Consider the following 72,089-nt stretch of genomic DNA (forward strand, 5'->3'; position numbering starts at 1 on the left):
ATCATTTTTCTGCATGATAATGCACCATCTCATGCTGCACATAAAACATCTGCATCTCTGGCTGATATGGGCATAAAAGGGGACAAACTTATGGTGTGACCCCCATGCTCCCCTGACCTCTACCCCATTCAGAACCTTTGGAGCATCATTAAAAGGAGTGTCTATGATGGCGGGAGGCAGTTCACATCTAAGCAACAGCTCTGGGAGGGTATTCTGTCCTCATGCAAAACAATTGAAGCAGAAACCATCCAAAACCTGACAAATTCAATGGACGAGAGAGTTCAGAAGCTCCTTTCGAACAAGGGGTCCTATGTGAAAATGTAACATCACCTAGAATAAAGTTTTGAGTTGAAAACTGTTTGATTTCAGTTTCTAACAACCTGCTAATGCTTATAATTTCAAAAATGACCATTTTTTTGGTCTTTATTAAAATGAAAAGGTTGATCGAAAAGTTTGGGGGATCTAAGAGTGTGGCAACCCAGTAGTCATGATTACTTCGAATTCTGACAATATGAGGGTCATGCTGCAGGTAGTGCAGCAAGAAGGCACTTATGTGCCTTGCGCATCTCGGAGCCCCAAAATTATTTTCCGGGCTAGATGCAGCTAAAAATTATTTTTAATTTTAAATCTGGTGAAGCTTTAGTATAGATGGCCTAATAGGATCAGTGCTGCACACTGCTACAAAGCCCAAATTATTTTCCAGTCAAGATACAGATAAACATGATTAGTAATTTGAAAGCTTAAAACGGTTGGTAGGGTGATTTTAACCAATCATCAAGCTTTTACTCTCCCCAGGATGACACAGGGGTAGAAAAGTCGTTTCGGATCCATGATTTGTTCATCTTTATGAACGTGAGTCTGTCTACATTATCAGTGGAGAGCCGCGTGCGCTTATCTGTCAGCACACCACCAGCAGCGCTGAACACACGTTCAGACAGAACGCTGGCTGCGGGGCATGACAAGATCTCCAAGGCGTAAGTGGCTAGCTCCGGCCATTTATCCAGATTGGAAGCCCAAAAAGAGCAAGGGTCCAGTGACACAGTCGTGGCTTCAATGTTTACTTGGAGATACTCCTGTACCATCGTCTCTAGGCGTTGACTATGTGTCAGACTTCTTGTCTCCTGTGGCCTTGCAAAGGATGGGCTAAAAAAGTGGTGAAATGATTCCGCAAAATTGATGTTACCAGCAGATACTGTGGTTCTGTTACGGTTTGAGTGCTGAACACTTGACGGTCCCACGGTTGGCAAGTTGGAACTGTGAGATTCACTACGTGCACCACTGGTATTTTGTGGAAAAGCACATGTAAGATTCTGCAACAGTCTCTGCTGATACTCCTGCATGCGTGCATCCCTTTCTATGGCAGGAATAATTTCTGCAAATTTACTTTTGTACCGGGGATCTAACAGTGTGGCAACCCAGTAGTCAGGATTATTTCTAATTCTCACAATTCGAGGGTCATGTTGCAGGTAGTGCAGCAAGAAGGCACTCATGTGTGTTGCGCATCCAGGAGCACCAAGTCCCTGTTGTGTTGGTGGCGAGGTAACAATCATGCTTCCTTCCTCTGTCCTCTCCCCCCAACCTCGCACAACAGAAATGTGATCAAGGTCTCCCTCATCTGATGAGTCTTCCATCAGTTCGTCCTCCACTTCTTCCTGGGCTCCTGCACCTTCCTCACTAGTTTGGCTGCTACCATGCGCCCTGGTAAAACCATCTCCCCCACCCTCACATGCCTGCCGCCTTGGTGCTGCCGACCGTCTGGACCTTGCAGATGTTAGCCCTTCCGCATACAACTCCTCCTCCTCTACTTCCTCCACCTCCTCTTGTGCCACCACCTGACTCCGAATTCTGTTTAACATGTGCTCCAGCATGTAAATCACCGGAATAGTCATGCTGATAATGGCATCATCAGCACTAAACATCTTCGTCGCCATTTCAAAACTGTGCAGAAGGGTGCATAGGTCCCTGATCTGAGACCACTCCTCCAGCGTGATTTGCCCCACCTCTGAATCTCGTTGGCCCAGGCTATACGTCAGAACGTATTGCACCAGGGCTTGTCGGTGCTGCCACAGTCGCTGCAACATGTGCAGAGTTGAATTCCACCGGGTAGGCACATCGCATTTTAGCCGGTGAAGTGGCAGGCCCAACGACTTCTGTAGAGATGTAAGTCGCTGAGCTGCGGGATGCGAACGGCGGAAGTGAGCACACAGCGACCGTGCCCTCTGCAGAAGGCCATCTAGTCTGGGATAGTGGGCTAAAAATTGCTGGACAACCAGGTTCAACACGTGAGCCATACAAGGCACGTGTGTGACATTGCCCCAGCGAAGGGCCGCACCCAGGTTTGCAGCATTGTCGCACACGGCCTTCCCTGGTTTCAGGTCCAGTGGAGACAACCATTCATGAAATTGGTTCTCCAGAGCTGACCACAACTCCTCAGCTGTGTGACTCACATTTCCCAGACATTTCAATGTAAAAACCGCCTGATGACGTTGAGCCCTACTGCCAGCATAGTAAGGAGGTGTGCAGGATCCCTTCTGCGCAGTTAGAAAGCTTGTGGCATGACCAGACAGGCTTTGGGTGCAGGTGGAAGACCGAGAGGAGGTTGAGGAGGCAGAAGCAGTGGAGGAACTTTGACATAAAGAGGATTGACGCACAACTCGTGGGGACGGCAAGACTTGGACAGCAGCCCCTTGTCCTGCTGTCACCATAGTTACCCAGTGCCCAGTCAGCGACATGTAACGCCCCTGTCCATGCCTACTCGTCCAAGTGTCTGTGGTGAAATGCACCCTGTCACACACAGAGTTTCTCAAAGAAGCGGTGATGTTGTGTGCGACATGCTGGTGGAGCGCAGGCACACCTTTCTTTGAGAAGTAGTGCCGACTGGGCATCTGGTACTGGGGCACTGCGACGGACATAAGGTCTCGAAAATCCTCTGTGTCCACCAGGCGGAAAGGCAGCATTTCTGTAGCCAAGAGCTTGCAGATGGTGAAATTCAACCTCTTAGCTTTCTCATGGCTAGGAGGAAATGGTCTTTTACTTGTCCACATCTGAGGGACCGAGGGCTGGCTATTATGCTTAGACGGGGTTGATAAGGGTGTCCCCGGCAAACTGCCGGTCTGTGAGGAAGATGCAGGCGGACATGTTAGGTTGCCTTGATCCAAAGGTGGTGCTATCGATGTCGGACAGCGCTCAACACCAGCTGGTGTTACCACCTTCAAAGAAAATGATGACCTGCCAATCACGCTGGCTGTTGCGGGTAAAGAGGTGGCAGGTCTGCGCCCCAAAACAGGTGTGACTGCTGTCCCCCCAGTCACAGAGGATGAAGAGGCCGCGGATGCACAAGATATGGCAGACGGTGATTGGCCCGGCCGGCTAGGCCGCATTGTAGTACACTGAGCTTCCCACTGCAACTTATGCTTCATGTCCATGTGCCGGTTCATGCATGAAGTACTCAAACTATGTATTTTTTGGCCTCTACTTAGCTTTTGCTGACAAATGTTACAGATAACACGAGTTGGGTCATCTTTATCGATCTGAAAAAATGCCCAGGCTATGCAAGGCTTAGCACCCATGCGACCTGAAGAGCCACCACGACTTGTGGTGAGAGGCAGAGTTGTGTTTGAGGATGCAGTTGTTGACGTGCTTCCAGTACTACGTCTCTGTCCAGGAAGGCGCAACCTGACCTCGTCGTCACTAGCATCTTCCTCCACCTCCTCTGCTGACCTCATCTCTTGGCTGACTGTGGGTTGACAGTAAGTGGGATCTCCGACCTCATCATCATCACCCTGTGCGTTATCACACCCGTCGTCCTCAGAGCCAACCTGTTCCTGCCCTGACAAAAAACTAAAGTTGTCGCTCCAATCAGGTATTTGAGTCTTATCATCGTCTTCCTCATTGTCTCCACCAACAGGAGTTACAGTTTGGGAATGAGGGTCTACATTATGGTCAGAACCTTCTGCGTCTGGTCCTGGATCCGACTCATAAAGATTCTGGGCATCAGTGCAGATCATTTCCTCGTCTGGATTCACAGAAGCGCTGGAGTCGACCTCTGATTCCCAGGCTATAGTATGAGTAAACAGCTCTGCAGACTCAACCATCTGTTCTACCTCATACTCAGACGGGCAGCTGGAGATTTGGGAGCTGTGAGGAAGCAAGTGCGATTTGGGTGACACCTTTGAGGACTGGAGTATTTGTGATGTTGAAGTTGATGTGGAGGAGAGCCCACTTAAAGGAGCACTTGATATCCGTTGAAGCACCTGCTGTTTTTGTGCCTCATCTGGAATTTGTAGCGATTGGCGTGGCCGTAAGAAAGGGATCTTATCACATTGTCCGCTAAAAGAAGTAGACATTTTAGTTTGGCTGGAAGATGGTCTTTCTTCTGCAGATGTTACTGTTGCTTTAACACCTACCCCACGGACACAACCTTTTTTCCCCTTCCCAACACGCCTATTCCCCTTTCCACCAGCAGCAGGCCTTTTTCCACTCATTTTGGTGGTTAACTAATTCACAACTCTGGAGTTGTTTGCACAAAAAAACAATGGATGGTAACCGAGCAGAGCTGAGTGGCCAAACTGTGGTATTAGGCCAAAACTATTGGCTGGGTTAGATGCAGAAAAAAATTATTTTGAATTTGCAACCTGATGGAGGTCAGTATAGATGGACTAATACAAATAGTCCCACACACTGCTAGAAGCCCAAATATTTTTTCAGAGGTACTGTAGATGCAGATAAAAATTATTTTTAATTTGCAACCTGATGGAGGTCAGTATAGATGGACTAATAGACCAAGTCCCACACACTGCTAGAAGCCCAAATATTTTTTCAGAGCTAGATGCAGAAAAAAATTATTTTTAATTTGCAACCTGATGGAGGTCAGTATAGATGGACTAATAGACCAAGTCCCACACACCGCTAGAAGCCCAACTATTTTTTCAGAGCTAGATGCAGAAAAAAATTATATTCAATTTGCAACCTGCTGGAGGTCAGTATAGAAGGACTAATAGAACAAGTCCCACACACTGCTAGAAGCCCAAATATTTTTTCAGAGCTAAATGAAGAAAAAAATTATTTTTAATTTGCAACCTGATGGAGGTCAGTATAGATGGACTAATAGACCAAGTCCCACACACTGCTAGAAGCCCAAATATTTTTTCAGAGCTAGATGCAGAAAAAAATTATTTTTAATTTGCAACCTGATGGAGGTCAGTATAGATGGACTAATAGACCAAGTCCCACACACCGCTAGAAGCCCAAATATTTTTTCAGAGCTAGATGCAGAAAAAAATTATTTTTAATTTGCAACCTGATGGAGGTCAGTATAGATGGACTAATAGACCAAGTCCCACACACTGCTAGAAGCCCAAATATTTTTTCAGAGCTAGATGCAGAAAAAAATTATTTTTAATTTGCAACCTGATGGAGGTCAGTATAGATGGACTAATAGACCAAGTCCCACACACCGCTAGAAGCCCAAATATTTTTTCAGAGCTAGATGCAGAAAAAAATTATTTTTAATTTGCAACCTGATGGAGGTCAGTATAGATGGACTAATAGACCAAGTCCCACACACTGCTAGAAGCCCAAATATTTTTTCAGAGCTAAATGAAGAAAAAAATTATTTTTAATTTGCAACCTGATGGAGGTCAGTATAGATGGACTAATAGACCAAGTCCCACACACTGCTAGAAGCCCAAATATTTTTTCAGAGCTAGATGCAGAAAAAAATTATTTTTAATTTGCAACCTGATGGAGGTCAGTATAGATGGACTAATAGACCAAGTCCCACACACTGCTAGAAGCCCAAATATTTTTTCAGAGCTAGATGCAGAAAAAAATTATTTTGAATTTGCAACCTGATGGAGGTCAGTATAGATGGACTAATACAAATAGTCCCACACACTGCTAGAAGCCCAAATATTTTTTCAGAGGTACTGTAGATGCAGATAAAAATTATTTTTAATTTGCAACCTGATGGAGGTCAGTATAGATGGACTAATAGACCAAGTCCCACACACTGCTAGAAGCCCAAATATTTTTTCAGAGCTAGATGCAGAAAAAAATTGTTTTTAATTTGCAACCTGATGGAGGTCAGTATAGATGGACTAATAGACCAAGTCCCACACACCGCTAGAAGCCCAAATATTTTTTCAGAGCTAGATGCAGAAAAAAATTATTTTTAATTTGCAACCTGATGGAGGTCAGTATAGATGGACTAATAGACCAAGTCCCACACACTGCTAGAAGCCCAAATATTTTTTCAGAGCTAGATGCAGAAAAAAATTATTTTTAATTTGCAACCTGATGGAGGTCAGTATAGATGGACTAATAGACCAAGTCCCACACACTGCTAGAAGCCCAAATATTTTTTCAGAGCTAAATGAAGAAAAAAATTATTTTTAATTTGCAACCTGATGGAGGTCAGTATAGATGGACTAATAGACCAAGTCCCACACACTGCTAGAAGCCCAAATATTTTTTCAGAGCTAGATGCAGAAAAAAATTATTTTTAATTTGCAACCTGATGGAGGTCAGTATAGATGGACTAATAGACCAAGTCCCACACACTGCTAGAAGCCCAAATATTTTTTCAGAGCTAGATGCAGAAAAAAATTATTTTTAATTTGCAACCTGATGGAGGTCAGTATAGATGGACTAATAGACCAAGTCCCACACACTGCTAGAAGCCCAAATATTTTTTCAGAGCTAGATGCAGAAAAAAATTATATTCAGTTTGCAACCTGATGGAGGTCAGTATAGATGGACTAATAGAATGATGCTATGCCCAAAAGATTTTACTTCACTAGGTGCAGTAAAAAAATTGGTATTCTATACACAGGTGGTATATCTTGCAACACAGATAGGCTACTCCACTGACTAACACACTCTGCAATAGGCCAAAAAGGATTAGCTTTGCTAGATTCAGCCAAATGCTGTGAAAAAAACTTGAACAGCACTGGCACAGACCTGCCTGGCAAAAACTGATAGGAACTGATGTAACCTAGTCCTGAAAAGGACTGCAATTACAATTAGTCTTTACTCCCACAACCTATCTATTTAAGAGCACAGACCTGCCTGATAAAAGTCGTAGGAAATGCTGTAACCTAGTCCTTAAAAGGACTGCAATCACAACTATTCCCTACTCCCAAGCTATCTCTATATTTGTGCGAAAATTGGCTTGAAATTAACAAGGTATAGCGCACACAGCAACAGCGGTGCCGTCTAACACGCAGCTGCAGCAGTGAGAAAATGGTGGCGACGGGGAAAATGGCTTGGTCTTATAGGGCAAGGACATGTGACATACACTGCCAATCACACATGCCCTTGCTTGTGTGAAAAAAAGCACTTCGCTCCGTGTGTGCGCTGCTGATAGGCTGACAGATTGCACCTCCCCACTGTAAATGCGGGAAAGAGAAAAAAAAAATGGAGATCTTCATTGTTCCTGCAGAGATCCATCCCCTGCCCCTCCCCCCACCCCGCTGTACACTCAAACTGCGTATTAACATTAATTTTCATCATTACTGAGAAAAAATCCAGTTATGATTTTGGTGCACGAACAGTTATCGAACATAACCTCGAACAGCCGAATTTTTCTCAAATTGTTCGTGTTCGCCGAACGGCTCGAACACCGCCCAAAACAGCTCGAATTTGAGATTGGCGAACAGTTCGAGTAGAACAACGCTCATCTCTAGTGATAAACGCTGCAGAAAGAATTGACAAGCTGCAGATTTAAACGCAATGACAATCCTGACAGGAAAATTTCTGATGATGTGCAAAGGTACTTGAGGATTGCCATTGCATTAGCTGACACACGGATTACCTAGCGTTTTGGTGCATTTCCGGACGGAAAAAACGCAGCGAAAACGCATCAAAAATGCACAGTGTGCACATAGTCTTATTCAAGTCACCTGCCAGTGGTTTTTCTTTTTTTTTTGCTGTATTGGACCAGTGGTTTGACAACAGAAAACATTTATATAAAATAGTCATTATTGAATGACATATTAGTATATACATATTATATATATTTATAAACAACGACCAACATATATATCATTAATCAAAAAAGACCGGGTTAGAGACCCGGATGACCGGGGCTAACCCAGAAATCCTTTTCAAATCATTTTAGGAACACAAGAACGACTCAGAGTATAAATGGCTTGCAAAGAAGAAAATTGTTTATTAATCAATAGGTATACAGTACCAAATTTTAAATCTCATCAATATAAGAATAGGGGGCAAAAAAGTGTCTATCCGAAGCCCCCAAAATGTGATGCGTCCCATCCCAGTGTAGAAAAAATCCCTAGGGCCACCCAGGAGCCCACATAAATAGTCAGGGATGCAAATATAGAGTGCACCTGTCAAAGTTACATCGCACTCACCACTATAGTAGTGACCTGAGCAAAATATGAGGGAGACTCAACTTGCCATGTGGCAAAAAAGTATGTACTCACCACAGGGACAAGACTAGACTGGACCTAGGTGCGTCTGCTACCTTGTGGCCCCCCCTATTTGCGCTCCCATCCACACTGGGATGGGACGCATCACATTTTGGGGGCTTCGGATAGGCACTTTTGCACTTTTTTGTCCCCTATTCTTATACTGATGATATTTAAAATTTGGTACTGTACCTATTGATTAATAAACAATTTTCTTCTTTGCAAGCCATTTGTACTCCTAGTTGTTCTTGTGTTCCTAACATATTATATATATGTATATAATTGCTATTATTGATCAATATTTTGCTATTATTTCTATTCATTATTATTTTTATTGCTGTTACTGTTATTACTGTTTAATTTTGTGTTCTATTACTATATTGTATTTCTTAATGTTATTTATTATATGTATTAACCTGCTATCGGTTTTAAGTTTTGCTTTTTTCTATAACCATGTTTCTAAGAAGTGAAAGAATTGGTACTAAATAGACAGGGTTAGTTTTTACTTTTAGTGTCAGGCAATATTTTGTATTCTATATCTGACCAATTTTTGTGATTATGGCATTTGTCTGAGTCATTCTCACTATCGGACAACTGCAGTCTAAATAAAACATTTGTTATTGGCACATAGTGTATGTTAATCAGCTGCATACGCATTCAAAAAACACAGTTGTCTATTTAAGTGTTGATATGCTCATTCATATCACTAAAAGTATATACAGTGGTGTGAAAAAGTGTTTTCCCCCTTCCTGACTTCTTATTCTTTTGCATGTTTGTCACACTTAAATGTTTCAGATCACAAAACAAATTTAAATATTAGACAAGGATAACACATGTAAACACAAAATGCAGCTTTAAATGAAGGTCTTTATTATTAAGGGAAAAAGAAATCCAAACCTACAGGGCCCTGTGTGAAAAAGTGATTGCCCCCTAAACCTAATAACTGGTTGGGCCACACTGAGCAGCAACAACTGCAATCAAGCGTTTGCGATAACTGGCAATGAATCTTTTACAATGTTCTGGAGGAATTTTGGCCCACTCCTCTTCGCAAATTTGTTGTAATTCAGCCACATTGGATGGTTTCTGAGCATGAACCACCTTTTTAAGGTCATGCCACAGAATCTCTAGGTCAGGACTTTGACTAGGCCACTCCAAAGTCTTAATTTTGATTTTCTTAAGCCATTCACAGATGGACTTGCTGGTCTCTTTTGGATCATTGTCCTGCTGTATAACCTAAGTGCGCTTCAGCTTGAGGTCATGAAAAGATGGCCGGACATTCTCCTTCACGATTTTTCTGCAGACAGCAGAATTCATGGTTCCGTTTACCACAGCAAGTCTTCCAGGTCCTGAAGCAGCAAAACAGCCCCAGACCATCACACTTCCACCACCATATTTTACTGTTGGTATGATGTTCCTTTTATGAAATGCTGTGTTATTTCTACACCAGATGTAATGGGACATACACCTTCAAAACATTCAACTTTTGTCTCGCCAGTCCACAGAGTATTCTCCTAAAAGTGTTGGCGATCATAAAGATGTTTTCTGGCTAAACTGAGACGACCTTTTATATTCTTTTTGCTCAGCATTGGTTTTTGTCTTGGAACTCTGCCATGCATGCCATTTTTCCCAGTCTCTTTCTTGTGGTATCAGGAACACTGACCTTAATTGAGGCAAGTGAGGCCTGCAGTTCTTTGGATGTTGTTGCGGGGTCTTTTGTGACCTGTTGGGTGAGTCGTTGCTGCTTTTTTGGGGTAATTTTGGTCGGCCGGCCACTCCTGGGAAGGTTCAGCACTGTTCCATGTTTTCACCATTTGTGGATAATGGCTCTCACTGTGGTTGGCTGGAGTCCCAAAGCTTTAGAAATGGCTTTATAACCTTTTCAAGACTGATAGATCTCAATTACTTTGTTTCTCAATTGTTCCTGAATTTCTTTGGATCGCAGCATGATGTCTAGCTTTTAAAGATCTTTTGGTCTACTTCAATTTGTCAGGCAGGTCCTATTTAAGTGATTTCTTGATTTGAGAACAGGTGTGGCAGTAATCAGGCTTGTGTGTGGCTTGGGAAATTGAACTTGGCTTCCCAAAGATCTGCTAAACCACAGTTAATTTATGTTTTAAGGGGAAGGGTGGGGCAATCACTTTTTCACACAGGGCCCTGAAGATTTGGATTTCCTTTTTGATTAATAATAATGACCTTCTTTTAAAAACTGCATTTTGTGTTTACTTCTATTATCTTTGTCTAATATTTAAATGTGTTTTGTGATCTGAAAAATGTAAGTGTGACAAACATGCAAAAGAATAAGAAATCAGGAAGGGGGCAAACACTTTTTCACACCACTGTATACTAAAGAGGACCTGTCAAACATCAAGCATCCATTTTTTTTCTCCCCTCTTATTTGTTCCCTGAATTTGCCATTATTTTTCTTTTTGTATTTTTTTTTTATTACAAATAATCCTTGGAGGCAGATTCTCTTGCAGATCAGTGTCCGGCCAATAGCCAGGAAAGCTCATTTACATATAAGAAAAACATGGATTTCTCTGGAATAAGACATTGGATCGCAGATATCAAGGTATCATTCAGCTGCCTATGACCTGCATGCCCATGTAGATGGCTTAGGATGGATGATCCTGACAGATTCCCTTTAATAAATCAATAAAATGTAATGCTCAGGGTAGCAGTGGGAATAAAATAGTAGCAAATACTGACCACTTTTGACCTGTTGACAGGACCTCTTTAAATGAAATACATCAGCAGGTTTTTGCTATTGAATCAGAGTAGCATGATGTAGGCAAAGAGATCCTGATTCCAGAAATGTGTCTTATTGCTTGGTATAGTTTTGATAAAATCCATTTTCTCTGCTGTAGATGTATCATTGCTCTGAATGCTGAACCTTGTATAACCCCGCCCACACCACTGATTGGCAGCTTGCTGACAATGTGCAGTGTACACAGCTGCCACTCAGTGGTGGGGGTTGGGTTACACAGATTAGCTGAACTGACTGGTACATGGCACCTATTTATGCAGTTATAATCTCCTGCTGATAAAACACTGATTGTATTGAAACTATAGAAAGCTACTGAGTAAGTGACACATCCCTGGAATCAGGTTCTCAGACTCTACATTATGCTGCTCTCAGATTAAGTAGCAAAAACCTGCTGACAGATTCCATTTGAAGTTGAAACCTGTCAATATCCTGCTCCCATAGTGTACCCACTTGTACAGCAGTATTGCAATGTGACCCATCCACCTATGGATAGATGTGTGAGCTGCTGGTTGAAGCTGAAGACTATTACTATGCAAGAGGGAATCTGTCACCAGATTTTTGCTACTTTCTCTAAGAGCAGAGTGATGTATGGGCAGAGACTCTGATTTCAGCGATGTATCACTTACTGGGCTGCTTCCTGTAGTTTTGATAGAATCACTGTATTCTCTGCTGCAGATCTACAAGTTTGCTGAATAGTGAGCTCTGTATAAATCCACCCACATCACTGGTAGGCAGCTTTCTCTGTACACTGTGCATAGACAGAAAGCTGCCAATCAGTGGTGTGGGCAGGGTTATAACGACCTTATCAATATGCAGGACTCCATGGCAGCAGGTTTAATAGTCATCTAGTGATTAGCTCCTGCTTATTAAACAGTGATTTTATAAAAACTACAACAAGCAGCCCAGTAAGTGACACATCGCTGGAATCAGGGTCTCTGTGATTACATCATGCTGCTCTCAGATTAGGTGGTTAAAGCCTGTTGTCAAATTCCCTTTAACACTTAGAGCAGTGCTATTGTATCTCTGCCAGCAAAGCAATAGGTGTCATACCACCCCTACATTATTTTATCAGAAAACCTTTTCTTACATTATGCAATGTAATATAGACTACTGTGGCATTGTAAACTGTTATACAGTAGTATGACATCACCCTTCTAGAAACACTGGAACAACAATGGTTTGATATAAACACCCCAATGGTTTTAAACTGAAAATCCTACTTTTCGCCAGCAGGTGGTGCTGTGGATTTATGCTGCTTTCAGGATGATCTAACTGCATGAATGTGTGTAAGTCAGGGCTTTCTCTGTGCCTTGTCTGGAATATTCATGCATTCTGTAACATGGGCAGAAAGCCACAGAGTCTTGGAAACTGTCCTGGTAACCACTAGGTTCTGAAAACTCTCATAACATGCAATATGTTAATAGGGGAAAAAATGACAAGCCTTTTTACAAGCAAATTACTGTCTAATAATGAGGTCTTAGAGAAGAAATATACAACTTAGTAAGAACAAGCTAGTGGGCGGTGGCTACTATTGGAAATATTGTTTCTGATGGTGTCATTTAGCTAAGGAGATTGCGTAAGCAAACATGTTCCTACTTGGCTTCTATAATAATGGGAAGAGAACAAAAACAGTCTAGTACTGGCTGTCAAGTTTAAAAGCATTGAATATAAAGCAGATTTGTCATTAGATTTCATTGTCCAAACTCCATTACTAAATCGATTTCCTAGACCTGATGAAGCTACTTACTTACTTTTAAAATCCCGGCAGAATGGCTGTATAATGCTGCTATGAAGATGAACATTTTAGAAGTCCAGCTATCAGGCAGGGGACTTTCATAAGGGACTACATAGCCATTCTGACATAAATTTCTAAAGTAAGTACACCAGTCTTATCAGGTCTAAGAGATCTATTTTAACATGTGATGTTCATGTATGTCATACTTCAGGCGCTGTTGTATGGAGCGCGCTAAGGAGCTAAGCTCTTATTATACCTGCCATATGTCTTACAAAGCCAGCATCCACCTATAAAAGCAGCAACCGGAGCTATCTCCGATCGCTGCTGTACAGCCATTTAAATGTCACTGTCAGTCACTGACATTGGCACTAAAATAGGAGAATGTTATTTTGGCTATGTACTGCAATACAGTTGTATTGTAGTATATAGAACAAGTGATTAAACTATTGCATGTTCAAGTCCCTGTAAAGGGATTAAAAAATCTAACAAACAAACAATAAAAGTTTTTAAAACTATACAAAATTCTGGTCAGATATATATATGGCTCCAGGAAGAAGGGAAAGAAAAGATAAAAATGGAAAAATGCCTGGTCTGTAAGAGGTTGAGATTTGGTTAAAAAATAAAGCATTTCTGTTTAAATGTCTTCCCTTTATATATATATATATATATATATATATATATATATATATATTCTTACCTTGGTTCTTTGGTGTGGTCCAGCATATCATAAATGAAGTCTAATTTCACTTTGTGGAAAACTCCACTAAAATGTCACAATAAAACTGCTAAAATGCCAATGCCCCTAGTTTAGTCTCATTTTCAGGATTGTTCCATGTATTAAATCAATTGCTCTGATAATATTATGTAAAGGCAAAGAGGAAATCCCATTCTTTTCTTGCCACAGGTCTTTGTCTGCTTATGCACATACAAGAAGACCGTAAGCTGCAGCCTGGCATCTACAGATTGCATTAGATACACTTTTGTTCATCCAACATCTACATTTCTGGACCCTCCATACAAATTAGTGCACAATTGGGCCAATTATTCATGTGTTCTCCTTAGGACAGTAGAATTTATCTTTCAGAAGAACAAAAGGATCACAGATAGAATATGAACATGCCCAATTCCTTCTCTCCCCATCAGGAAGAGTCAGGAGCCCTCCATACATAGCAGGTGGATAGCTGGTCCTGGTACACTTCACTCTCAGCAACTCCAATAGAAATTCCAATTCCACAGAAATGTAAGGCTGAGTACACGCTGTGTCTGTGCCTACATTCATGCCCAACAGTGACCACAGTCTGGATGGATGTCTAAGCATCTCTCCACCATAGGTACCCACTGTAAAAAGAAAAAAAATATATACTGTATGGTTTCTTTGCTGTGGCGCCCTGTATTTGAGACCACAATGCTTTCATATACTTTAAAACAAATGTATAGCTGCCAGAAGAAAGTTGAAAGAACCCACTTTTGGCCTCAATCTGGTGATTGTGAGCCTATGGGACCATTAAAGTACACTGCAGGTTAAATGCACAGACACAGTGTGCACTTAGCTCTAACACTGCCTTAAACCATAGGTGTGTTATCTTATTAATATCATCTCTAATCTAAGTCCTGACTGCCAAATTATCGAAATTGTGAGCCAAGACACAATAGGACCTATCCATTTATACCTTATGTACTAGGAGAAATTTGTTGCTACTATCCATGTGAACAATGTACATTTTAATTAAAATATTAAAAGCTATGTTTTAAAATGACTCCAATTCGATTAGCCAAGGCTCTGTGTAATGACACAGGAAGCCGTCTAGAAATGATTATTTCTAGGGGTGTAGGTGCCACTCGGGAGGTTTGATAAGTCCTCCAGAAATTCAGATCTCTCCTATTTCCAAAAGCCTTGTGGATGCTCCAGTTGTTTGGCACATACGACCAAAGTGTAAAGAGGCCTATTACAGAGCAATGTGATATGTCACTGTGAAGACCCAGTCCTATGAATCTTTACTAGGAGACTTCTTATTAGGGCTATTCGATGTTCTCCATTGTCGTACTATGGGACAGTGCAACCAGATTTTTTTATCATGCCAATACGGTATGAGAAAACAATTGCAGCATGCTGGGAGTTCATCCGATACGGATCACACACACCCATACAAGTTTATGTCATCCGAGTGCAGTCCGATCGCCGCGTACACAGAGAATGCAGAAGTTAAGTTCTCCATCTTCTCCACACCTTCTCTCTCACGCGAGAGCATCTGATCACACGAAGCTGACACTCAAATCAAACTCTGACAGTGTTTGATCCGAATGACATCAGCATAATTGGCCCCAAATCTCTCACATGATAATAATAATAATGTTTTTATTTATATAGCGCCAACATATTCCGCAGCACTTTACAATTCAGACACTATTGCCACAGCCCCATTGGGGCTCACAATCTAGATTCTCTATCAGTATGTCTTTGGAATGTGGGAGGAAACGGGAGAACACTGAGGAAACCCATGAAAACATGGGGAGAACATACAAACTCCTTGCAGATGTTGTCCTTGATGGGATATGACCCCAGGACCCCAGCGCTGCCAGGCTGCAGTGCTGACCACTGAGCCACCATGCTGCCCTCATGAGAGAATAAACAGCCGTGTGACCCCGGCCTTGGTGTGAGTTAACAAAAGGGTTTCTATGGTTCATCGTAACACTTTTGTTATTTTTTATTTCTTTACTTCCATTTAATTAATTTTGTCATCGGCAGACTTACATGACTTTGTTCACGTTTTATATCCACAAGGACTGTAGTCCACTTCAGTTACTACAGTTGTCTTGCTTCTAAGTAGGCTTTCTGGGCCTCCTAGTCTCAGGCCCAGGTACAACTGCATTCTCCGCACCCCCCTATAGACCCACAACTGCCTAACAGATTAAAATTTCCTCCAGTTTTGTTCTGACATTAATCTAAATTTGGACCTCACCTCCATATATGTTAAGTCTCAGTTTTGTGGACTGAACCAGCATGTAATCTATCAATTTGTCAGGAGCCAGTGACTTTACTGATGCACTTGCTGATTAATATGCATGAGAACTGATGTAAATGAGCTATTCTTTACTTCTGAATTGCATTCTCATTAATATTACTTGAGTAAAATGGACGCCGGCCAAGATTGACATTTATGCCCCCTAGGCCTGTTGTTATGTGAGGCCCCCTCCTTAAGCATATGTGCCATTGCTAACGCCTATACCCTATTTAAATAAATCAGTCTGTGTGGACTGTGTGAAAAGCAGATCACGGTCCTAATAGGTAGAATAAAAAGAGGGTGTAGAAGCTCATGCCGTGAGAGTTTATTGGACTCCCAACGTCTTAGCAGAAGACTTACATGTCTTCTACGCCCGCCTTTTGTCCTCAGCTCTCAATGACAACCCTATAGGTTGTTCGTGCTCTATAATGTTAGCAACAATAAGAAATTTTCCAAAACGTTTACGAAAATGTCTTCTATTTAGTAAAATGCGAGCGATTTCCTATTTATATCCATTTCTAAGATTAATGTGGTAACTAATATGGCTGCCATTCCAGCTGTCATGGGGCTTGTCACCCAGCTTTTCCCAAATCCTGACTGCTAGTAATGCCTATTAGAGAAGCAATATCCCTAAATAACCTGCCATTCTAAGAATACTCTTTGTGCAAACTTGAATTTTGGCCATGTTCATTCCGAGAAATGATATAATTGAGAAATATTGACTATAAAGTGAGAACAGAGGAGACTTCAAAGACTTAATATATTCAGCAAAAATATTTTATTTTAGGGATAATGCGCTTTTAAATGCCTTGTATAGTAGTCTTATCTTAGTTATGAGCCCATGTTGTCAGCCCAGACATTCTTGTGTAAATGACAGCTTGATATTTACCAGGAATAAAAATATATGTTGGATTAAAGTACCTGCGTAAAAGCCGTAACTCCTACCACAACTCGCATGTATTGGTATTTACCTAAGTGCAGTGGTGCCATAAGAAGTGACTGGTAGTAGTCCGCTCGTTCAGTCTGACTCCACGTACTCTGTATCCTGTACTCATGCGCAGATATAAACTATATGCAGCCATATTTATTTCTTTGGCTGCTGTGAACTACCGTTTACTAATGATAAGATTCATATCTAAACTGTGGATCAATGAAACTATACATTCTATACATACTTTTAGGGCAGTCCACACAGCACTGATCTGCTACTTTCCTAATGTGAAAATCTGCAGCAGCAAAAAAAAATATTGGGGTTAAACCTGGGGTGAAAATCCGCAGCATACAATGAGAGGCTATGGCTTACAAATTTGCATGCCGATCAGAGCACTCTTTCAGCCCGATTCATCAATGCTTTTACACCAGCATTTTGGCGTAAAAAGCTTTGACAAGTTGCATAATTTTGGTGCAACTGGCGGCTGCACTAAAATTATGCAAGTTTTGGTGGTTTTACGCCATTTCAGGCCAGTTCCAACAACTGTAGATGGAGCTGGGGTAGGATTGGGGCAGGGTGACCACCACTTGTCAAATTCATTATAAGCGCCTTATTTTGCTATGCCACAAATCTTGTTCCAGCAAGGGCTGGAGTAAGATTTGCTGCGAGGCACACACAGAGGTGTACGCTTCTCGTCCACCGTTCCTGATTCATGAAGAGTTGAATATTTCAAAACATGAACTCCAAAACTAAATCTCCTATATCTGATATCCTAAATCCAGGGATGTAGAATGTAAGTATGAAGTACCTGGGGCAATGAACTGGGTACCTACTTTGTTACCCAATGAAGTCAAAAGTTTTGAGACTGTCACAAATATTGTTTTTCACAAAATTTGCTGCTTCAGTGTTTTTACATCTTTCAATCAGATATTTCTATGGTTACTGAGTACAAATCTAAGTATTTCACTAAACTTTTATTGGCAAAAACATCAAGTTTATACAAAGACTTAATATTTACAGATTTGAACCTTATTTTTTCAGACTTCTGCAATCTGCCCTGGCATGCTGGATATCAGCTTCTGGTGAAATCCTGACAGATTACCACCCATTCTTGCATAATCAGTGCTTGGAGCTTATCACAATATCTGTATTTTTGTTTTTGAGGATTAACCACAGATTCTCAATGGGACTTCGTTATTACTTTTACTTTGTCGACTTGGTGCTGAAAAAAGCATTGTTCATCACCATATTGCTCATGGATTGTTTTGAGAAGTTGCTGATGCATAGATACCAGGGATTGAAGCTTGAAGAGGACAATTTGCATATTCCAGGTGCCTTCTGGGAAAAGCGAAGAATCTCCTTCAGCTAGAAGATCGTTGGGTACAGCCGGGACCAGCTGCTTGGAAAGCATTGTCAAACCAGGGATTGAAGCTTGAAGAGGACAATTTGCATATTCCAGGTGCCTTCTGGGAAAAGCGAAGGAGCAGCATGGCAGATGTGACAACCTACATGGTGAGCTGCAACATGTGCTACATGTTCACAGATCGACCAGAAGCTGAAACCAACTTCACCTGCCAGAAGTTTAGACTACTGGCTCTTTTAGAAGAAAAGGTGCGGGGACTCGAAGAAAGAATTGCGACATTAAAACTCATCAAGGAAAATGAAGACTTCCTGGACAGAACAGAAGCGTCACTACTGGTCACGGAAAGTGAAGGAAGCGTCAGAGAACCTCCAGAGGTAGACAAGTGGAGGCAAGTGACCAAAAGAAGCAAGAAGACCATGGAGAAACCACCATCCACACAACTGAGAAACAGATTCCAAGGACTTGTGGAGGACGAAGATGGCACACCTAAGGATGAGGAACTACCAGCAAGCAAAAAAGAAAAGAGTACCCAGAAACACCCAGAAGCGACAAGAAAAAGGACAGCCAAGAAGGGAAGAAGAGTAGTGGTGGTGGGAGACTCACTACTGAGAGGAACAGAAGCAGCTATCTGCAGACCGGACATAACCGCAAGAGAAGTATGCTGCCTCCCAGGGGCGAAGATCAAGGATGTTACCGATAGGATACCGAAGCTCATCAGTTCCAAGGATGTCCACCCATTTCTTCTGATACATGTTGGCACCAATGACACGGCAAAGAAGGACCTACCGACAATCTGCAAGGACTTTGAAGCATTGGGGAAGAAAGTAAAAGAACTGGATGCGCAGGTAGTTTTTTCTTCTATCCTTCCAGTAGACGGGCATGGCGTCAGGAGATGGAACAGGATCCTTGATGTGAACAACTGGCTGAGACGATGGTGCAGACAACAAGGATTTGGATTCCTGGACCACTGTGTGAATTACCTCTATGACGGACTCCTTGCCAGAGACGGACTACACCTCAACAAACCCGGGAAACACACATTCGCCAGGAGATTCGCAACACTCATCAGGAGGGCGTTAAACTAGAAGAAGAGGCGATGGGAAGAAAAACGCCGGACACGAACATGCAACCAGAGAACATACTAATGAAAGATATGAAGTGCGACAAAGAAGGTCCAAGACAAGATACTTGGAAAGGAGGTAAGAAAATTTCAAATACAATCCACAGGGAGAAGATTGGAACAAAACAAAATCGTGTCAACTGCGTGCTAGCAAATGCCAGAAGCCTGACAAACAAGATGGATGAACTGGAAGCAGAAATATCTACAGGTAACTATGACATAGTGGGAATAACCGAGACATGGTTAGATGAAAGCTATGACTGGGCAGTTAACTTACAGGGTTACAGTCTGTTTAGAAGGGATCGAAGAAGTCGGAAAGGGGGTGGAGTCTGTCTATATGTAAAGACGTGTCTAAAGCCTACAATACGGGAGGATGTATGGGAGGGAAATGAGGAGGTCGAGTCCTTATGGGTGGAGATACATGGGGCAAAAAACAATAATAAAATTATCATAGGAGTCTGTTATAAACCACCAAATATAGCAGAAGCCATGGAAAGTCTATTAATGAGACAAATAGACGAAGTAGCAAAAAATAACGAGGTGATTATTATGGGGAACTTCAACTACCCCGATATAGACTGGGAAACCGAAAGCTGTAGATCTCAGAAAGGAAACAGGTTTCTGTCAATTATCAAAGCCAATTATTTGTCACAACTTGTGTAGGATCCAACTAGAGGGACGGCCCTTTTAGACTTAATATTAACTAACAGGCCAGACAGAATAACTGAGGTGCAGGTCGGGGGGCACCTGGGAAATAGTGACCACAACATTATACAATTCCACATGTGCTTCAGTAGGGTGCCCAGCAAGGGAGTCACAAAAACACTGAACTTCAGGAGGGCAAAGTTTGATCAGCTAAGAGATGCCCTTCACCTTATAGACTGGGATAGTATCTTTAGTAATAGGAGCACGGATAGAAAATAGGAAATTTTCAAAACAGTCCTACATAGTCACTGTAGAAGGTACATACCTTATGGGAATAAAAGGGCTAGGAATAGGAGGAAGCCAATGTGGCTAAATAAGGAAGTCAAGAGGGCAATGAAAAACACAAAAAGGGCTTTCGGTAAACTTAAACAAGAAGGCAGCGAGGAAGCGCTAATATCTTATAGGGAAAAAAACAAAATCTGTAAGAAACAAATAAGAATAGCAAAAGAGGAGACCGAGAGACTAATTGCCAAGGAAAGTAAAACGAATCCCAAACTGTTCTTTAACTATATAAACAGTAAAAGGATTAAAACTGATGGAGTTGGCCCATTGAAAAATAACCTGGGTAAAATCATAGAGGGCGATGAGGGTAAAGCAAACCTACTCAATAGCTTCTTCTCCACTGTTTTCACAAAAGAAAACAATTTATCGGAGGAAATGCAGAGTGATAAAGTAAACCCTCCGCTAAATATCACCCACCTAACCCAGGAGGAAGTTCAGAAACGCCTAAATAATATCAAAATAGACAAGTCACCAGGCCCAGATGGCATACACCCCCGGGTACTAAAAGAATTAAGTAATGTGATAGACAGACCGCTGTATCTTATATTCAAGCACTCTTTATGGACAGGGACTGTCCCACTTGACTGGCGCCAAGCAAATGTGGTACCAATATTCAAAAAGGGGTTTAAAAGTGACCCTGGGAACTATAGACCAGTCAGGTTAACGTCTGTTGTGGGTAAATTGTTTGAAGGATTTCTTAGAGATGTTATTGTAGAATATCTTAATGATAATAACTGTCTAACTCCATATCAACATGGATTCATGAGGGATCGCTCCTGCCAAACAAACCTGATTGCCTTCTACGAGGAGGTGAGCTCACAGCTGGACCGGGGAGAGTCAGTGGATGTTGTATACCTTGACTTCTCCAAAGCGTTTGATACCGTGCCACACAAAAGGTTGGTATATAAAATGAGAATGCTTTGTCTGGGGGATAATGTGTGCAAGTGGGTAAATAGCTGGCTGAGTGATAGAAAGCAGAGGGTGGTTATCAATGGAGTAAGCTCAGGGTGTGTCAGGGTTACTAGCAGGGTGCCTCAAGGGTCTGTCTTGGGCCCTATATTATTTAATATATTTATTAATGATCTAGTGGAAGGGTTGCATAGTAAAATAGCAATATTTGCAGATGATACTAAACTTTGTAAAGTAGTTAATACAGATGAGGATAGGGCACAGCTACAGGAGGATTTAGATAAATTGGGGAGTTGGGCCAAAAAATGGCAAATGGGGTTCAATGCCGATAAATGTAAGGTCATGCACATGGGAAAGAAAAACAGCAGTCACCCATACATATTAAATGGGAAACCGTTGGGGAAATCTGACATGGAGAAGGACCTGGGCGTCTTGGTTAATAACCAATTAAATTGGAGTGCCCAGTGTCAGGCAGCAGCTGCGAAGGCAAATAGAGTCATGGCATGCATCAGAAGAGGAATAGGGGCATATGATGAGAACATTGTTCTTCCTCTGTATAAAGCGCTGGTAAGGCCGCACTTAGAATATTGTGCACAGTTCTGGGCTCCGGTGCTCAGGAAAGACATATTGGAGCTAGAGAGGGTACAAAGGAGGGCGACTAAGGTAATAAAGGAAATGGAGGGACTAGAATACCCAGAGAGGTTGTCAAAATTAGGCCTATTTACGTTGGAAAAGAGAAGGCTTAGGGGAGACCTCGTAAACATGTATAAATACATCAGGGGGCAGTACAGAGATCTCTCCCATGACCTGTTTATACCAAGGATGGTGACAAAGATGAGGGGGCACATTATGCGCCTGGAGAAAAGGAGGTTCTTGCACCAGCATAGAAGGGGATTCTTTACGGTCAGAGCCGTGAGACTCTGGAACTCTCTGGGAGAGGAAGTGGTGATGTCCAACTCACTTAATGAGTTCAAGAGAGGCCTGGACGCCTTTCTTGAGAACAATAAAATTACATCTTATGCTTAGTGATAGTTAATTAATCCAGGGATTTAATCAGATTGGAGTCGGGAAGTGAATTTTTCCTCAATGAAGTAAATTGGCCTATACCGCATGTTTTTTTTTTGCCTTCCCCTGGATCAACGCTGCGGAATAGCTGCAGTGCAAAAGAAATAGGCTGAACTGGATGGACTCTTGTCTTTTTTCGGCCTTATAAACTATGTAACTATGTAACTATGAAAATGAGCCTTACAATTTTTGTGTGTAAGTAAAGGCTTTTTTCTGCCCACTCTTCCATAAAGGCCACCTCTATGGAGTGTACGGCTTATTGTGGTCATATGGACAGATACTCCAGTCTCTGCTTGGGAACTCTGCAGCTCCTTCAGGGTTTCCTTTGGTCTCTGTGCTGTCTCTGTGATTAATTCCCTCCTTGCCCGGGCTGAGAGTTTTGGTGGATGGTCCTCTCTTGGCAGGTTTGTTGTGGTACCATGTTCTTTCCATTTGATGATAATTGATTTGATGGTCCTTCGTGGGATCATCAGAGATTGGGATATTTTTTTATAACCCAACCCCGACTTGTATTTCTCAACAACTTTGTCCCTGACTTGTTTGGAGATCTCCTTGGTCTTCATGGTGGTGTTTGGTTAGTGGTGCCTCTTGCTTAATGGTGTTACAGCCTCTGTGGTCTTTCAGAAAAGGTATAGTGACAGACCATGTGACACTTAGATTGCACACTGGTAGACTTCCTTTCACTATGCATGTGACTTCTGAAGGTAATTTCTTGCACCAGAAAGTTTAGGGGCTTCATAGAAAAAGGGGTGAATACATATGCACATGCCAATTTTTAGTTATTTGATCCCATAAATTTAATTTATGTCTATTTTTCTCACTTCACTTCCCCAATTTAGGCTATTTAGTGCTGATGCATCACACACAAATCAGATTACAAAAATATTTAAACACAGGTTGTAATGTAACAAAATAGGTAATAAGCCAAGGGGGGTGAATACTTTTCCAAGGCTCTGTACCTGGTAAATTCACAATCAATGTACCGTATTACTAGAACAAGGCCAATCTTTGTAGCAGCTTTTCTATTTAGCTAATAGAAGTGTTCCTAAATAGTGGGAAATGGGCTCTGTTAAATAGGCCTGTCTAAAAACAACAGGCCAGATTCATCATTTGGGATTTTTTTAAGTCACTTCTCTTTTTTTTCTCTTGCAGTATTTGCTGTCATTTTTGTATCAAATTCATCAAAATGGCACAATTAGTTCATGAATTTGTCGGAAAATCAAAAAGGCTCTTTTTGTGACTCAAGTGGTCACAAAACCCTTTGTCTTCAACTGCACCAAAATAAAAAATTATTATTATTTATTATTATAGCGCCATTTATTCCATGGCGCTTTACATGTGAAAAAGGGGTATAACACAAGAACAATTACAATAATCTTGAACACAATGTGACAGCGACTGGTACAGGGGGAGCGAGGACCCTGCCCGCGAGGGCTCACAATCTACAAAATCCACCTGAAACTTTACTCTAGGCAGTGACTGGAATGATATGCACCAAAAAATGCAACATTTGAAAAAGTCATGGATCTGTCTAAAATGTGTGGCTAAACATAGGGCAAAAAAAAAAAAAAATTAAATAAGAAAGACAATATAGAGAATGAGCAGAAAATACTAAAACCACTAATAAATGGCAAATGACTCCAGAAAACTGGAAACCTTAATATTGAATCTGAGCCAATATCTTTACAGGAAACTTGCCACCAAATTTATCGGGATGTTTTAAAATTTAATGTTGTACAGCGATCATTTATGACTGCCGAATTTTAACAAACCTGGTCTTATACTCTGTGGCTGATCCATTGGCATGGATAAGGACAGACTAAATAACCCCCCGTTCCATACTAGGGACTTCATCTTCTGATTGGAGCGCCTCCGGGTAAATCTCTCGCAATTATAGAGTAGAGAGCTAAGGATCAGCAGTAATGACTGAGTGGCTAAATTTATAGAACTAATTGAAATATTAAGCCTGGAAATAGGAGGAAAAAGTGATCTCAACTCATCTGTCACAACGTAGATGCCTGAAAGATGTCCTTAAAGTGGTAGACCCTGAGCTACAATACAGGGTCTTTGTGGGAGGTTTTCAGCTCTGGTTGATGTAGAAGGATCCTACATTGGAGGCTATATGTCCTGAAAGAACATATGTAAAATGGTTGTCTTTTTTAAATATTTCATTTCAACATAGATAATCATTTGCCAAAAGGGAGGGTTCTTTACACATAAAGATACATTTATAAAAATGATTGCTGATAAGAAAGTTTTAATATTTGATAATCCTTCTGTCTACTCTGCTACATACACAGGAATTTATCATGTTGACAAGCAATAATTATTAGCCCATCATAAAGTAAACAATCAAAGAAAAGCAAGTGAATTCTCACTGATCATGAAATTGCTGCATATATTTTGGGAATATTTGCTTGATTTATAATGATTTTTACATGGAAATCATTTAGTGTAAAGGGCCCTTAAAGGGAATCTGTCGGTAATGCTTGCAGAGGTGACATTATGAAGGAGAATGGCAGGCTGATGACGTCGTGGCAATAAGTGGGTTGATAGAGTTAAATAATATGTTGAATGTGTGTGCTGTGTACTTTATAAGTTGTGTGATAAAGTTTTGCTGTGTTTTATCCCTATGGCGTTATTATATGCCGGTTCTCCTACAGGCTCTGCCTAGGGCCGTCCCTGGGAATGCAGGAGGTCTGTCCACTAAGGGAACCATACAATAGGTAGGGATATAATTTACATTACATTGCTTAGACACTAGACAGTTAACTTGGGGATTAGCTCATCAGTTGGGAGGGGTTAGAACAGTTTTATAGAAAACAATTTCTGGGTTTTTTAGAGAGAGAGTTGGTCAGGGTGTAGTCCACGACACGGACACCCTAGTTCTGGGTCCACGACCCTTACAGACCGGGACTGATGCAGGTCCTGTATCAGAGAGAGTGGAGTGTAGAAGGAAGCCTGAACAGACAGGGAGACAGGCTCCAGCAAGCAGTTACAGTGAAGAAGAGTGTTTTATCAGCGCAAGTTTTCTGACAAAATGAGGACACATTTGATGCTCGATCGGGATGCCGGCACAGTCCTGGGATTAAAGCCTACAAGAGGTACTGAGAAGCAGGCCTCTGTATGCCTCATGGGGAGAATTTCAGCTGGGTCACAGAGGAAGTGGAAGATGGTGGGTCTCAGGACGAGGATGAACACTGGAAAGGGACATAACCAAGGGTACTTCACTAACGAGAGACCGCGTTTTAATCTGTATGCTGCAGCCGTGTGTAGAAGAATTGCACAGTAAAAGTGATCCTGTTAATCCGGATCTAAGATCTCCTGTCTTGTTTGAAGTCGGTGGTGGTCCAATGGACAATGTAACAGTGAGTAAAGAAAATCCTCCATCACACAGTACACTCCACTTTCAGTCCTTTATAGAAGAGGGGACACAGGGTGAAGAGAACTCAGTCCCGGCCCATAGCGTGTTGTTACCAGCCCTGTGCCTCCCCCCTTCAATTATGCAGCAGAGTCTCTGTCTCCCCTGTCAATCAAGAAGCAGAAGCGGCGTCAGTTGGGGGGCAGTGAAGAGGAAAAGAGGAATGCAAGTGCATTGATACGCCCACCTTGGTAAACAATTGACACTAAATATAAAGCAATATTTCTGGAACCTTATGGTGGATTGAAAAAGAAAAAAATGGAATGTTAAGGAGAGCAGTGGAAATAAAATAAGAGTAAAAACTGTCCACTTTCGACCTGGTGACAGCTCATCTTTAAGGATATGGCATCCAGTTCACTTTTTAGTTTATCAGCTGTCACGGGTGTGTCAGGTGTGACAGACAGTCACTCTGGAGCCGGCTGCAGAAGGTCTCTGCGCTTGGCAATACAGATGCCTTCTTCATCCTCTCATCTCTTTGGGATAATTGTATCTTTCTTCCTTTAGGGCCCAGCAGCTACCTCCACCTTCTGCTGCTGATTGACACACCCTTGCTTGGTAGATAAAATCTCTCAGTTTCTCCAGAGAGGCGACAGTGATAGTTCTATGTATCTCTGTGTTGGCTTGGAGCACTAGCAGTTGGCTAGTTTCTTCTCTGGTTGCCCTTGGAGGACAGTTGGCGTTACCTCTCTGGTGTCTGCTCAAGCTAAGTGTATCCCCTTTGTTTGTCTACCTTGTTGTCTTTAGTTTGTAGTGGGGCTTGACTAGTGTTCACGCTGTCTCCTCCCTATGTTGGGCCTAGCTCTAGGGACATTAAAGGCTTAGGTACCCACTTGGCGATAGGTGTGTGTTACACGCACACTGCTAGGTTCAGATAGGGGTGAGGCAGGTTACATGAATTCTTTGGAATCCTGGGGGAACCGTTACTCAGGGCGACCATAGACCATATGCTGCAGCTTCTCTCAGACACACAGGGGTATTGACCCTCAGGCACAGACACGTAAGTTGTTTCACTTGCTGACCAGACACACTTGACAAGAGTCCTCATAAACTGTAGAACAGTAGCATTTAATAAGAAGCCGCACAGCCAGTGCAAGTTAAGTCTTATGAGCAACAGGCTCCAGTGACAAACAGTACAGTTTCCTAAACAGCACAGTGGTACACAGTCTTCCCAGTAGTACAGGACAGCACAGTTCTAATGCAAAGGCACATTAATGAACACAGCATTCCTTACAGCACAGTGAGTTGCTGAGGGAGATGATCCCTGTGACACCATTTCGTACAGTCCTTATCTTTCTGCCTGACAATACTCTGCACTGCTAGTTCAGGAACTCTACCTGACCTGTGCTTAGCTTCACTCCTGACTTGAATCCTTTTCACTTGCAGGGGCGCTGCTGTGAGATACAGAACACACACACCAACTTCCCCACAATCCCCATGGGGCTCTGCTAAAACACTCCCCTTCTCCTGTGACTGTGTTAACCCCTCTAGTTGCTGGATGCTTCTGGCGCACAACACTTCCTGTCTCCTGTGCTTGTGTTACTTCTAATAGTTGCTGAATGCTTTTAAAGCTACAGCACTACTTCTGCATGTCACATATGGAACCTATGTAGGGTGGGCAGGGTGATACTAGGTCTGCCTAGGGGTCTCCACTCCCCCTTTCTCTAGTGTTTGGGCTTCTTTCCCTTCTTCCCTTCGTGTTGCACTTAGTCTTTCCCTCACCTTGCATGAGATAAAAGTATCTACTGTATCACCTTTTTAAGGAATGTTTTTATTGTCTTTCCGAATTAGAACTTGTAAAAACAAATGGGGGAGGGAATTAGAGTATATAATATTCCAAGATAATTATATCATAGCAGAATATTTGGATAATTGTGTATCAAGTGAATCAAAGCATTCTAAGAAAAATGTCTTTTTCAGATAGATTATTCATGGAAACCGCCTGAAAAAGAGCTATAAAAACATAAAAAGAATGAACATATCCACAGCAAGGTTAAAACAGCTTGCTGTGCATATATTTCTTCATTTACTTTTTTTAACTGCTTCAGGATTCGAAAGCCATAAAGCAGCTAATAAAAGGGACCTGTCTATTCTTCAGCAGGTTCCCACTTGGAAGCCACCACTGCTTTCTATAGAAAATATATAAAAAATGCCCAAAGCCTTTTTTGCTTAAAAAACTATGAGGGTGCGTCAGCATCTAAAACATGCTGTGTGCACATACCCTAAGGGTGTGTCCACACTACGTTTTTTTTCCTGCATTTTCCAAGTATCAACTCTTCAAAAACCACATGTTTTGATTGGAGAGCTGGAGAGTTTTTGCCCTAAAAACTTCTGAAAAAACTTGTGTGAACACACCCTAAGGGTATATGCACACTGAAACGTTTGTGCTGAGTTTTCGAAGCAGAAACTGATTACAAACTCTCCAAATCCGCTTCACAAATTCAAAACTCCAAAAACTCAGCAAAAAGACTCAATGTGCACATATCATAAGAAGACGAAAGGGGGAGCTGAACACTCGGACACCTCAGGAGTTATTATTAGGTTACATTTCTGGGGAATTGAAGTCTAGTTGCTCTAGAAACCAGGACATGAGACCAAAAATCATTGTAGCTTGATCATTAGGGTAGTATCTTTATGAACTTATCTGAGAGTTGAAAATATAATTAAACTCGTTTTTCTTTGCATAGTGGATTCAATCCAGCCCAAGTTAGGAGAAAATGAGAAGAGCGTGATATCCAGCAGTGCAGCACATCTTTTTTCTTTTTGTTTCAGCAGCTAAAATGTACAATAACCGTTTTTGTTATTGTACATTTGTAGAGTTTTAAGAGGTAGGTTGTAGTTGATCTGTTGCAAGAGTTCTAATTAATTTCCAGAATTTTTGTATTATCAAACTTTTCTTTTGCATTAATAAGGGTAAGGATCCCCCTGAAGCATGGAAAGACACTCTCTAATACACATTAGACTAATATCGGATGAACCTGATAATATCTACGGCTTTGGCTGACGGTCTAATTGCAGGGATGTCAAACTCACATACACAGAGGGCAAAAATTAAAGACTTGGACAAAGTCGCGGGCCTTCCTTGATATTCAAAAATATAAAAAATGATAAAAATGTCTACAATTGAGGAAGTTTTCCCTTATCATTAAATATAATTATGAAGATTTTTCATGTAGAAACAAACTTAAAGGGCTTGTCCCACAAACAAAGTACATTTTTATTAATAGATCTTAGAATAAAATATTGGAATAATGTTATGTAATAGCAGTAAAAAACATATGGCCTAATGGCCTAATTTAAATATGTAATAACAAAGGATAAAAAAACCTTGAATAATACAGATAATTAAGTATGATGCTAGCAAAAATGCCCCCCAACACAATAAGGTACCCCCACAGTGAATTCCTCCACATGCGCATATGATGATCCTACTGTACTCCCCACCCCCACCCCCCTCAGTCCCCCTGGCAAACTAAGCTGATCCCATTACAGTATGATTCCCCAACTGTAATCACCACATAGTCTTCCATACAGTATAATGGGCCCCACATAGTCCTCCATACAGTATAATGGCCACAAAAAGTGCTCCAAACAGTATAATGGACCCCACATAGTCCTCCATACAGTATATCGGGGCCCTGAATTGCCTTCCATACAGTATAATGGCCCCACATAGTGGTCCATACAGTATAATGGCCCCACATTAAAAAAAAATATATATATATATATTCATCTCACCCAGTTCCTCCCCTGTTCTTGTCTCTTCATGGTGTCTTCTGATTCTCTTTACACATCGGCACAACAGGTGCGTTCTAATGACATCATCGTGCCCGCTGTGCCGAGACATCAGAAGCAGAGGAGGAATTATGGGAGAGGGAGCGTCAGCTGACTCTCCTTTCCCCATTATTGTCTTCAACTGTATCGGCATCCAGGAAACCGATACAGTTCAAAGTGCGAGGCCGGGGAATCCACCCAGTGTGGCGGGCCAAATCTACTCACCCTGCGGGCCAGAGTTTGAAATATGTGGTCTAATGTATATGGGGATGCTCGCCGACTGATGGACAAGAGAGATGTCGATTGGGCATGTCCGAGTTCAGACTGCTAACCGCATTGTTCTCCCGTAGTTAAGCCGCTGTACAATATGTCAGCCAGTGGCTTTTGCACTGAGAACACAGGAGCGCTCGGCCAAGCAAGCACTCCAATGTATAGGTGAGTCGGCCGTAGCATCATTCGTTTGACTATGATCTAATGTGTATAGCCAGTTTTACTCTGCCCTCAGCATTTCTTCCACAGAAGTCTAAGATGTAGTTGCTTAGTGTAAGTTAGCTGTAAGAAGGGATCATCCCTTAACTTTTAGATTTTTTCCAGATCTCTTAAACAATTTAGTGCCACTTATTCGAGCACATACTGGCTGAAGACTGGAGTATAAAATGCCAGCTTTTATGGATCGGGGCATTTGAGCACAACTGTATATAAGAATAAAAAATATACTTATTTCGTCTTTCTTTATCATTTTTGTTCTGTGCACTTATGAGATAGAAAATGCAGTTCAGTCCCATAGTATTCCATAGTGTAAGGGGTAAGTAAGATGTAATGACTCACCCCCTGGGCCGTGGGGTACTCGAAACCGGGTCTTCTGGTGTACGGTGCTGATGGGGGTACTAGTGGCAACCCGGTCCCGTGGCTCAGGGCGGTCAGACCAATGTTGTGGCAGTTTATTTATAGATTTGTGAATGTCCGACTACGCCACCCGTGGATTGCGGTCAGGGATAAACACCTCTGCTAGGCAGACCGCTGAGGCTGGTGTTGGTGTGCAGCTCAAGGGTAGGATAACTCCCCACGGGAGGAGTGTGGCCTCAGGGCAGTGTAGGTGGATGCTGGGGGTGATAGTGCCGGCTGCAATAGTAAAAGTTCAGAGTCCGTTTCAAAACATTTCTGGGTCTTTATTGTAGATGTTATTAAAGACCCAACAGTAGTACCGGTTAGGAATGGGCCTGGGTGTCTGAGAGCATTCGGGTGAGCCCCACTAGTCAGGGTGAGAGTGTAGGCCTACCGTTCTCTCTATGCTCTTTCTGACTATCCCCCTCTTCGTGGTGTAATAGCCCACGTCCCTGAGCTTGCCGTGTACTTTTCGCCTGTATGGCTTGCGACTCGGGCCTTGGGTACCTTTTGCTTTCTCCTCGCTGTACTGGTCCCTCTGTGTGGCGGAGCCTCCAGGCTTCTTAGGCCAAGGGACCTGAAATCCCTCGTGAGTTGGTTCTTTGCTGCTGGGAATGATAACCCAGACAGCCTCGGATCCCAATGTCCGGTTAGATTGATTCTCTGCCAGGACCGGCTCTTGTCGCCTCTGTCCCTGGCTTGCAGTCTCTCCTCTGCCTCACGGACTCCTCAGCTGCTGCTGACCTGTCCCTTCCTCTAAGAAACCCTTCTGGTCACTTCAAAAGTGGGTTCTGGTCTCTCTAACCCTGCCCCAGTTCCAGCTTTTATAGGGCAGCCAGCTCCCCCTACTGGCCAGGGACAGGAGGTGCTGCATGCTAATTGTCCCTAACCAGGGAACCTCCCTCCTGCTCTCAGACGCAGATTAATAACATTTGTGGCAACCAGGCCTGGGGTGCCACATGTAACAAACTGGAATAGGGACAGTAATAAAGAGTAATGTGGATTACACTGCAGTGTGTAGTGTGAGTTGAGCTCAGGAGTCCTCTCTAGTCCAGCATTTCCACTGGTTTGTTAATCACATACATCACACGAATTGTACACTGATGTCATCCTTGTACTGTCTGTGATTTTCATGGACCCATCTTTTGCCAATTGACAGCTTTCTCCCTTTTACTGTGCAAGTAAAGAAAGCAGTCTATCACCAGGAGTAAGTCAGGGGCCAAACTATGATTTCTGGTTTACATGGCTTTCTAATCATGCTGTTCGATCTGTATCCAAGACAGGCCCTGCTCTTTCTATGCTTCCTAGTCCAGTGGGTGGTCTTATTAGTGATTGAAATCTTTCACTATATAAGTGTGCAATGTGAAGCTGGCTAGACACTTCTCACTGAAAAGCAGTGAAGCAGGGGAGTCAAGGAGTCCAGGGTCAAATACCAGGAGTGTACGTCAAAGGCAAAAGGGCAATACAAACGAATGGTCAAAAGACAAAGTCCAAGGTCAGGACACAAAGAGCAGAACACAGAGCACAAGGAACACACACCACCGAGCAAAGCTATGACTGGCAATGGTCTGACTGTTGTCAGCTAGCTAGCCAGGCAATCACCCAGAAAGGGTGACACCTGGAGGAAACTCAGCAGGCCCGGATTGATTGAGCTGCTGGACAATCCTTAACATGCATGGAGTAAGCCCGGCACGCCCCATGCCTTGATTGGGCTGCCGGGCTATCCCATTCACAAAACTGACAGCCCGCCACTGAAATCCATAGGGCGGCAGAACTGTCACTCACTGCGTCCCTAAACCTTTCCCCCAAAACCATAGGCAAATTATAATGAGGGCAATCTGAGCTACCGCCCTGGGCCTGAGACTCCAGGGGGCCATGGCCAGATTGCCCTTGTTGCAGGGAGCGCTCATATTACTCCGCTGCTGGCAGTAGAGAGATGGAGCTGCAGCCATCGCCTTCTTTATAACTCAGCCGGAGTGATGATATCAACGCGCGGCTGCATCATTTACCATGCACACGCCGGCAAGGAGAGGAATGAAGCAGAGCTGCAGGGGATCGCCAGGAGAGGTGAGTTGTTATTTTTTTTTCTTTAAAGTCAATGAATTGGGGTGGGAGAATGGGTGAGAGCACTGCACAGTATGTGATAATGAATTGGAGTGAGATGAGTGAGAGCACCGCACAGTATGTTATTATGAAATGGGGTAGGGGGATGGGTGAGAGCCCAGTATATTATAATGAATTGGGGTGAGAAGATGGGTGAGAGCACTGCACAGTATGTGATAATGAATTGGGGTGGAAGGATGGGTGCGAGCACTGCACAGTATGTGCTAATGAATTGGGGTGGGAGGAGGGGTGAGAGCACTGCACAGTATGTGATAATGAACTGGGATGGTAGGATGGGTGAGAGCACAGCACAGTATGTGATAATGAATTGGGGTGAGAAGATGGGTGAGAGCACTGCCCAGTATGTGATAATGAATTGGGGTGGGAGGGTGAGGGAGAGCACTTCACAGTATGTGATAATGAATTGGGGCGGGAGGATGGGTGAGAGTACTGCACAGTATGTGAAAATGAATTGGGGTGAGAAGATGGGTGAGAGCACCGCACAGTATGTTACAATGAATTGGGGGGGGATGGGTGAGAGCACAGTATGTTATAATGAATTGGGGTGTATGTAACTATAATGAACTGGGTGGGGTATGTGGCTATACTGAATTGGGGTATGTAACTAATGAATTGGGGGTATGTGACTAATTAATTGGGGGTATGTAATTTTAATTTTGTGGTATACAATTGGAATGAATTGCGTAGAGGACTTTTAATTATAATGAATTGGGGGAGCGGGAGGAGCACAGTGAGTGGCTTGAGGATGTAGAAGAGTGACTAGTAATGAATTGGAAGAAAGAGCACAGGGACTAATTAATTTATATTTTTATTTGGCAGGGAAAAGTGACTAATTATAGTTAGTGGGGGTCAAAGTGGTAGTCTATATTTTGAATAATGGGTTGCACAAAGTCTAATTAATGGTGGGTGCCTTCCTATATTCAGGGGCGCAGTGTGGGGGATTCTTTTTTCAGAAAACGTGTGTGTATGTATGTATGTATGTATATATATATATATATATATATATATATATATATATACACAGTACAGACCAAAAGTTTGGACACACCTTCTCATTTTAAGATTTTTCTGTATTTTCATGACTATGAAAATTGTACATTCACACTGAAGGCATCAAAACTATGAATTAACATGTGTGGAATTATAAACTTAACAACAAAGTGTGAAACAACTGAAAATATGTCTTATATTCTAGGTTCTTCAAAGTAGCCACCTTTTGCTTTGATGACTGCTTTGCACACTCTTGGCATTCTCTTGATGAGCTTCAAGAGGTAGTCACCGGAAATGGTTTTCACTTCACTGGTGTGCCCTGTAAGGTTTTATAAGTGGGATTTCTTGCCTTATAAATGGGGTTGGGACCATCAGCTGTGTTGTGCAGAAGTCTGGTGGATACACAGCTGATAGTCCTACTGAATAGACTGTTAGAATTTGCATTATGGCAAGAAAAAAGCAGCTAAGTAAAGAAAAACGAGTGGCCATCATTACTTTAAGAAATCAAGGTCAGTCGGTGCGAAAAATGTCCACAAGTGCAGTTGCAAAAACCATCAAGCGCTACAAAGAAACTGGCTCACATGAGGACCGCCCCAGGAAAGGAAGACCAAGAGTCACCTCTGCTTCTGAGGATAAGTTTATCCGAGTCACCATCCTCAGAAATCGCAGGTTAACAGCAGCTCAGATTAGAGACCAGGTCAATGCCACACAGAGTTCTAGCAGCAGACATATCTCTACAACAACTGTTAAGAGGAGACTTTGTGCAGCAGGCCTTCATGGTAAAATAGCTGCTAGGAAACCACTGCTAAGGACAGGCAACAAGCAGAAGAGACTTGTTTGGGCTAAAGAACACAAGGAATGGACATTAGACGAGTGTAAATCTCTGCTTTGGTCTGATGAGTCCAAATTTGAGATCTTTGGTTCCAACCACCGTGTCTTTGTGCGACGCAGAAAAGGTGATCGGATGGACTCTACATGCCTGGTTCCCACCGCATGGAGGAGGAGGTGTGATGGTGTGGGGGTGCTTTGCTGGTGACACTGTTGGGGATTTATTCAAAATTGAAGGCATACTAAACCAGAATGGCTACCAAAGCATCTTGCAGCGGCATGCTATTCCATCCGGTTTGCGTTTAGTTGGACCATCATTTATTTTTCAACAGGACAATGATCCCAAACACACCTCCAGGCTGTGTAAGGGCTATTTGACCAAGAAGGAGAGTGATGGGTGCTACGCCAGATGACCTGGCCTCCACAGTCACCAGACCTGAACCCAATCGAGATGGTTTTGGGTGAGCTGGACCACAGACTAAAGGCAAAAGGGCCAACAAGTGCTAAGCACCTCTGGGAACTCCTTCAAGATTGTTGGAAGACCATTTCCGGTGACTACCTCTTGAAGCTCATCAAGAGAATGCCAAGAGTGTGCAAAGCAGTCATTAAAGCAAAAGGTGGCTACTTTGAAGAACCTAGAATATAAGACATATTTTCAGTTGTTTCACATTTTTTTGTTAAGTATATAATTCCACATGTGTTAATTCATAGTTTTGATGCCTTCAGTGTGAATGTACAATTTTCATAGTCATGAAAATACAGAAAAATCCTTAAATGAGAAGGTGTGTCCAAACTTTTGGTCTGTACTGTATATGTATGTGTATATATATATATACACAGTGTTACGGGTCCGGGTGGTGGAACCTCTGTGCCGAGGTGCAAGGAGGGACCCAGACGGCGTGACTAAGTATCAACCCGAACCGACCCTGGTCGGACGGCGGCTAATGACTCCGTGACCAGGGAGGATCCGGGCAGAGGGACCAGGTGCTACTCTGGGGACGACCTTGTAAGAGAGCAGGTGGCTCCAACGGGTCAGATAGCTGGGACTGACCGGTATAACGGATGGACACGGCAAGCAGGCAGAAGTCTCTGGTTAGCTGACAGGTGGTCACGGTACGTGACACCAGAGCGAGTAGTAGTCTCTAGGTTTACCAGGCAGGTGGTCACAGCAAGTGACGGCAGAGTCTCCAGGCAGGCTGGCAGGAAACAGGCGGGTGCTCCCAGGTGAGCGGGCAGACAGACAAGGCAGGTAACAAGCAGGTAACAGGTGGGCGCTCCCAGGTGAGCGGGCTGACGGACACAGCAGGTAACAGGCGGGCGCTCCCAGGTGAGCGGACTGACAGCCAAGGCAGGTAACAGGCAGCTAACAGGTGGGCGCTCCCAGGTGAGCGGGCTGACGGACACAGCAAGTAACAGGCGGGTGCTCCCAGGTGAGCGGACTGACGGCCAAGGAAGGTAACAGGCAGGTATCAGGTGAGCAGGCTGGCAGGCTCGGCAGGCAGGACGAGAAGTCAGGCTAGCAGCGGGACCTGAGGGCTGAAGCAGAGATAAGAAACTGTGCAACAACTTTGCTCGGGCACCTCCATTTTGGAGGAGGTGCCTTATATATGGGAGGTCCTCCGGCAATTGGCCGGGGACTCCTTAGGACGGCGCGCGCGGTCCTTTCAAGAGAGGGGGGGCGCGCGGGCGCGCCCTAAGCACAGTGCCGGGGAAGGAGCGCGCGCCGGCAGCAGCGGGGAGAGAAGCGCTGGAGGACGCCGCGCCAGTAGCGGGAAGGTGAGAGGGACGGCGTCTCTGCCTAGCAAGGGGCAGAGACGCCGATGCTACACACAGTGTATGTATGTGTGTGTATATATATGTGTATATATATATATATATATATATATATATATATAAATATATATATACAGTGTATATATATATATATATATATATGTATAAAATGTGTGTGTATATATAAGGAACATCAATATGTAACGTTTTTATTTTTAGGGACGTGGTGATCAGTGCGGCAGACTCTGCAGTGTCCACATCACGGCTTTAGGACGTCGACAAGAAGGTTTGACAAGATGGAGAAGAAATTGGCTGTAATCAGATGAGATATCAGAGGTAAGTTACTGGCTAAAAGTACGTATTTATTCTGTATCTGCACCATTCAAAGGTTTACATGATGGTCAGTGGCACTAAACGACTGCTGATCGGTAAACCATGATCATTGTTCTCGGCAGTGCGAGTCCTGTTTACAGAGGACTATGATCTTTTGTGCTGCACAAAAAGTCATTTCACCTGATGAACGAGTGTTTTGCTCATTCATTGTGTGATCGGCAGCCTGTTCACACTGAAAGGATATATCATAAGAACGCTTCTTCATTGATTATCTTTCATTGTAAATGCAGCTATATATGCAGAGCTGATTGTAGTAATATTTTAGAAACTCCCTTATTATGTAAAGCACCGTCACTAAGTATACAGGGTCTTCCCTTGTTATGTTCAGAGTTGTATGTAAGGGAAATTTTTTTCCCTTTTTCCATAGCATTCCCTTTTGTTATGTATAGCCTTGTCCCTTATAACATGGCGTGCACCTCTAAATATCATATTAAGGCCTCATTCAGATGCTGGTCTGTGTGTCTGATGATCACGTACATCACACGGGACTGTACACGGATGTCTGTGATTTTCATAGCCACAAAGAAGTTTCAATCTAAGACTCAGATCAAAAACGAACATGTGAACAGCCCCATAGACTCTGATGGGTATGTGTTCTACCTGTGAAAAACTCTGATAGGTCATGTATGTGACTTATGGATGTCTTAATGAGGCCTAAGGGGAAATTTTGCCGGGTCCTGTCATACCCTTTCTCACACTCAGACTGTGGAGAGAACAGCTAAACTCCACAGAAGAGGAGACAAATCTGTTGTGGGCTGTGAGACTGAGCAGCAGCGCGAGGCGTGTTACTCTCGGGCCGCGCCACTAATGGAAGCTGAGAGGTGTCAGCTTCGTGGGGCGGTACGTGGAAAGTAGGTCGGGGAGAGGGGGGGATGAATCCTGCTGCTTTTAGTAATGAGAGTTGCAAAGGGGTCAGAAGTTCAGAAGCAGCTTGGGAACAGCAGGCAGCCATAGCAAGCAGAGCCAAGCTCAGCCACAGTACAGTGAGGCTTCACATAGATGGGGGCACAGCAAGCACTGCAGACAGCACTAGAGCTCAGCACACATAGCAATACACAGCTGGCACTTCCGCTGCACACTCTGCCAGGCATCACACATATTATTAATTGATGAATCACCAGAACAGATTTTATGCACAGCTACCCATCTCATGCCTAGTGTGCAGTGCAGATACCGGCGGCATAGCAGTATCTTCCAAGAATATACTGGGCAGTGTTTGATTAGCAGCAGCTCCATACAGTTACTAAGTTACAGTTATATGAAAAAGTTTGGGCACACTATTAATCTTAAGCTTAATGTTTTATAAAAATTGGTGTTTTTGCAACAGCTATTTCAGTTTGATATATGTAATAACTGTTGGACACAGTAATGTTTCTGCCTTGAAATGAGGTTTATTGTACTAACAGAAAATGTGCAATCTGCATTCAAACAAACACAACACAGTATGATCCCCCACACAACTCTCCATGCAGTATAATGGGCCTGCATACAGTATAATACTTCTTTAAGAAGAAGTGCAGAGCTATAATGGGCAATTAAGAAGAAGTGCAGAGCTATAATGGGCAACAACACACACCCGCTTTATGAACTGTTTGCGAAACAGAAGAGCACATTCAGCAATCGCCTAATACAACTAAGGTGTAAAAAGGAAAAATACAGGAGATCGTTTGTTCCAACAGCTATGGGGGTGTTTAACAAATGTCTGAAAAGCAATGTCTAAAGCATTCCAAATGTTATGTTATCATATGTGTCATGTTCGAGATCTGTGTTCTGCTGCTGTGATACCGCAATTTCCTCCGGGATAAATAAAGTATATCTTATCTTATCTTATCTTAATGGCCCCCAAACAAACCTCCCCTCCATATAATGGCCCCCAGTTGCCCTCGAAACAGTGTAATGGCCCTCACACAGCCCTCCAGACAATATGACAGACCGCACACAAACTTTCACGCTATATAATTGCTTACATACAATATAATGGCCCCACATAGCCCTCCATAAAATATAAAGGCTCCCACATAACCCTCCAAACATTATAATGGCCCCCACATAGCCCTCCAAATATTATAATGGACCCCACATAGCACTCCAGGTAGTATAATGGGCCGCACGCTGCCTTCCATATAGTATAATGCACCCCCATAGTCCTCCATATTGCACCCCCCCATAGTCATCCATATACAGTTGAAGCCAGAAGTTTACATACACTATAGCAAAAGACACATATGCATGTTTTTCTCAATATCTGACATGAATTCAGAATAAACCTTTCCTGTTTTAGGTCAATTAGGATTACCATAATTTTTAATATTTTCCAAATGCCAGAATAATGAGAGAGAGAGAATGTTTTAAGGCATTTTTATTACTTACTGCAAAGTCAAAAGTTTACATGCATTTCATTAGTATTTGATACCATTACCCTTAAACTAAATGACTTGGGTCAAACCTTTGGGATATCCTTCCAAAAGCTTCTCACAATAGTTGGTTGAAATTCCTCCTGACAAAACTGGTGTAACTGATCCAGGTTTGTAGGTCGACTTGCTCGCACCTGCCTTTTCAGCTTTGCCCATAAATTTTCAATAGGATTGAGATCAGGGCTTGTAATGGCCACTCCAAAACATTGACTTAGTTATCCTTAAGCCACTTTGTTACCATTTTGGCAGTATGCTTCAGGTCATTGTCCATTTGGAAGACCCATTTCCGCCCAAGCTTGAGATGTTACTTCAGTATTGTCACATAATATTCTTTTCTCATGATGCCATCTATTTTGGGAAGTGCACTAGTCCCTCCTGCAGCTAAACAACCTCACGAGTCACAACATGATGCTGCCACCCCCATGTTTCACAGTTAAGATGGTGTTCTTAGGCTTCCAAGCTTCTCCCTTTTTCCTCCAAACGTAATGATGGTCATTATGCCCAAAAATTTCAATTTTAGCTTCATCAGACCACAGGATATGTCTCCAAAAATTAAGGTCCTTGTTCCATTAATCTTGCTTTTTTATGTTTCTTTTGGAGTAATGGTTTCTTCCTGGCAGAGTGGCCTTTCAGCCCACGTTGATACAGTACTCGTTTCACTGTGGATATTGACACAATCTTACCAGCTTCCGCCATCATCTTCACAAGGTCTTTTGCTCTTGTCCTTGGGTTGATATGCACATGTCGGACCAAAGCACATTCATCTCTGGGACACAGAACCTGTCTCCTTCCTGAGCGGTATGATGGCTGGACATTCCCATCTGGTTTGTACTTGCGTATAATTGTTTGTACAGATGAACGAGGCATCTTCAGGTATCTTGAAATTGGATGAGCCAGACTTGTGCAAGTCCACAATTCTCTCCCTGATATCTTGGCTGATTTCTTTAGACTTTCCCATGATGCTACACATAGAAGCAGTGTGTTTCAGGTGTACATTAAAATACATCCACAGGTGTGTCTCTAATTAACTCAGATGTTGCCAAAAAACCTATTAGAAGCTTCTAAACACATGACATCATCATATGTGAAGTCCGGAATTGTTTAAAGGCATAGTAATCTTAGTGTATCTTTTGACTTTGCAGTAAGTAATAAAAATTCCTTAAAACCTTCTCTCTCTCATTATTCTGGCATCTGGCAAATATTAAAAATTATGGTAATCCTAATTGACCTAAAACAGGAAAGGTTTATACTGATTTCATGTGAGATATTGAGAAAAACATGTATATGTAACTTCTTATATAGTGTATGTAAACGTCTGGTTTCAACTGTAGCATCATGCACTTCCCATAGTATAATAAACCCCCTATAGTCCTCCATCTAGCATAATGCACCCCCTATAGTCCTCCATATAATGTAATGCACCCCATAGTCCTCCATATAGTAAAATCTACCCCCCATAGTCCCCCATATAATATAATGCACCCCTATAGTCCTCCATATAGTGTAATGCATCCCATAGTTTTCCATATAGTATAATGCACTCCCCATTGTCATCCATATAATACAATGCACCCCATAGTCCTCCATATAATATTATGCACCCCCGTAGTCCTCTATATAGTATAGTGCACCCCCATAGTCCTCTATACAGTATAATAGCAACCACAATGTATTTACTGATTTAAAAAAATAAATACAATACTCACCTCTCCTCATCGTTCCCCGCTGCTCCGGTCTCTGCAGTGAGCGTTCTGAAGCATTGTCTTTCCTGCTCAGCACAGCGGGCCCGATGAAGTGACATCAACATGCCCACTGCGCTGAGTCGTCAGATCTGCAGTGAAGGCATCATATTATGTGGGGCACTGTGGGTTAATGATACTGTGTGTGAAGGGCTGTGGGGGCATCATACTTTGTGGGAACTGTGTGGGTGGAATCTTCTGTAGTGGCATCATACTGTGTGTGTGGCAAAGTATTGTGGGGGCATTGTATGTTATGGGGGCCACTGTGGAGCATCATACTGAGTACCTCTTTCTTAGCTTTCAAAGTTGGCAGGTATGCAATAGAAAGGCACCTCAAGTTCAAAGTGTATAGAAATGTGGGAATCTACCTAATGAGCTGAGCTGGTGGTCATCCATAGTCAGTCAATTTACCCATAACTATTTTTTTTGCAAAGTGATGCTCTGTGCTATGAAAATAGCTTTCTGTCCTGCTTGGCAGGACAGGACCAGAGCCTCTGAAATAACATGGCAGTAAAGCTGAGACTATTCATTCTGCAGGGGAAGTAAGAAGATACAATATTGTTATGACACTAACAGCCTGGTACAGAGTACCCTAAGAGTGTAATAATCTACTGGGCACTTTCTCTTCTCTACAGTGCACTTTTTTTGGGTCGAAAAAATTAGGAGAGCATTAAATAAGGGACGTGGCTGTGGTGCTGCTGGTGGTGTAGCTGCTGCAGGGAGAGGACGTGGTTGTTCCGTGCCTGCTACGTGACCAAATGAAACTCCTTCCTTTGGTGCACGCATGTGACAGGATGTTCTGCGTAATTTCGTAGGCACGAGTACCGCTGCACAAATGGAGAGACCAGAACATGTGGAGACAGTGTTAGATTGGATGGCTGAGAGTGCCTCCAGGTCCCCTGCTGAAAGTACAGAGTTGGCACCTGCGGACCATGGTCATCTGGCTTCTACCTCACCCCCTGGCAAGTCAGCCAAGCAGTCTGAGCCCCTAGTAATGCAACAGTCACTTCTGCTTTTTGATGACTCCGCTGGCTGGGGTTCCGTGGGCTATCCACCTGGCCCTGCACACTTGTGGAATATATTGAGTGCACTGATGCCCCACCACTTGTTCAGTTGAAAGGTGAGTATGTGGGAAGGTTAGTACACACGATTAGCCGTCCACCGCAGCACGTCTCTGATGAGGACGAAACACGGGTACCAGAGTGAACGCCATCCGTGTGATGTGCACAGTTCGGAGGAAGAGGAGGTTGCCACGCTGCCCTAGCTGCACCGCAAAAGAGGGAGCAGGGTGCAAAAGCTCAGCAGCCGACCCCTAGCCAGTATATCATTTGCTACTGCCCACCGGGCCGACGAACTGAGCACACCAAAGCCAGCTCAAAAGAGCTTCCTGGCGTGGCATTTCTTCAGGAAATGTGCTGAAGCCAAGAGACGGGTGGTTTGCATGCTGTGCAGTCAGATCCTGAAGCGAGGCATTAATGTTCTGAACCTGAGCAACACTGACTTGGCGAGGCATCTGGATTCAAAGCGCGAGCTTCAGTGGAGTACTCACCTGAAAAAAACAGGGAAGATCTGAGGTTCCTCCTGCTCCCTCTTCTGCTGTGGTCTCGGCCTCTTCCTCCTGCTCCCAATCAACATGGCCCACTGGCTTACCGCAAAGAGAGCATGTGACAGCACCACCACCAGCAGTGTCACCGAGCATCTCCACACCGTTCCATGGAAGCGTTCAGCTGTCCATCCCCCAAACAATGGAGAGAAAGCAAAAGTAGCCCCTACCCACCCATGCACCGTGGTCCTGAATGACAGCACTTCAAAATTCCTGGCCTTTGAAATGCTGCTAATCTAGCTGGTGGAGACAGACAGTTTAAAAAAAAAAAAAAAACTAATGGCGGTGGCTTTCCCACAGTATGTGCTTCCCAACCACCTCTACTTTTCCAGGCACGCAATCCCTGCCCTGCACACATGTTGTGGAAATCAGGTGTGCACTGCACATCAGTGGCAAGGTCCACATAACCACCGACACGCAGACCAGTATGCATGGCCAGGGACTTTATATCTCCCTAACTGCCCACTGGGTAAATATAGTGACGGCTTGGCCTGCGGCAGAAGGTGCTCTGATGCATGTCTTACCACCACCGAGGATTACTAGACGTTTCTCTGTCCATGTTGTCTCCTTCTCCTACTCAGTTTCCTCTACCACCTCCTCATCCGGTCAGCGTAACACCTGCACCACCACCTGCAGCACAGCCAGGGGGAAACGGCAGCAGGCTGTTCTGAAACTCTGAAACATAGAGAGTAATTCGTGGCTTACAATGCCATAACTTAGTATTTTGTAGCATAACCTCTTGCTTTAATTACTGCACTACACCGACGGGCATTGAAGCCACAAGGGTATTCAAGACATCTTGAGGGTTCTTGCTCCATTGCATTTGCAAATCTGAAAACAATTCATCTTTATTGCTATGGGTACAGGACCCACCTTGTCACCCTAACTCATCCCAAAGGTGCTCTATAGGGTTTAAATCAGGTGATTGACCTGACCATTGCAACAGGCGAACATTTTTCTTTGCTAACCAATTTTTGACTAAATTTGATGTGTGCTTAGGATCATTGTCTTGCTGGAATTTCCATCCCCTGCCTACTTTAGGTTTTACCATATGGCAGCATTACATTCTCCAGTATATGCTTGTACATGGTAGCATTCATATTTCCATCAATTCTATGCAGAGGGGCCAATGGCAGATGCAGAAAAGCAGCCCCAAACCATGACATTGCCACCACCACGTTTCACTGTAGGTGTTTGGTATCTTACATCATTACGTTTTCCAATTGGGCGGTATACAGGTGCTTCTCACAAAATTAGAATATCATCAAAAAGTTAATTTATTTCAGTTCTTCAATACAAAAGTGAAACTCATATATAATGTAGAGTCATTACAAACAGAGTGATGTATTTCAAGTGTTTATTTCTGTTAATGTTGATGATTATAGCTTACAGCCAATGAAAACACAAAAGTCATTATCTCAGTAAATTAGAATAATTAACAAAAAACACCTGCAAAGGCTTCCTAAGCGTTTAAAAAGGTCTCTTAGTCTGTTTCAGTAGGCTCCACAATCATGGGGAAGACTGCTGACTTGACAGATGTCCAGAAGGCAGTCATTGACACACTCCACAAGGAGGGTAAGCCACAAAAGGTCATTGCTAAAGAAGCTGGCTGTTCAGAGTGCTGTATCAAAGCATATTAATGGAAAGTTGAGTGGAAGGAAAAAGTGTGGTACAAAAAGGTGCACAAGCAACCGGGATAACCGGAGCCTTGAAAGGATTGTTAAGAAAAGGCCATTCAAAAATTTGGGGGAGATTCACAAGGAGTGGACTGCTGCTGGAGTCATTGCTTCAAGAGCTACCACACACAGACGTGTCCAGGACATGGGCTACAAGTGTCGCATTCCTTGTGTCAAGCCACACATGATCAATAGACAACGCCAGAAGCGTCTTATCTGGGCCAAGGAGAAAAAGACTTGGACTGTTGCTCAGTGTTCCAAGGTGTTGTTTTCAGATTAAAGTCAATTTTGCATTTCATTTGGAAATCAAGGTCCCAGAGTCTGGAGGAAGAGTGGAGAGGCCACAATCCAAGCTGCTTGAGGTCTAGTGTGAAGTTTCCACAATTAGTGATGGTTTGGGGAGCCATGTCATCTGCTGGTGTAGGTCCACTGTGTTTTATCAAGACCAAAGTCAGCGCAGCCGTCTACCAGGAGATTTTTAGAGCACTTCACGCTTCCCTCTGCTGACAAGCTTTTTGGAGATGGAAATTTCATTCTCCAGCAGGACTTGGCACCTGTCCACACTGCCAAAAGTGCAAATACCTGGTTTAAAAACAACGGCATCACTGTGCTTGATTGGCCAGCAAACTCGCCTGACCTTAACCCCATAGATAATCTATGGGGTATTGTCAAGAGGAAGATGAGAGACACCAGACCCAACAATGCAGAGGAGCTGAAGGCTGCTATCAAAGCAACCTGGGCTTCCATAACACCTCAGCAGTGCCACAGACTGATCGCCTCCATGCCACGCTGCATTGATGCAGTAATTGATGCAAGAGGAGCCCCGACCAAGTATTGAGTGCATTTACTGAACATACATTTCAGTAGGCCAACATTTCGGATTTTAAAATCATTTTTCAAGCTGGTGAACCACTCCTTTATTGAGTGGGTCTTGATAATTGCCAATAATTTCCATCTATTGTCTATTCCATTTGCACAACAGCATGTGAAATTGATTGTCAATCAGTGTTGCTTCCTAAGTGGACAGTTTGATTTCACGGAAGTTTGATGTACTTGGAGTTATATTCTGTTGTTTAAGTGTTCCCTTTATTTTTTTGAGCAGTGTATATAGATCAGAGTCAAAAAGGGTTGTAACCCTCTGTGTATCTATTGCCCAATTAGAAACTGCCATTAATATGCTAAAAAAAACACATGTTAAATATTTAAAACACAGAAATAATCAAAGCATAAAACGACAAACTACAAAAATGACAAACTGTAAGGGTGCAAGGCTAATATTGTAGAATTAGATCGTGTCTCAAGTTTAAACCTTGTGGTGAACGTGTGTCTAACAAGAAAATCCAAAAGGATTCCCTATTCAACAGTTTACGCCTATGGGCTCCTCCACGTATAAGTCTGTATACTTTCTCTATTCCTGAAAATCTAAATCTGGAAATATCTCCTTTATGTACTCTTGAAAAGTGTTTTGACACTGCAGACATATTAGTGGCTAATAGGTTAACCGCATCGGATAGATGTCTCCTTATGCGTATTTTTAGCGCACTGGTGGTGCAGCCCACATATTGAACAGTGCCCTCCACAAGGTAAATGACCCATGCAGTGTTACAATTCAAAATATCATGGATTTTATATTTACGATTGTTTTTCAGGGATGAGAAACTGTCTGTGTACAAGTTTTAAAGCGGTTAGCTCCACAAAAGCCTTTTAGATTAAGCCAGGGCTGTTGTCTAGATGGATGGTGTGGCTCAGTCATGAACAGGCTGGGTAAAAGTAATGTCCCTAGTGTTGGTACTTTTCTGGCGACAAAACACATGTCGTTTGCTAGGATATTCTTAAGTTGTTGATCTTGATATAGGATCGGTATGTATTTTTTGATAATCGATACTATTCTATAAGTAGTAGAGAATGTAACCTTACTGTCTGAAGTGATAGTATTTTTCTTATTTTTATTTATAAGTACATTTTTTCGATCTATATGTGTTACCGATTCACTGCCTTTTTTTAAAGACCATTCTGGATACCCCCTTTTGGAAAGTCTCTCACAAATATTTTTTGATTCAGTATAAAACATATATCTGAACAATTGCGTTTAGTCCTTATAAATTCTTCATAACAGATATTCTCTTTAATGTGAGGGGGATTACATGAATTAGCCATTAGAATTGAATTGCTCACCGTTGCCTTTTTATATGGGGTTATTATGACCGACCTGTTTTCAATATCGTCTTTTAATTCTAAATCCAAAAAGGATATTTTAGTATCTTGGAAACAGTATGTAAATTTTTAATTGAAATTATTGTTGCTGATGTATTCCATGAAATTATTGGCCTCCTCCTGTGTACCTCCCCACACCAGGAGGCGATCATCAATAAAGCGACCATACCATATTATATGTTGACTGTAAATATTGTTGGTACCATATAAAAATAGTTCCTCCCACCTAGACATTACAATATTGGCCAGCGATGGTGAAAATTTGCTGCCTATGCTAACTCCTCTCTTTTGTAAAAAGAATATATGTTATCAAAACTAAAATAGTTATATTTTAAGAGAAATTGTACTGCTGAAATTATGAACTCCTTAATTTCTATAGTATAAGTGCTATATGTACCCAGATGGTATATCAAACATGTAATTGCTATATCGTGTGGGATGGAAGGATAAGGTGCTGGGACATCACATGAAATATTTCTGCCACACAAACTTGTCAAAAATCGTTACTATGAATTTAGAATCTCTGATATAACTAGGTTTCTCTTGGACTAGCGGCTGCAAATAAAAGTCCACCCATGCACTTAATCTCTCTCCCAAGGAGCCTATGCCTGCCACTATAGGTCTTAAAGGTGGTGGGAAAATATTCTTGTGCACCTTGGGTAGAGAGTGATAAATGGGAATGATGGGATGGTCAATGGTATTCCATTAGCTTCTTATCCAGTGCACCTGTATGCAGTCCTTCATGCAACAAATCATATAGGACAGTATTAAAATCAGAGGTAGGGTCCTTTGTCAATTCCAGATTCAGTGAGGGAAATAAGTATTTGATCCCTTGCTGTTTTTGTAAGTTTGCCCACTGACAAAGACATGAACAGTCTATAATATTAAGGGTAGGTTAATTTTAACATTGAGAGATAGAATATCCCCCCCAAAAAAATTAAGAAAATCACATTGTATAAATTAGATAATTTTTTTTGCATTTTACAGTGAGAAATAAGTATTTGATTCCCTACAAAACATTATGCGTTCTGGCTCCTACAGACCAGTTAGACACTCCTAATCCATTCATTACCTGCATTAACCCCTTTAAAGCCCATGACATATTAATACGCGTCTGTGCCCTGGGCTTTAAGAGCCTGACCCGTATTAGTACGTCATCGCGATCGCGCGCGCACACAGGCTGTGCGGACGCGATAGTCGCCGGGTGTCAGCTGATTGTCACAGCTGACACCCGGTACTATGTGCAGGGAGCGGTCGATCGCAGCATTGCGGTGGCTAAGGGGAGGTGATCGGTATACTCACCTCCTCTTCCAGCGCTGTCTGCCGAGGCTTCCCGGATGTTGCCATGACGACCCGATGTCGTCATGACAACATCCGGGTCACCAGACAGCAGGAAGATTTTTTGGTCATGCACAGTACATGACCAAATTATCTTCTCACTGTGCAGCGCTGACAGCCTGCATGGCACAGGGATGGTGCTCCATCCCTATGCTATGCAGGCGATCAGAATAAAAAAAGTGAAAGTCCCATAGTGGGACAAAGTATACAAATAAAAAAACTGTCAGAAAGTGAAAAAATAAAAAAAATAAAAATTGTAAAAAAAATAAATAAATAATCCACCAAAAATAAAAATATAATGTACCCATCAATAAACATTATTATGAAAAAAAAATAACAAATAAACAATAAAAGTACACATATTTGGAATTGCCGCGTCCGGAACCATGTGCCCTATAAAATTGTCTGACTAGTTAACCCCTTCAGTGAACACGGTAAAAAAATAAAATAAAAAACGAAGCAAAAAACAATGCTTTATCATCATACCGCCAAACAAAAAATGGAATAACACGTGATCAAAAAGACGAATATAAATAAAAATGGTACCGCTGAAAATGTCATCTCGTCCCGCAAAAAACAAGCTGCCATACAGCTCCATCAGCCGAAAAATAAAAAAGTTATAGCTCTCGGAATAAAGAGATGCAAAAAAATATTTTTTTCTATAAAATAGCTTTTATTGTGTAAAAGTGCCAAAACATAGAAAAACGATATAAATGTGGTACCGCTGTAAACGTACTGACCCGAAGAATAATGCTACCTTATCAATTTTACCACAGGTGGAGCAGAATAAAAAAAATAAAAAATAAAAAATCCTGAATTGTTGGTTTTTGTTTATTCTGCCTCCCAAAAATCGGAATAGAAAGCGATCAAAAAATGTCACGTGCCTGAAAATGGCACCAATAAAAACGTCAACTCATCCCGCAAAAAACAAACCATCACATGACTCTGTTGTCCAAAATATGGAAAAATTATAGCTATCAAAATATGGCGATGCAAACACTAGATTTTACAAAATATGTGTCTTTTAGTGTGTAACAGCTGTCAATCATGAAAACCCGATATGATTCTGGTATCTCTGTAGTCGCACCAAGCCGAAGAATAAAGTCGTCTAATCACTTATACCGCACGAGGAACAGTTTAAAAAATCAACACTAGGGCTGGGGTTGGGGTTAGGTTTTTTTTTTTTTTCAAAAGTAAAAAAAAAAAAAAAAAAAAAAAAAAAAAAAAAGACGACGATATGGCAACTAGTGTTGAGCGCAAGTGCTCGCTACTTGAGTTTGCATCGGGTGCTCGGGTATGCACTGAGTATTGCGGGTGCTCGAGTCTCCGCCCCATATGCTTCTCGGCCAAAAAAAACTTGCGGGGATTGCCTGCCATGCACGAGAGATCCCCGCATGTTTTTTTTTGGGTGTCTAATAACCGTCAAACATGCGGGCGGGGACTCGAGCATGTCACTCAAGCACCCTTGATACATGGTGCATACCTGAGTACCCGATGCAAACTCAAGTAGTGAGCACTTGCGCTCAAGACTAATGACAACTTATTCAATATGATGACCTAATGTTATCAAATTCTGTGTCGTATCTCTGGGTTCAAAATGTTCACTATACCCCTTGATAAAATCCTTGAGGGGTGTAGTTTCCAAAATGGGGTCACTTGTGGGGGGGTTTCCACTATTTAGGCACATAAGGGGCTCTCCAATCGCGACATGGCGTCCGCTCTCGATTCCAGCCGATTTTGCGTTCAAAACGTCACACACTGCTCCTTCCCTTCTGAACTCTGCCGTGTGCCCAAACACTGTATTTTCCCAACATATAGGGTATTGGCGTATTCAGGAGAAATTGCACAAAAGTTTTTGGGGTCCATTTTCTCCTCTTACCCTTGTGAAAATAAAAAAATTGGGGCTAAAACGTCATTTTTGTGGAAAAAGTTAGATTTTTTTATTTTCACAGCTCCATGTTATAAACTTCTGTAAAGGACTTGGGGGTTCAAGGTGCTCACCACACATCTAGATAAGTTCCCTGAGGGGTCTAGTTTCCAAAATGGTGTCACTTGTGGGGGGTTTCTACTGTTTAGGCACATAAGGGGCTCCCCAGATGCAACATGGCGTCCGCTAATTATTCAAGCAAATTTAACATTCAAAAAGTCAAATGGCGCTCCTTCCCTTCTGAACCCTGCCGTGCGCCCAAATAGTGGTTTTCCCCCACATATGGGGTATCTGCTTACTCAGGAGAAATTGTACAACAAACTGCATGGTGCAATTTCTCCTGTTACCCTTATGAAAATTCCAAAAAAAATGGTTTTGTAAATTTTGTTGGAAAAATGAGAAATCGCTGGTCAACTTTTAACCCTTATAGCTCCCTAATAAAAAAAAAATTGGGTTCCAAAATTGTGCTGATGTAAAGTAGACATGTGGGAAATGTTATTTATTCACTATTTTGTGTGACATATCTCTCTGATTTAAGGGGATAAAAATTCAAATTTTGAAAATTGCAAAATGACTGTCAATCGACATTGATCTGGGGCACCATGCAAAATCTCACCTCGTGGGGTATCCTTGATCATGAGGAAGGTGAGAGATCAGCCTAAAACTACATGGGGGGAACTTGTTAATGATCTTGAGGCAGCTCAGACCACAATCACCAAGAAAACCATTGGTAACACATTACGCCTTAACCCTAGAACGCATCACCATAAAATCTACTTTTTCACATACCTGTGGCCTTTTAGGCCCGTGTGCAAATAACATGGAATAACTCAAACAAAAATGACAAACAACTATATACCTGAGGAATACCTAGAGTTTCAAAATTCTAACTAAAGTAATCTTAATCTTGCAGAAAATAGACAACAATTAACAGGGCGGGCCTGCGAGGCCCCAGGTATGCGTTCTAGGGTTAAATGTTTAAAATCCTGCTGTGCTTGCAAGGTCCCCCTGCTCAAGAAGGCACATGTGCAGGCCCATCTGAAGTTTGCCAATGAACACCTGGATGATTCTGTGAGTTATTAGGAGAAGGTGCTGTGGTCAGATGAGACAAAAATTGAGCTTTTTGGCAATAACTCAACTCGCTGTGTTTGGAGGAAGAAGGATGAGTACAACCCTAAGAACATCGTCCCAACTGTTAAGCATGGTGGGGGAAACATTATACTTTGGGTGTCCTTTTCTGCAAAGTGGACATGACAACTGCACCGTACTGAAGGGAAGATGGATGGGGTCATGTATTGCGAGATTTTGGCCAACAACCTCCTTCCCTCAGTAAGAGCATTGAAGATGGGTCGTGGCTGGGTCTTCCAGCAAGACAATGACCCAAAACATACAGCCAAGGCAACAAAGAAGTGGCTCAAAAAGAAGCACAGTAAGGTCATGGAGTGGCCTAGCCAGTCTCCAGACCTTAATCCCATAGAAAACTTATGGAGGGAGTTGAAGTTCCAAGTTGCCAAGCAACAGCCTCAAAATCTTAATGATTTAGAGATTATCTGCAAAGAGGAGTGGACCAAACTTCCTCCTGACATGTGTCGCAAACCTCATCAACTACAAAAAATGTCTGACTGCTGTGCTTACCAACAAGGGTTTTGCCACCAAGTATTAAGTGTTGTTTGCCAGAGGGATCAAATACTTTTCTCACTGCAAAATGCAAAAAAATTTATCTAATTTATACAATGTGATTTTCTTTATTTTTTTGGGAATATTCTATCTCTCAATGTTAAAATTAACCTACCCTTAAAATTATAGACTATTCATGTCTTTGTCAGTGGGCAAAGTTACAAAAACAGCAAGGGATCAAATACTTGTTTCCCCCACTGTAGATGTCCTTATTTCACAGTTCCATCAAATTAAGTTTACTATACAAGCCGCCAGCATTTAGGACGATGATTGTTCCACCCTTATCTGCTGGACGAACCAGTAAATCCGTGTTTGATCGCAATTTCTCTAGGGCTACTCTTTCTGCCTTTGTTAAATTATGATTCATATTTTTGTTTGTGGATATTTCATTCTATAAATCCACTAATTCTTTTTCAATCATATCTTGGAAATTATCTAATACTTCAGGTCGAGATTGAAGAGGGTAGAAAACGGACTTCCAACTTGAAATTGATTGTTCAGTGTGGTATTTATCATTAGAGACTACGATTCCAGCAATTTTAGCTGTAATAAAGAGTGTTGTTTCTTAAATAATCGTAAAGAGTCCTGATCAATCCATTCAACTCTTATACGAGAGGATAATGCCTGATGATTATCTGTATTTGAAAAATGACATTTGATGGTGAGATTACAGGCCAGTTTATTTACATCCAGGATGGTCTTAAAAACATCGAACTCATTGGTAGGTGAGTTTGGTGGTTTGCTGAATGTCTCTCATAGAACTCATTGAGGAATCTGAAAAATCATCAGATGTTGTAAAGTATCTGTAGTATTAGCTCTATCCTTAAAACTTAGTTTTCTTAGATGGTCGTCTATAGGGTCGCTTTTTTAGGATGGAAGGTATTTTTTTGTTCCAAGTATAGACTTTATTTTGTGCATAATCATCACTGTCTCTTTTGAACTTGGATTTTTTTATGTCCATTATTGTGTTCTCTAGTTTAGCCAAACTAGACTTCAGTTTGTCATTGTAAACATTAAACTCTTTAAGGTGTATGTGCTTCTCCAATGAGGATTTTATATTACTAATATCCGTTTTAATTTTTGTTAATTCCAATTCTTCATATTTTGTTATTAAATGCATCAATTTAAGTGAACATTGACTCAGAATAGCATTCCATTCATTTTGAAAAGAGTCATTATATATTGTAGTGGCAACTTTTTTAGACATAATCCTCTAGGGATCATATCTTTTTTTATGTATGTTTCAAGTGTCGTAAGATCCCACCAAGTCTTTAATTCTTTGGTCATTTTGTTTTCCAGTTGAAACATAAGATCATTGAGTTTGTCTGGTTCAGTTGCTAGCAGTGGTTCATTATTAAAACTTGACGTCCATTTATTCATCCTGGCCGAACAGTCTTCAATATCACCAAAGTTAGTCATGTTCACTATGGAGAAGTCTTGCCAAAAATATGTAAAGAATTTTTCTTTCTTTAAAAAAAAAATTATATACAGTTGTGCTCAAAAGTTTACATACCCCGGCAGAATTTTTCCTTTCTTGGCCTTGTTTCAGAGAATATGAATGATAACAAAAAATCTTTTTCTCCACTCACTGTTATTGGTTGGGTGAAGCCATTTATTGTCAAACTACTGTGTTTTCTCTTTTTAAATCTTAATGACAACCAAAAACATCCAAATGACCCTGATCAAAAGTTCACATACCCCAGTTCTTAATACCGTGTATTGCCCCCTCTAACATCAATGACAGCTTGACAAACTGTAAGGTGAGGGGACAGTTTTCTTCTTTTTGCATATAAATATATCTACAGGTGTCACTTACAACTGCAAAAGCAATTTCACTCTTTAAGATCAGCATCAGGCGTACATAAGACTGAATACTCAGCAGAAGAGGGAGAGCGGAGCTATGATGTGGTGATGTCATTCAGTGGGCAGAGTTGGTACACTGTCCAGTCTTTCAGCAGGGTATCAAAGGGCCATACAAATGTCACAAAAGAGTACACCATGAAACTGTGTGCTGACATACTACTGCCTCCAGTGCAGGGCTGTCCTTTCTGTGTGTGGAAATAGGGGTGCTTCCTGGTGCACGCTACGGTCATGTGACTTAATATAACTCAAGTGACAGAACATACAGTGGGTACGGAAAGTATTCAGACCCCTTTAAATTTTTCACTCTTTGTTTCATTGCAGCCATTTGGTAAATTCTAAAAAGTTATTTTTTTTCTCATTAAAGTACACTCCGCACCCCATCTTGACTGAAAAAAAACAAAACAGAAATGTAGATTTTTTTTGTAAATTTTAAAAAAAAGAAAAACTGAAATATCACATGGTCATAAGTATTCAGACCCTTTTCTCAGACATAGATACAGTTATATGAAAAAGTTTGGGCACCCCTATTAGTCTTAAGCTTAATGTTTTATAAAAATTGGTGTTTTTGCAACAGCTATTTCAGTTTGATATATGTAATAACTGTTGGACACAGTAATGTTTCTGCCTTGAAATGAGGTTTATTGTACTAACAGAAAATGTGCAATCTGCATTCAAACAAAATTTGACAGGTGCATAAGTATGGGCACCCTTATCATTTCCTTGTTTTAAATACTCCTACCTACTTTTTACTGACTTACTAAAGCACTTTTTTTGGTTTTGTAACCTCATTGAGCTTTGAACTTCATAGCCAGGTGTATGCAATCATGAGAAAAGCTACTTAAAGTGGCCACTTGCAAGTTGTTCTCCTGTTTGAATCTCCTCTGAAGAGTGGCATCATGGGCTCCTCAAAACAACTGTCAAATGATCTGAAAACAAAGATTATTCAACATAGTTGTTCAGGAGAACGATACAAAAAGCTGTCTCAGAGATTTAACCTGTCAGATTCCACTGTGAGGAACATAGTAAGGAAATGGAAGAACACAGGGACAGTTCTTGTTAAGGCCAGAAGTGGCAGGCCAAGAAAAACATCAGAAAGGCAAAGAAGAAGAATGGTGAGATCAGTCAAGGACAATCCTCAGACCACCGCAAGAGGGCTGCAGCATCAACTTGCTGCAGATGGTATCACTGTGCATCGGTCAACTATACAACGCACTTTGCACAAGGAGAAGCTGTATGGGAGAGTGATGCGAAAGAAGCCATTTCTACAAGCACGCCACAAACAGAGTTGGCTGAGGTATGCAAAAGCACATTTGGAGAAGCCAATTTCTTTTTGGAAGAAGGTCCTGTGGACTGATGAAACCAAGATTGAGTTGTTTGGTCATACAAAAAGGCGTTCTGCATGGCGGCAAAAAAACACAGCATTCCAAGAAAAACACTTGCTACCCACAGTAAAATTTGGTGGAGGTTCCATCATGCTTTGGGGCTGTGTGGCCAATGCCGGCACCGGGAATCTTGTTAAAGTTGAGGGACGCATGGATTCCACTCAGTATCAGCAGATTCTTGACAATAATGTTCAAGAATCAGTGATAAAGTTGAAGTAACGCAGGGGATGGATCTTTCAGCAAGACAATGATCCAAAACACCGCTCCAAATCTACTCAGGCATTCATGCAGAGGAACAATTACAATGTTCTGGAATGGCCATCCCAGTCCCCAGACCTGAATATCATTGAACATCTGTGGGATCATTTGAAGAGGGCTGTCCATGCTCGGCGACCATCAAACTTAACTGAACTGGAATTGTTTTGTAAAGAGGAATGGTCAAAAATACCTTCATCCAGGATCCAGGAACTCATTAAAAGCTACAGGAAGCGACTAGAGGCTGTTATTTTTGCAAAAGGAGGATCTACTAAATATTAATGTCACTTTTCTGGTGAGGTGCCCATACTTATGCACCTGTCAAATTTTGTTTGAATGCAGATTGCACATTTTCTGTTAGTACAATAAACCTCATTTCAAGGCAGAAACATTACTGTGTCCAACAGTTATTACATATATCAAACTGAAATAGCTGTTGCAAAAACACCAATTTTTATAAAACATTAAGCTTAAGATTAATAGGGGTGCCCAAACTTTTTCATATAACTGTATTTAAGTCACATGCTGTCCATTTCCTTGTGATCCTCCTTGAGATGGTTATACTCCTTCATTGGAGTCCAGATGTGTTTAATTAAACTGATAGGACTTGATTTGGAAAGGCACACACCTGTCTATATAAGACCTCACAGCTCACAGTGCATGTCAGACCAAATGAGAATCATGAGCTCGAAGGAACTGCCAAGGAGCTCAGAGACAGAATTCAGGCAAGGCACAGATCTGGCCAAGGTTACAGAAGATTTTCTGCATTACTCAAGGTTCCTAAGAGCACAGTGGCCTCCATAATCCTTAAATGGAAAAAGTTTGGGACCATCAAAAGTCTTCCTAGACCTGGCCGTCCAGCCAAACTGAGCAATCGTGGGAGAAGAGCCTTGGTGAGAGAGGTAAATAAGAACCCCAAGATCAGGGTGGCTGAGCTCCAGAGATGCAGTAGGGAGATGGGAGAAAGTTCCACAAAGCCCAACGGAAGCCTCTCCTCAGTGCAAAACATATGAAAGCCCGCATAGAGTTTGCTCAAAAACACATGAAGGACTCCCAGAGTATGAGAAATAAGATTCTCTGGTCTGATGAGACGAAGATAAAACTTTTTGGTGGTAATTGTAAGTGGTATGTTTGGAGAAAACCAAGCACTGCTCATCACCTGTCCAATACAATCCCAACAGTGAAACATGGTGGTAGCAGCATCATTCTATGGGGGTGTTTTTCAGTTGCAGGGACAGGATGACTGATTGCAATTGAAGGAAACATGAATGTGGCCAAGTACAGAGATATCCTGGATGAAAACCTCTTCCAGGGTGCTCTGGACCTCAGATTTGGCCGAAGGTTCACCTTCCAACAAGATAATGACCCTAAGCACACAGCTAAAATAACAAAGGAGTGGCTTCAGAACAGCTCTGTGACAATTCTTGACTGGCCCAGCCAGAGCCCTGACCTAGACCCAATTGAGCATCTCTGGAGAGACCTGAAAATGGCTGTCCACCAACGTTCACCATCCAACCTGACGGAACTGGAGAGGATCTGCAAGGAAGAATAGCAGAGGATCCCCAAATCCAGGTGTGAAAAACTTGTTGCATCATTCCCAAGAAGACTCATGGCTATACTAGCTCAAAAGGGTGCTTATACTCAATACTGAGCAAAGAGTCTGAATACTTATGACCATGTGATATTTCAGTTTTTCTTTTTTAATAAATTTGCAAAAATTTCAGCATTTCTGTTTTTTTTTCAGTCAAGATAGGGTGCAGAGTGTACTTTAATGAGAAAAAAATAACTTTTTAGAATTTACCAAATGGCTCCAATGAAACAAAGAGTGAAAATTTTAAAGAGGTCTGAATACTTTCTGTACCCACTGTAGATCCAGAACTGGCTGCAGTCTTACTGTTCTGGTTGCAAAGCTAAATCAGCTCTCTGGCTGTCTCAGCATAAGCTACTGCATAACCTCAAATACAAGCGTTTATTTAACATATTTGATCTAAGTGCCACTGGAAGGTGTAAGTGATGGAATACATTGAGAGAGAGGATTACATAAGAAAAGAAACATTTACCTAATAATATGCTTTCAAGTAAATAAGTATATGTTGTTATACATACAGTACATATATCATATACTGTCAAACACACATATATACTGTATACAAAGTCAAATACTATCATTCTGTTATGCGCTAGGCAAACCAGCAAATGGGCAGCCACAGACTCACTTGGCACAAGCTGCCCAGCTTGATGAGCCGGAATACTCTTCACCCAGCTCCCAGTAAATGGAAGGGGGACTTTGACACAGCCCTTCCCAGGCCCACTGTTGCCGAACAGCTGGCTTCTGGTGACGCGGTCGGTGCCTAGTCAAGGTCCAGGTGAGTACCTCTGCAAGAACCTCAGGAAGTGAAACCAGAAGAGAAAATGAGAAAACCCCTGAAAAGATATCACCACTCGCCACCAAAGGACATAGGAACTGTAATAAACAGCAAAACACTGAGCAGGGAGCAGGATTAAATTGCCCGCCTAATGTTCAGGTGTTAAATACCTCCCAATCATCCCCAGACAGCCACTCCCTGCTGGCTTGCACAGCAGAATGAACATAATGCCACCACTGCTTAGTACCAGACAAAGCAGCATCCTGGGGAAATGAGTGAGAGACACAGCGTCCAAAATCCTCACGCATCCTACAACACCATAATGCGATGCTCCATAATATTGGGACAGTCTCCATGGAAGCGTAGTAGTTTCGCCTCCGGTGTCAGGACAATGGCGACACCTGCCACTGGAGTAGCTCAGCACCGGACTTGCTCCATTCCCAGGTGGGAGCACAGTACTACAATTCCTAACAATAACCCCCTCCCTAGGCGAAGCCTCTGGACTCTCACCACCCACCTTGTCCGGAAACTTCTTATGAAACTCAGTGATGAGATGATTGGCATGTATGTTACCTCTCGAGACCTCTCCTCAGGACCGTACCCCTTCTAATGAATCAAATACTGAATGGAGTTCCAAACTCTATGGGAGTCCACAATACTTTCCATCCCAAATTCCTCAGTATTATCTTCCAGAATAGGAGGAGGAGGATCCTGGGTCACAAGCGGAGTAACCACCTTCTTTAATAAGGTCTTTTGAAAAACATTGGGAACCCACATAGAGGAAGGCAAACCTACCCGAAAAGCCACCTTATTGAGAACCTCGATAATGGGAAATGGTTCTATAATCCTAGGTGTGATCGTAGGAGGTGGTACCTTAATCTTGAGATTCTTAGTAGACACCCAAACTCTGTCCCCCACTCTGAGTTTGCAACCTTGCTGACGGCGCTTGAGATGGATACGGACTCACCCCCCCCCCCCCCCCAAACCTTCTGGAGGCGGTGGAAAGTAGAAGAGACTGCCGGAAGTACATCGTCCCCTCCATTAAAACAAGGAGACCTAGGATGAAATCCTAGATTACAGAAGACGGGAGACAATCCAAAGCCCTCGTGGTGTCTATTGTTTAGGACGAACTCTGCCAAGGCTAAGTATGATCCCCAATCATGCTTAGTATGGGAGCAAAAACATCTCAGATAGGACTCAAGACACTGGTTAGTTTGCTCCGTTTGCCCAATAGTTTGAGGATGGTATGCAGATAAAACGAGAGTTTCGACCTGAGGCGTTTACCTAAAACCCTTCAGAATCTGGAGAAAAACTGGGACCAATGATTGGAAACAATATTCTTAGAAACCACATGTAATCTTACCACCTGAACAAGGAACAAATCTACCAAGTCCTGCGCACTGGGCAACTGAGCCAAAGGAACCAAATGGCATTGTTTAGAAAATTGGTACATAATAACCCACACCGCAGTCATACCTTTGGAGTCAGGGAGATCCGTAATAAAGTCCACAGATATGTGGGACCAAGAACGTACAGGAATGGGCAAAGGGAGACGTTTCCCTGCCGGGGTGACACGAGGCATCTTGTTCCTGACACAGATCTTGCATGCCTTAACATAAGCTTCAGCATCCTTAACCAATACTTTCTGCTCAACAGATGACAAGTCCCCTTAAGGCTCGGGTGGCCCGCTGTGATCAAGTCATGACATTTTCTGGGTAAGCCCAACCGTAACTGCACTGGAACGAATAATTTATCATGAGGTGTGCTGGACGGAGCCATCCCCTCAGCCTTAACCACTTCCCAAGCTAAATTGACAGAATAGACTGCAATGCCCCTAGGAAGAATGAAATCAGGTTTCGTAATTTCAGACTCACTAGGACAAAGACTCAGAGAGAGAGCATCTGCCCAAACATTCTTGGTCCCAGGGAGGTAAGAGATAGAAAAATGTAATCTGGTAAAAAACAAGGCCCATTGGGCTTGTCTCGAGTTTAGTCTCTTAGCATTCTCTAAAAAAAGAGATTCTTATGGTCAGTAAGCACTGTGAATGGCCTCCACTCTTCCAGAGCTAACTGAGCTCTGGAGGAGAAAATTTCGGAGAAAAAAAATGCACAAGTCCTCAAATACATTCCCACCCCTACCTCAGAGGCATCCACTTCCTCCATAAAAGGTTTATTGGCATTAAGCTGGACCAAAACTAGAGCGGAGGAAAATGCTTTCTAAAGTGTATTAAAGGCCTTAATGGCCTCCAGTCACCAATTAGACACGTCTGCCCCCTTATGGGTGAGATCGGTGAGGGGTTTCACCACCTTGGAAAAACCCTTAATTTCCAGTAATAATTGGCAAACCCCAAACAACGCTGAAATCTTTTGAGGTTAACTGGTTGTGCCCATTCCAACACCACCTTCTCGGGGTCCATCCGAAACCCCATCGGGGACAGAATGATCCTCCAATCTTTTCTGAACGGTCCCTATGCGCAGCCAGGTCCCTGGAGAAGATGAGTATACCCCTGAAAAGATAGCAACACTAATGCTAGCACTACTTGCCACCATAGGACATAGGAACTGCAATAAAAAGCAAAGCACTGAGTAGGGAGCAGAATTAAATAGCCCGCCTAATGATCAGGTGTTGAGTACCTCCTAATCATCCCCAGTCAGTCACTCCCTGCTGGTTTGCACAGCAGAATGAACATAATTCCACCACTGTTTAGTGCCAGACAAAGCAGCGTCCTACGTTGCCTGGCAACCGGAGAAATCAGTGAGAGACATGGTGTCCCACTTCCTCACATATCCTACAACACCAGAACACGATGCTCCATAAGATTGGGATAGTCTCCATACACTCGTAGTAGCTCCACCTTCAGGGTCAGCACAATGGTGGCGCCTGTGACCGGAGTAGCATAGCACCGGACCTGCTCCATTCCCAGGTGGGAGCACAGAACCACGATTCCTAACACATAGTGGTGCTTGAAATTTTGTGAATCCTTCAGAATTTTCCATATTTCTGCATAAATTTGAATTAAAATCACATTTCTCACAAAACTCCTAAAAGTAGATAAAAAAAAAACTATTAAAACTATTAGACTTAGACATTTTTTTACATTAGGAAAATGATCCAATATCAAGTCTGTGAGTGGCAAAAGTATGTGAACCTTTGATTTCAGTATCTGTTGTTACTCCTTGTGCAGTAATAAATGCATCTAAACGTTTCCAGTAGTTGTTAATTAATTCTGCATATCTGCTAGGAGGAATTATAGCCTATTCATCCCTGTAAAGCAACTTCTACTCTGTTGGTGCTTATTCTCCCATGAACGGTTCGCTTCAGGTCCTTCCTCAACATTCCTATAGGATTAAGTTCAGGACATTGACTTGGACATTAAAAAACTTTAATTTTATCTTCTTTTGCAGAACGACTTGTGTGCTTTGGGTCGTTTGTGTGCTTTGGGTCGTTGTCTTGCTGCATAACCCATAGTTTCTTAAGATTCAGCTCATTGACCGATGTCCTGACCATTAGAATTTGCTAATGTAATTCAGAATTCATTGTTCCATCAATTATGTAAAACAATTCATGGCGTAGATGTAGCAAAACAGGCCCAAACCATGATACTACCACCATCTTGTGTCATTGACGATATGAGGTTTTTAAGTTCAATCTGATTTTATTAACGGCCTTTTTTAACAAATAAGAAACCAGCAATGAGAACGTATTGCATTATAAACAGTCGCACATGACCAACATAAATTGGAGAGGTAAATGTCCTACATAGAAGAAGTAGGCAGAAATAACATTTCCAGTTATGAAGTTTTCAACCATAAAAAGAGCAAGAGGAACCCTTAAAGCACCACTCCAGTATTTTTTTTATTGCACTGCTGAAGTGGTGCTTTAAATGTAATTCCCCCGCCCCCTGTCTCACATTCACCAGCCGACGTCTTCATCATTTTCCAGCGTCGCTCCATCGGTCTCCATTGAAAAGTGACCTGCCAGGCAGCTCCAGTGTTTCATGGAGATGAACGGAGCTCACTTTTCAATACAAGTCTATGACAGCCTCGTTCTGGCTCTCATAGACGTGCATCTTGTAACGTAGCTTCAAAACTTCCGAATTGTCAGAAGCTGCGCTCACAAGATGGCGTCATGGGACCGGAGCAGCACCGAAAAACGGAGGGTGAGTATATGACCCGGGCAGGGTGCTTACATTTAAAGCGCCACTCTAGTGCTGAAAAAAAAAACAAAAATGCTGGAGTCCTGCTTTAAAGAAGTTCAGACAAGAAAAGGAAAGAGGGGGGAGGGGAAGTAGGCAGAAAGGATGCAAATAACCCAGCAAACAGCACACCGTATCAAGCCAAAGGAACACATAACACCTACTAAAATAATTTCTGAAAATCTGAGAAATCTTGAAACAAGATCCAAACATTCCTCAGTTTTAGAAATTTGTCAGTGTCCAGAACTTTCATCAGAAAGTTCTTCCATTTTGCAAATGTTAACCATTTTAGTGTACCATTTGGTACTACTAATGCTTTAAAGTAGGTGTTTGAGACAACTTCCAGTGTCGTGGAATCACTGAACGTGCTGCTGTTAAGCAGAAGCGAAGTATGTCTTTCTTTTGATACAGCTTCTTTCTTTTGATTGTAGCTTATTGAAGAGGGTAGAATGCAGAGAAGAGCAATCTGAGGGCTGTTCTCAACCCTGCACCCAGTAACTAAATGATAGTTTGAGAACACTTTCTCGCAGAATGGTTTAATCCTACTACATTCCCACCATATGTGAAGCATAGTACCCAGAGGATGCCGAATGTAAACATAAGTATAATTTACATGAAGCAGAATAAAAAAATAGAAAACTTTCTTCTGTCTCTGTTGAAGCAATCCAGTAATTTTACATTAGATTCCAACGTGGTATTCGGATGACCTCTGTCACTAGAAGCGGCCAAACATGCATGCTGCTGTTGGTTCCTAATCTCTGCGACCTCCTTGGACAAGGTCTGTAGTTGTGCGGCCAACGCGCAAACCGGATTAATACAGAAGCCCCAGAACACACTAAATGGGCTGGCTATAATGTTATGACTGAGGTCTAACACTCGTATGGGGATGAACAAACCAGGGAAGATGTTCAACATGCACACCACAGAATTCTATACAGACTAGGCAAATCCCTAATTTGACCCTGATTTGTCCTTGCCTGACCGCGGAGGTTGGCACCCTAAAATTACACAATGGTACCCCCACTCAACGTCGGCTGATCCTGAGTGTTCTTAAAGGGGTATTCCCATTTCCAAGATCCTATCCCAGTATGTGGTAGGTGTAATAATAATAATAATATCAGCAAATACCTCCAATTAGAAATGTAGTATAGTGTTTTTGATTTGCTAAGTCTCTTTCCTCATATGCAGGCATTGCAGGACTTTAGGTATCCATGGTTACGACCACTGATATAGTGACAGTTTCTAGTGGTCATAATGAGGAAAGAGACATAGCGCATCAGAAAAACTATACTACATTTATAATTAGTAATAATCTTTTTATTTGTATAGCACCAACATATTCCCCAGTGGGGCTCACAATCTACATTCCCTATCAGTATGTCTTTGGAGTGTGGGAGGAAACCCCATGCAAACACAGGGAGAACATACAAACTCCTTGCAGATGCTGTCCTTGGTGGGATTTGAACCCAGGACCCCAACGCTGCAAGGCTGCAGTGCTGACCACTGAGCCACCATGCAGCCTGATTGGAGGTATTTACTAATATTATTATTATTAGTACACCTACTACATATTGGGATAAAATCTTTGAGATGGGGATACCCCATAACTATACACAGAGTGTAACCCAAAACAACAACAACAGAAAAGAGTGCACACAGACAGAGGGTGAAGAACAGGGCTACGGTTGTGTTCACACAGTCATACATGAAAAATGGAAGAAAAAGAAAGGAACCCAAAAAGACCTTCGGTATACATATCAAAACCAAAAAGAAGACACAAATAGCCTTGGAGGGATGTATTATCGATTATTATCCAGATGGGGAGAACCCTATATAAATATCCCTCTCTATTAGGCTATAAAACTTAGCTTTTATTCATGTATTTATTAAAATTACATAAAGGGTACTAAAAAGTTGTCCCTAATCTACCTCAATCATTTTGTTAATATCACTTTTTGTTTTGATGGCATCATGGGGTGCCGCCATTTATGGTAGAATAGGACAATGGTTTTCTACAGTACACATCGCTATTGCTGTCGGTCTCTATCATCTGCGGGGAGAACCGTTATTTTGAACTAGCCCAACTTGACTCTGGAGCTGCCGGAAATCTCATTTCTCAGTCTCTGGTAGAGAAATACCGCATTCCCACCAAACCTCTGGCTGTACCCTTATCTGTTGCTGCCGTGGATGGGGGCCTCTTACCACATCCCATCCAACTCATCACCGAATCCATAACTCTGCAGGTGGGAATGCTGCACTCTGAGAGCATCTTCTTTCATGTTCTGCCTGGACTCTCTCACGCCCTCTTGCTAGGCCTTGGCTTCAGAAACATGCACCCGTGCTTGATTGGCTGACCGGAGAAGTCCTTCGCTGGGGACAGGACTGCCATAAGACTTGTTTAGTTCCCGTCCATCCTGTCCGTCCTTCTCCTACCCCAGCCAATCTACCTGGTCTTCCGGTTCCCTATTGGTCTTATGCGGACGTCTTTAATAAAAAGGAGGCAGAGACATTACCCCCTCATAGACCATACGACTGCCCAATCGACCTGATACCCGGCACTACTCCTCCCCGTGGGTGTATTTACCCTTTGTCCGCTGCTGAGACCCGGTCCATGTCTGAATATATTGAGGAGAATCTGGCCCGGGGATTTATCCGGAAATCTACTTCCCCGGCGGGAGCATGCTTCTTCTTCATCAAAAAGAAGGATGGCTCACTCCGTCCCTGTATAGACTATAGAGGCCTTAACCAGATCACGGTGAAGAATAAATACCCCCTTCCGCTCATTTCAGAATTATTTGACCGTTTGAGGGGGGCTAGAATCTTCACCAAACTGGACCTCCGTGGGGCGTATAACCTGGTCCGTATCCGTCAGGGGGATGAATGGAAGACGGCATTCAACACCCGGGACGGCCACTATGAATACCTGGTAATGCCCTTCGGTCTCTGTAACGCTCCTGCCGTCTTTCAAGAGTTGGTCAATGACATCTTCCGGGACCTTCTCTACTCCTGCGTAGTGGTGTACCTGGACGACATCTTGGTCTTCTCTCCGGATCTTCTCACTCACCGGAGGGATGTTCGTCAGGTCCTGCTCAGGCTCAGGCAGAACCACCTCTACGCTAAATATGAGAAGTGCCTCTTTGAGCAGACCTCGCTTCCGTTTTTGGGCTACATAATCTCTCAGACCGGCCTACGAATGGATCCTGAGAAACTGTCTGCCATCCAGAAGTGGCCCCGACCAGAGGGGTTCAAGGCTATTCAGCGGTTCCTGGGCTTCGCCAACTACTACCGCCTCTTCATACCGCACTTCTCTTCCCGGACTGCCCCAATCTCTGCGCTCACCCGTAAGGGCACTAATCCCAGAGAATGGCCGCCCGAAGCAGAGGAAGCCTTTCTTTCCTTAAAACAGGCTTTCTCTTCCGCCCCGGTGCTGCATCGTCCGGACGGCAACAAACAATTCTTCCTGGAAGTTGACGCCTCCTCCTCTGGAGCCGGAGCGGTACTTACCCAAAAGTCGCCTTCCGGAAGAATGGTAACTTGCGGCTTCTTCTCCAAACTCTTCTCCCCTTCTGAGCGCAATTATTCTATAGGAGACCGAGAGTTATTGGCCATTAAGCTGGCACTGGAGGCGTGGCGTTACCTGCTCGAGGGGGCTCTTCACCCGGTAATAATTTACACGGACCACAAGAACTTGGCTTACCTCCAAAGCGCCCAGAGACTTAACCTGCGCCAAGCCCGGTGGTCCTTGTTTTTTGCACGCTTTGATTTCGTTCTTCATTTTCGCCCGGCAGACAAAAACATCAAAGCTGACGCCTTGTCCCGATCCTTCCTGGTGTCTGATCTAGAGGAGGAACCTAAGCACATCATTGATCCCGCCAGAGTAATGCAGGTGGCCCCCGTGAATCTAAATCGTCTCCCTCCCGGTAAGACGTTCGTAACAGTACCTGATCGGGAGAAGGTCCTACACTGGGGTCCTTCGTCTAAGCTAGCTGGCCACGCCGGTCAGAAAAAGACCCTCCAGCTTATTACCCGGCATTACTGGTGGCCTACCCTGCACAAGGACGTAATAGACTTTGTTTCAGCCTGTGTGTCCTGCGCCCGCAACAAGGTTCCGAGACACCTGCCAGCCGGTCGCCTCCTTCCTCTTCCAGTACCTGCTGCCCCATGGCAGCATATAGCTATGGACTTTATAACGGATCTCCCTGTCTCTGCCGGTTGTACGGTCATTTGGGTGGTCGCTGACCGCTTTTCCAAGATGGCTCACTTCATTCCCCTGCCGGGCCTCCTGTCTGCACCCGAGCTGGCTAAAGACTTTATCCGCCACATCTTCCGTCTCCATGGCCTGCCCCTCCACATCGTGTCGGATCGTGGGGTTCAGTTCACCTCACGCTTCTGGAGAGCCACATGTAAGCTGCTTGACGTCACCCTGGACTTCTCCTCCGCTTACCACCCACAGTCCAATGGTCAAGTGGAGCGGATCAATCAGATCCTGACCAGTTACCTCCAGCACTTCGTTAATGCCCACCATTCGGACTGGGTGGATCTCCTACCATGGGCCGAATTCTCTTACAATAATCACGAGAGCGAATCTTCCTCCAAATCCCCGTTTTTTGTAGTCTTCGGTCAGCATCCTCGGATCCAATTTCCCGTCTCCACCTCGGTGGACAATCCGGCTGCGGAATCTCTCGTTAGCGAATTTTCCTCCATTTGGGAGAGTACCCGATCCGCACTCCTTCAGTCGTCCGAGCGGATGAAAAACACGCTGACAAAAAACGCCTGGATTCTCCACAATTCCGTCCTGGAGATAAAGTCTGGCTCTCGTCCAAGTATGTCCGGCTCAAGATTCCTTCCTACAAGTTAGGGCCTCGGTTCATCGGCCCACTGGAAGTTATCAAACAAATCAACCCAGTGGCCTATAAATTGAAACTCCCGGCCAACTTGCGGATCCCTAACTCCTTCCATGTATCTCTCCTCAAACCCGTGGTACTTAACTCTTTTTCCAAGTCTACAGGTATGCCCCCTGCTCCGGTTTCCGCTGAAAACGAGTTTGAGGTAGAGAACATTCTGGCCACCAAAAGGGTAAGAGGAAAGACCTTTTTTCTAGTAGATTGGAAGGGGTTTGGTCCTGAGGAGAGAACGTGGGAGCCCCGGGAGAACATCCATGCCCCTCTCATCGTTGATAAATTTCTGTCTGGCCTAAAAAAGGGGGGGCCTAAAGGGGGGGGGTACTGTAGCGTCGGCGTCCCTGCCTCCTGCTAGTCAGGGACGCTGTTCCCCTCACCTCTCCACTCCGTGCCCGGCGTCTTCCTCCCGCTCTGCTGGCAGCGCGCACTGCTTCCCGGCCTCTGTGCTTAGGGCGCACGCGCGCTCCCCCTCTCTTAAAGGGGCCGCGCGCGCCGTCCTAAGGAGTCCCCGGCCAATGGCCGGAGGACCTCACCATATATAAGGCACCTCCTCCAAAATGGAGGTGCACGAGCAATGTTGTTGCATAGCCTATCACTCTGCATCAGCCCTCAGGTCCCGTTACCAGATACCTGCCAGTTACCTGCCAGATTCCTGCTTGATATCTGCCTGATACTTGTCTATCTGCTTACATTCCTGCGGTCCGACAGTCTGCCTACCAGCCCTGCCAGTCTGTCTATGGATCTGTTTACCCGCTCACCTGGGAGCGCTCACCTGCTACCTGCCTGCTAGCCTACCTGGAGGCTCTGCCGTCACGTGTCGTGACCACCTGCCTGTCCAGAGACTCTTACCCGCTCACCTGGGAGCGCTCACCTGCTACCTGCCTGCTAGCCTACCTGGAGGCTCTGCCGTCACGTGCTGTGACCACCTGCCTGTCCAGAGACTCTTGCCCGCTCACCTGGGAGCGTCCACCTGCTACCTGCCTGCTAGCCTACCTGGAGGCTCAGACGTCACTTGCTGTGACCACCTGCCTGTCCAGAGACTCTTGCCCGCTCACCTGGGAGCGTCCACCTGCTACCTGCCTGCTAGCCTATCTGGAGGCTTAGCCGTCACTTGCCGTGACCACCCTCCTGTCAAGAGACTGTCCCCGTCACTTACCGTGACCTCATGCCCTTCTACCCAGAGACTGTCCCCATCACTTGCCGTGACCTCCTGCCCTTCTACCCAGAGACTGTCCCCGTCACTAGCCGTGACTACCTGCCCGCCTACCCTGGGAGCCACCCGCTTCCTTACAAGGACTGCCCCTTTGTATAGTTGCTCAGAGGTTCCACCTCCCAGACCCGTTACAGACTGCATGTATCAGGAGAACATAAATAGCCCCTCCCAAGATGTGATCGTGCAAACCAAATGAGGAAGTGAAAACAGCTGCACAGAGGCAACACAGTAAAGCAAAAGAAAGACAAGAGCATTATCAGCAGTTGGACAGAGACAACACAGGCTGTGGTCCAACAGATAGGGAAACCGACCTCACAGTCAGAAGTCACCGGATTGAGCCCCGGAGTCAAGCGATGACACCAAGTGTTCCATCACTATGACATAAAGTAGGGTAGAAAGTGGGCACCCCTGTCTAGTTCCATTTCAGATTGAAAAAGTGGATGATAACATTTTATTAACCCTAACACGTGCTGTAGGGCCAGTGTATAGAGAAAAGATCATTTGCAGAAAGTGTGGACCAATGCCCATTTGACGTAGCGCCTCCTTCATAAACTCCCAATCAACCCTGTCAAAATACTTTTTTGCATTAACAGATAAAAGACCAAGGGGTGTGGAATTAGATTTAGCTTTACAGATGATAAGCATTGCCTTAATGGTATTGTCTCTTGCCTCTCGGATTTGAATGAATCCCACCTGATCTGTGTTGATAAGGAAGGGTGGTTGAGGGGCTAGTCAGTCTGCTAAAATTTTTGAGAATAACTTAATGTCTACATTCAACAAGGATATGGGCCTATAATTAGCTGTGATCGAATGATCCTTTCATGGTTTAGGGAGTACGTTGATGTGAGCCTCTAGTGAGTGGGAGACAAAACAAGTACGGTATGTTTATCCAGTGAGTTAAAGGTTTTAGCCATTACGGGAGCTAATGTGGCTCTAAAAATTTTATAAAACACCAATGTGCATCCATCTGGTCCAGAACATTTACCAGAGATTGTGGATTGCATTGCGGTATTAATTCCCACTTCTGAGATATCATCTTCCAGTGTATCAGAGAAATGACGATCTAAGGAAGGTAAATATGTTTCTTGGATATATTTCCCAATACGACCAGCAAGATCCAAATGGGAAAGGTCTGAAAATGTCCTTTAATATTATACAACGTCTCTTAATATCAGCAGATGATGTCAATAATTTCATTAGGGTTATGCGAGTCCCTACCATCATGTCACTTGATGCACAGGATATATGTCGCAGCAGAACGAGGATGGAGGAGTTTTAAAAGAGGCCGTCCACATTTATCTGAAGCTTCATAAAAAAAGCTCTTGAATTTTTCCCTATGACTGAGATATTTCTGATCTAATAAAGATCTGAGATAATTTCTCTTTTTATATACAGGTGCATCTCACTAAATTAGAATATCATCAAAAAGTTAATTTATTTCAGTTCTTCAATACAAAAAGTGAAACTCATATATTATATAGAGTCATTACAAACAGAGTGATCTATTTCAAGTGTTTATTTCTGTTAATGTTGATGATTATGGCTTACAGCCGATGAAAACACAAGTCATTATCTCAGTAATTTTGAATAATTAACACAAAACATCTGCAAAAGCTTCCCATGCATTTAAAAAGGTCCCTTAGTCTCTTTCAGTGGGCTCCACAATCATGGGGAAGACTGCTGACTTGACAGATGTCCAGAAGGCAGTCATTGACACACTAAGTAAATGCAAAGTAAATGTTTTTTATAAGATGTTTGCTTATGTGAGTACTCAAGGGTATGAATCTGATGCTGCAAATTATCAACCCCGAGCATGCTCTCTTTTTCGATTCTGGAACCATGCTTAATTAAGAGTGAGGTTTGATCTTATCTGTGGACTTGAATAAAGGAGTCCATAAAATCTTTCAGATCCGTTGTGCATAGGTTATCTTTGAGAAGGCTATCATTCAGTCCCAAATGCCCAGGAGCATTGGGTAAGAGAGGGAAGGGATAAAGAAAGAAAAATTGAAGCATGGTTTGATCACAGTATGTCTCCAATTGTAGCAGATGTTTGCCACGCAAGAGCATGGTGACTCAAAAGAAAGAAAGAAATCTATGCGGCTATATGAGTTGTGAGCAGAAGAGAAGTAGGTGTAGTCTTTACCTTTCGGGTTTAATATACACTAGACGTCTGTCAGCCGGAGAGCATGGAGGAACCGTTTCAATGAACAAAGTTGTCTCAAAGAAACCGATGAAGAATCCATTCAAGGATTCAAAGTGAAATTGAAGTCTTCTCCTGTAATCCGGACTCCTTCTGTATAATTAGAGAGAGATGTTAGAAAAGAATGACATGTGGAAATCTGATCCTTATTAGGAATATACCAGTTGGCTTTCGTACAAACTGAATTTGCTATTCTTAATTCAAGAAATATGTATCTGCCCTGATCATCAATATGAGAATCAAGATGGGTATGGGCCAGGGACTTGTGAATTGCTATGGATACCCCTCTAAATCTCAACTCTGGGATAGTGCTATGGAACCAATGGGAAAAATATCTGTTTTTTAGGATGGGCCCATGTCCAGCCTTGAAATGTGTCTCTTGCAGCAGAAGGATTTGGACTCTTTGTTTATGCATAGAACAAATAAATTATAAATGCTTCTGTGGTTCAGTAAATCCTCTAACATTAAGGCTATGTTCACAAGTTGCATTTTTGGTGCGTTTTTTTTTTTTTTTCTGCAAGCAAAACCTGCTCTCTTGGCATTAAAAAAGCAACCTCAAAACAGCAGGTTTTGATGAGTTTTTGCTGCGGTGCATTTTTACTGTGTTTTTGGTAGGGTACATTTGTCTCTTGTGCATGCTGATAAAGTTTAGTGCATAAAAAATAACCTGATTCAGCTTCCTCAGGTTTTGGCACCAAACACGCAGCAAAACCTGATACCAGCGTTTTTTGCTGCGTTTTTGCAGCGTTTTTGCACAACCCACATTGGTTTCAATGGGTGAAAAAGCTGCGAAAACGCTAAAAAAACATTGAAAGAAGAGACATGCTGCATTTTGCAAAAACTCAGCTCTTTGACAAAACCGTCAGGAAAAAAAATCAAGTGTGTGGCATGAGATTTCCGAAAACTCATAGACTTCGCTGGTACTGTAAAACGCAGCTGAAAATTTGTATAAAAAATGCAGAAAAAAAAAGCTGCAAAAACACAGCGTGTGAACATAGCCTAAGTGAGCCAATTATAATTGAAGCCATAACTAGTTAAGAGGAGAAGGGTAAAAGTGGGGGGAAGGGGAGAGGATAAGTGTGGGATAGGGATAAGAGAAAAGCAAAAAAGGAGAGAGAGAAAGAAAGAAGGATTAAACCTGAGTAATCAGAGGTGATCCCTCCACTCATAAAAATTCAGAGACCAGAGTGCACAAAATGGAGAAATAGACAGAAAAAGGGGGGGAGGGAGAAGAGGGGAGAAATATATTCTACACCTACCCTGCAGAGTGTAGATCCCCCAGAAGCAGGCAGAATTTCCACAGAGGACTACTTCGCCCCCACCCCCACAGACCAACAACCAAACACTAACCATAACTACCACTAATGTACAAATCTAGGATGACAGTAAGACAGCATCCTAATGTTAAATGGACCAGCTTCACAAACTGGTAAAATTAACAGAGAGAAATAAAAGGAGAAAAAAGTCCAGTCTGGAGGAGGAGGAGCAGATTCTCTGTCACTTAGTCTTCTGAATTCTCCTCTGGATTTATGCCTTGGTTCTTTCTGTGGTTGCAGAATGTTATCTAATTTAGGACCTCCAGGAAGGCCTGGCCAGTCCATGGATGAGATGGAAAAAAGAGGCATCTCTAGTTCCGAGGTGAAGGCTGGTATATCGCCAGGGCAATGATGGACATGCAAGGATCCAGAGTGACGAACTTGGAGACGAAAAGGAAATCCCTAAGGAATATAGAATGTTCTGTTGTCTTAAAACCTCTAGAAGTGGTCTCAGTATCCTCCATTTTTGCAGCCTTTGATATAATAGGTCAGGCATAAGCTGAACAGGAGACTCCTGGTAGAGGATAGCATCCATCTTATGAGCCTTAATTAGAATGCTTTCTTTCTGTTTTTATCTGTGAACACCGGCATATTACGTCTCATCTACGTCATGTTGTTCATCTGTTTCATGAAGCCCCCTTATCCTGATGTTGTTACGTCTACCCCTATTTTCATTGTCATCCTGTCAGGTCTGTCAGATATTCAAACTGAGATGAGTGAGCAGAAATAGCTTGCTCATGAACATTCAATTGTTGTTCAATGGAAGCTATGTGAGTTTCAGTAGAAGATACCCTCTGTGTTAATTGTTGCATCTTTCCTTTTATGGAAGCAGATTCAGCCTTATATGAGGATTCCAGCCTGGAGACATAGTTCTCCATGTCTTCCCTGGTTGGGATAGCTCACATGTCGGCTCTGAGATCCACCCAGACTTTCTCACACTGTGAGAGATCTTCTTGTAAACTCCCGTCTGAGTGCCCAGGGGAAGAAGGGCATAGTACTACAGGGAAAGATCTCCTTTCTGGGGAGCTGAGGGTGTCTGCAGGTGGCACAAACTCCAGGCTATGCGGGGACAGGGGAGAGGTGAGTGACATGTGAACTGGGAGAACAGGGGACCAGGACCTGTCCTGATCACAGGAGACCCACCTAAGTGTTGGGGATGCATTTCTTCTGTCCGCCATCTTAGGAGGGGGAAGACTGTCCTGCGCAGCCAGTTAGTACCTGGGGTATCCGAAGCCCCAACATCCAGGAGTTCGGTCTCCACCAGCGGAGACAGTACCTTTCCTGCAGGAGGTGGGGGTAAGAAGTGGTCTTCCACAATGC

The sequence above is a fragment of the Phyllobates terribilis genome, unplaced genomic scaffold (assembly GCF_046119375.1).
Source record: "Phyllobates terribilis strain yellow unplaced genomic scaffold, ASM4611937v1 Scaffold_1__5_contigs__length_1240528914, whole genome shotgun sequence".
NCBI lineage: Eukaryota > Metazoa > Chordata > Amphibia > Anura > Dendrobatidae > Phyllobates > Phyllobates terribilis.